Source organism: Pelophylax lessonae (assembly GCF_965119305.1).
Source record: "Pelophylax lessonae genome assembly, chromosome: 6".
In the NCBI taxonomy this organism is placed as follows: Eukaryota; Metazoa; Chordata; class Amphibia; order Anura; family Ranidae; genus Pelophylax; species Pelophylax lessonae.
The window spans coordinates 21280800-21352888 of NC_138773.1; the positions used below are offsets into that span (position 1 = coordinate 21280800).

Sequence of the window (72089 nt, forward strand, 5' to 3'; positions counted from 1 at the left end):
TTCATAACATTGAAGTCTATGGCGGTCGCCTCTGGGTCACCCCAAAGAAGCTCCGGACCCTTTTTCTAGGTCGGAGCGACTTGTGTCGTTCCTATTAGAACGGGTCCGCAGCTTCCCTATGAGAGGCGACCTGCGGCGACCTGTGAGGCGACCAGGTCGCCTCACAGGTCGCCCTAGTGTGAACCGGCACTAAAGGACAACAAATCATGTTAGTAAATAAGTCAGACTCATTGTAGCTTCTTCATGAACATAAGATGTAGGCTTTACAGAACAAGTCCAGTTGAATCTGACCTACTACCACTAGATATACCATGACCTGGATAAATGAGAACCTTCACAGAAAGACTGTAGTCTTTAGGGTGAAATGTATTTCTGGTGGTTACAGAAGCTTTAACAGAAACTTCAAATTGCTACAAAAAAGGTTATTCTAAAATACTTGTAATACTTTTTTTCTTCTAAAAGGAGCATTTTTTTTGTTATTTTGTGCCATCAGATATCACTCACCCAGTATCAGGAATACGATGGGGCATAACATTTTCCAGCTGAACAGACATCGGTTTCCAAGCTGTTCTCGGCCGACAAGAGTCAAAGTTTGAGATTTCATCATTTAGACCACAAGAGAGTTTTAAATAGTCTCAACTTAGCAAATGGCTACCAAGGGTATTCTGAAAATCATATATTTGTAGCCAAATTCTGGTTATGAGTCTCTTCGTATCTTTGTGGCCAATATCTCACATTTCCACATCCATAAATCCCAGCTAGGCAATGCAGCTTGACTTTCTTCACTACAATATGGTTTTTAGGTCTACGAGGTTCCGGTGTGCTCTTGTTAGGTCTTCTGTCTTCTTATCTTCACAAGGACAAATTTATAGGTTCTTATAATTGAAGTTTTGCATGCCAAATACTCCCCAAAGCCATGTCAGTTCCATGTGAGACAAAAAAAAAAGTTCTACAACTATATCTTAATTGTCTCTCAAATGGTTTATCAATGTCCCCATTCTCTTTTGCCTCCATCAAAGTGTTTGAGTTGCCAAATGCACGTAAAACAATTCATCTCAATCACAATTACATAATTTTTTAATGAATACCACCTTGTCTGAACCAATTAGTTTCATTGTGCCTCAAGGCAACATAAGGAAAACAAAATATACAGTATCTTGTAAAATGAGAACACATTCTGCCTAGTGCACATGGTTGTACTAGAATGGTTTGTGTGCATCGTGATCGGGGCGTAACTACAGGGGTTGCAGGGGTTGCAATTGCAACCGGGCCCCATGCTCCAGGGTACCTGTGCGGCTCCCCTGTACACCTTGATAGGAGGGGTGGTGGGGGCAGCATGTAGAGAAATCACTGTCCTCCTTTTTCCTCCTATAGCTGAAGGACGAAAATGGAGGAGATTGGTACCTCTGTATTATGCTGCCCCTGCCGCCCCTCCTATCCAGTTCACTTGTGTTCTGATGTCTCTGGGCCCCTGTGTGCTCCCCTGGTCCCCCTCCCCCCCCCAGTGTGCTGCCCCCCCCCCCCCCCACTGTGCTGCCGGCTTCCTCCCTCCCCTCTCCTGCCAGCTCCTGCAGGGGATGTGTCAAAATAGAGAACCAGGAAGGGGTTGGTAAATATGTAATTTACCAGCTCCTTCCTTTTCTGAATGGACAGAGTCATAGTCAGTGACATTGTAAAAAAATAAAATAAAATTATAAAAAATAATATAATTAAAATATGAAAAAATAAAAACTACTGACACCAGTGGGGGAACTTCCAGGATCGCAAAGGTCACACTTGCAACCGGGCCCTGGCGCTCCACCACTATGGGGAGGCCCCAAGATGGCAGGAAGGGGGCCCACTGCAGAACTTGTGAAAGGGTCCCGTTACGGGACTGTAATAAAAGGCCAGGGGTCCAGGGGGCCCTTCATGGTTTCTTGCACCGGGGGCCCTGAAGGTTCTAGTTACGCCTCTGAATCGTGTCATTTTGTGATGACGAAAATGTAGATGTGTATGCTACATCATGGAATATTTTAGAACAATGCCATATAACACAGGATATTGTAGCACTAGGGAATTGTTAGCTCAGTGGTAGTCCTTCCCAGTGAGGTCAGTCCACTCCAAAAAGTTTGTTTAAAGTGGGAGTAAATTCCCTTGGTTGATTTCTACCTATAGGTAAGCAAATAATAAGGATTACCTATAGGTACAGTAAATATTTACTTTAGAAGCAGCTAGTGACGTCACCGACACATGGGCTCTGAAGGAACGGCACAAGCTGTTGCTTCAGGGCCCTGTGCCGTAAACAGTGACTCACGTGCCCATGTGCCACTGCGGCTCAGTCACTAATGCCGCCGAACCCCACAAACCCTGAAGGAAGACCGGGTGAAGATAAAGACATCTATAGCAGTGATTCAGTATTCAGACCCCCTTAAATTTTTCACTCTTTGTTATATTGCAGCCATTTGCTAAAATCATTTAAGTTCATTCTTCTTCCTCATGAATGTACACATAGCACCCCATACTGACAGAAAAACACAGAATTGTTGTCATTGTTGCAGATTTATTAAAAAAGAAAAACTGAAATATCACATGGTCCTAAGTATTCAGACCCTTTGCTGTGACACTCATATATTTAACTCAGGTGCTTTCCATTTCTTCTGATCATCCTTGAGATGGTTCTACACCTTCATTTGAGTCCAGCTGTGTTTGATTATACTGATTGGACTTGATTAGGAAAGCCATACACCTGTCTATATAAGACCTTCCAGATCACAATGCATGTCAGAGCAAATGAGAATCATGAGGTCAAAGGAACTGCCTGAAGAGCTCAGAGACAGAATTGTGGCAAGGCACAGATCTGGCCAAGGTTACAAAAATATTTCTGCTGCACTTAAGGTTCCTAAGAGCACAGTGGCCTCCATAATCCTCAAATGGAAGACGTTTGGGACGACCAGAACCCTTCCTAGAGCTGGCCGTCCGGCCAAACTGAGCAAGAGCCTTGGTGAGAGAGGTAAAGAAGAACCCAAAGATCACTGTGGCTGAGCTCCAGAGATGCAGTCAGGAGATGGGAGAAAGTTGTAGAAAGTCATCCATCACTGCAGCCCTCCACCAGTCGGGGCTTTATGGCAGAGTGGCCCGACGGAAGCCTCTCCTCAGTGTAAGACACATGAAAGCCCGCATGGAGTTTGCTAAAAAAACACCTGAAGGACTCCAAGATGGTGAGAAATAAGATTCTCTGGTCTGATGAGACCAAAATAGAACTTTTTGGCCTTAATTCTAAGCGGTATGTGTGGAGAAAACCAGGCACTGCTCATCACCTGTCCAATACAGTCCCAACAGTGAAGCATGGTGGTGGCAGCATCATGCTGTGGGGGTGTTTTTCAGCTGCAGGGACAGGGCGACTGGTTGCAATCGAGGGAAAGATGAATGCGGCCAAGTACAGGGATATCCTGGACAAAAACTTTCTCCAGAGTGCTCTGGACCTCAGACTGGGCCGAAGGTTTACCTTCCAACAAGACAATGACCCTAAGCACACAGCTAAAATAACGAAGGAGTGGCTTCACAACAACTCCGTGACTGTTCTTGAATGGCCCAGCCAGAGCCCTGACTTAAACCCAATTGAGCATCTCTGGAGAGACCTAAAAATGGCTGTCCACCAACGTTTACCATCCAACCTGACAGAACTGGAGAGGATCTGCAAGGAGGAATGGCAGAGGATCCCCAAATCCAGGTGTGAAAGACTTGTTGCATCTTTCCCAAAAAGACTCCTGGCTGTATTAGATCAAAAGGGGGCTTCTACTAAATACTGAGCAAAGGGTCTGAATACTTAGGACCATGTGATATTTCAGTTTTTCTTTTTTAATAAATCTGCAACAATGTCAACAATTCTGTGTTTTTCTGTCAGTATGGGGTGCTATGTGTACATTCATGAGGAAGAAGAATTAACCTAAATGATTTTAGCAAATGGCTGCAATATAACAAAGAGTGAAAAATTGAAGGGGGTCTGAATACTTTCCGTACCCACTGTAAGTCTGTCATAATGTGCCAGTATGCAGTAACACATTGTGACTACAACTTTATGCACTTGCTGACTCACTTTTATGAAAAAGAATGAAAAAGTTCACACATAAATTGGTTGCCTATGCAGGGGTTTTCACCATCACTAATAAAAGCAAGACAAAATACTTCAGCCTCCTGTCTCACTCTTCTGGTCTCAAGCCCAGACCTCAGGTCTGATCCCCAGACCAATGGACACAGCTACTTAAACTTATGTTCTTCAATGCACAACAGCTCTGGCCTTAATCCTCAGGCCATTGTCTGTCTCCTCCAGATAAACTTATTTCCCAACATCAATGAACACAGCTAGCAGCAGACAGCAATATTGGCTCACAACTGTCTACTAAGGTGAAGCCCTCTTGTCAACTAGACAGATACCTCCTGTCTCTCTGGTGAAGTATGGGGAGGTACAGCTTGGTGTGGTGGCAGAACACACACAGAGTCCACGTGCAATAATAATATTATATTTTAACAGAAGTCCAGCAAAAACAAACAGGCCCGGTTGGAAGGCAACCTAACAGGAAGCACCCACAAGCTGTAACAGTAAAATAAAAAACATATGACAGGCGCTTAGCCACATAACAGAACACAGTCCATATAGGGTCTAATGAGTCTTAAATGAAGAGTGGGAGGGGGGGGAAGGAAAGTCCAACATATAGGGCAGCCGTCCAGAACCAATAAGCCAAGGGCTCCACCAAGCTGAAGACAAAAAGTGAAAGAGGCGCCTCTAAGTGTGGACTGTAAAAACACATTTATTTAATAAAATTATGCACTCACATCTGTGCATATAAAAGAGCAAGTAACGAGACCCTCCTGGGAACTCCAAGACCGGTCAGTGGGGAAAGAAGTCATCTGGTCCGTGCTGCCATTCCGCGGGGACTGATCTCCTCTTCACCGTTGCCGGCAATGACGGCGGAGCAGGAGCAAGAGCGAGGCTCTGAAGTCCTTAGGTGGAAGACGAGGCTTGGTCAGCGGTAGCATATGGATGACGTCACAAGGAATGCAACGCGTTTCTGAGCATGCGTGCTGCCGAGGAGTAGGCAGCCGCGCTCCTTCTTCACAGCAGGCTGTGAACGCGTCGCATTCCTTGTGACCTCATCCATATGCTACCGCTGACCAAGCCTCGTCTTCCACCTAAGGACTTCAGAGCCTCGCTCTCGCTCCTGCTCCGCCGTCATTGCCGGCAACGGTGAAGAGGAGATCAGTCCCCGTGGGATGGCAGCACGGACCGGATGACTTTTTTCCCCACTGACCGGTCTTGGAGGTCCCAGGAGGGTCTCGTTACTTGCTCTTTTATATGCACAGATGTGAGTGCATAATTTTATTAAATAAATGTGTTTTTACAGTCCACACTTAGAGGCGCCTCTTTCTCTTTTTGTAACAGTAAAATGGCAGTAGAGTGGTGGACCAGAGGTGCAAACAGTGTTTGACTCGAGGAGCAGAATGCGGCCTGGCCGGTCTTCCCTACTCCTCCAGAATCTTTCCCTGATGCTAAGCACTGTCCCTGAGAGATGGGTAACCTATCCCTACTCTAGCCAATAGCAAAAATGTATGCCAAACCCAGGAGTCAGCATCTTAAATAGACTCTGCCTGACCCAAGATTGGCTGTCAGAGTCATATGTGATGTCAGCATCCAGTTGGATTGCTGCTGCCCTTTGACCGAGGAAACCATAGAGAAACTAGGTTCATCTCAACTTTCTCCTCCTCCTGATTTGCCACTGTGGACGAGCATCACCTGCAGTGGAGAAAGTAGACTGCACCTGCCTATAGGAGCACTTAACTATTTTCAGGTCCTAGATTATAAGGGCTGTCAACACCTGTCCACACACACTTCTTGTCTCTGGCAAGCCCTGGACACTTGGTTGGCGACTTCTTCCCACCCAAAACACTTTGAAGTCTCCAAGTCCCAGACCCTGATCAGAAAATTACAAAACCCAGAAAAAGATGAAAAACCATCTTTCTCCACTTAGAAAACGGACATTCCGGAGCCACTCAATCTGTTTTCTTGAGAACCCTCTGTCCCTTTCTTTTTTTTTTCCACAGTGGCAGGCCCTCGCACTGCCACAATACCCATAGGTTTTTGCAGGATAATAACTAATTTTGGTTAAATACCCATGGATACAAAAGAGAAGAATCTGACTTTGTATGACTACACAAATAGTGGCTAGGACCAAGTCAAAACGTTTTGTCCGTTAATGGTCATACTTAGACTATACATATTGATTTTTATGCATGCGGGGAGGTTCGGCGTGGTGCGGCGAAAGTAAACATTCAGAGTCCAAATGCAGTAACAGAACTGTGCACAATTACCTGGCGGGAAGTCAACCCTTCTGGGCTCACTCGCACTATATTGCTGTGAACATTGTAGCAGCAGGTCTCGGAGGCACAGACAGCATCTGTCTTGAGGGATGGACTGGGGCCTGGCTAGTCTGTGCCTAAATGGTGAGGTTTCCAGGAAGGATAGCATGTCCCTGCTCATTCCCTACTCCTCTGAAACCTCTCCCTATCGCGAATACTGTCCCTAACAGATGGGTGACCTGTACCTACACTACCCACTGATGAAATGTGCACCAAGCCTTGGAGCCAGAGTCCTAAATAGACTCTTCCTGACTTAAAATGGCCACCAGGATCACATGTGGCGGCAGCATCCAATCGGATAGCTTCTCTAGTGGTCCAGGAAACCGCAAGGGAACCGTGTTACTCTTGACTTCCTCTCCCTCTGCAATGCCACAGCAGTTGAGCACCACCTGTAGTGGGGAAAGTAGACTGCACCGGCCTACATGCAGAATATGACTGAAGGACATACGTGCAAAAACATTCAGAACTAGTGGTGGTTGAGTGCATTGGTGGACATTCTGCCCCACCTCTTTTTTTTTTAAATTATCATGTAATATACCAAGGACACTACCATGCTACTAATTTACTTCCTTATTTTCTATCGCCTTGACTACTATGCCAACTACTTACAACTGCAACCCCACTGGCCTACCTCTATACATACCCCCCACCCACCCCTTTCAGTCTATCATGGAATGGTCCTGTCAGACTCATCCACCCTACCAATCGTTCACTGTCCACAACTCTCCCATGTTCATTCCCTCCACTAGATTCCATTTGCCCAACAAAAAAAATTCAGACTAACTGTTTACTAAGCCATAAACTACTCTGCCCTGAGTAACATCACCAACCTCATCTCAAAGTATCACTCAACTGTCCTCTCTGCTCCTCCAAAGACCTCCTGCTCTCTAGCTCCCTTGTCCCCTCCTCCCATGCTCACCTCCATGACTTCTCCCTTCATGTTTTGAATCGTGTTTTTACTATGCTGTCTATCTTTTCTTTGTAATGCACTGCACAAATCTTTATTTTAATTAAAAAATGAAAATATGAAACTATGTAGGTAAACAATGTAAAAGTCACATTAACCACTTCCCGCCCACCCACCGTTAATTGATGGTGGAGCGGTGTGGCTGTAGTTCTGGGATGACATCAAATGAAGGTGCCGCAGAACCACCGCTCTTGCCTGCCCGCGGAGGCATACAGCACAGCAATCGAGGCCGCGCCATGTTCCTAGGACATGGCATGACCCCGATCTTGGTAAAGAGCCAATGATGCAGATCTTTACCCATGTGATTAGCTTTGTCCAATCACAGTCGGTCACATATAAATGCGAAAGTGCCGTTTATCGGTGCTCCTTGCCTCACACTGTCAGAGTGTGTGGATAGGTGAGCCGATCAGTGGCTCCTCCTCTAAGGGGAATCTAGGGCAGGTAATCCGGTGATAATCAGTGCCCTAATTACAGTAAAGCCCCAGCAGTGCCCATCAGTGAGACCAATCAGTGCACATCAGAGACAACAATTAATGCCCATCAGTGACCACAATCAGTCACCCCAATCAGTGCCCATCAGTGACCCCAATCAGTGCCCATCAGTGCATACTTATCTGTGCTGCCCACCAGTGCCACCTAAAAGTGCCCATCAGTGCAATCTATCAGTGCCCATCAGTGCGGCATATTAGTGCCTCCTCGTCAGAGCCACCTAATCAGTGCTCTTCAGTGCCGCCTTATCAGTGCCCATGAGGGCCACCATCGGTGCCCATCAGTGCAGCCTATCAGGGCCCATCAGTGTCGCCTCATCAGCTCAAATCAGTGAAGAAGAAAAATGACTTACCGTATTTTCCGGCGTATAAGACGACTGGGCGTATAAGACGACCCCCCTCATTTTCAAGTTAAAACATAGGTTTTGGGCTATACTCGCCGTATAAGACTACCCCCCTTCCGAAGCAAGGCAAAACCATTGAAAAACATCAGATTTCTCATAGATCTCCAAGGTACCCCAAGTACTGTAATACATGTAATCTCTCATAATATCTCCAAGGTACCCCAAGTATTACCAGTAGATGTAATCTCAAGACGCTGGCTGTGTGGGAATCCTGTATCGGTATACCGTATGTACCGTAGCTTTGGCTACATACAGTGTACCGCGCTGAGCCAATCACAGTGAGCGATGTATTCTATTATTGAATGCAAAGCCTGCTCGGATTAGCAGAGTCAGAGAGGCGGGCTGATGTTACTCCGCCAATCCGAGCAGGCTTTGCATTCAATAATAGAATACATCGCTCTCCCTGATTGGCTCAGCGCAGTACACTGTATGTAGCCGAAGCTACGGTATACCGGTACAGGATTCCCACACAGCCAGCATCTTGAGAGATTGCATCTACCGGTAATATTATACTTAGGTTACCTTGGAGATATTATACTCGGCGTAAAAGGCGACCCCCCATTTTTGGGGGATTTTTTTGAGGTTCAAAAGTAGTCTTATATGCCAGAAAATACAGTATTTACAAAATTAAATGACAGAAACTAAGTAAAACCTTTTTTTTTCAAAATTTTTGGGCTTTTTTCTTTTTTTTTTAGTAAAAAATAAAAAACCCAGAAGTGATTAAATACCACCAAAAGAAAGTTCTATAGTTCTATTTGTGTGAAAAAAATTCATTTTGGGCACAGCATTGCATGACCGCGTAATTGTCATTCAAAGTGTGACAGCGCTGAAAGCTGAAAATTGGCCTGGGCAGGAAGGGGGTGAAAGTGTCCGGTAGGCAAGTGTTTAAAAATGACTTTATAGTCAACCTACCATGGTAAACAAACTTATAGTCCCTAATACAAACAAATAAGTGTTTCCAAAGCCCATTTGTTTTTTTACTTTTTGGATGGCGTGGTGAGAGGTTAGAACCGCTGCCATGTGTCACTCACTCTTTCTACCTGGGAAAGTCCAGAATGTTACCATTTATGGATATGTTATTTGGAACACTTAGTAAAAAGTTCCATCTTGCTTGAGGTTCTTTTTTTTATTTTTTTCCTAAGAGCATCAAATACAACCAACAATTTTCTGGGGGAAATGTCTCCCTTCTTCGGTGTTTGAACAACATTTGTGATACAATTTGGATTAAATAACCTAGAAAGCCTGAATTGAGGCTGTCATGCTCTATCAACAATCTAGACCAGGGATCCTCAAACTACGGCCCTCCAGCTGTTGCGAAACTACACATCCCATGAGGCATTGTAAAACTCTGACATTCACTGACATGACTAGGCATGATGGGAATTGTAGTTCCTGAACAACTGGAGGGCCATAGTTTGAAGACCCCTGATCTAGACTGATGAAAGAAATGTAGGTTTGCTGCATTCACTAGCTGTTTAAGGAGATTGTGATTTCTAGTATATGTAGCACCCCTCTTTAGGCTGCTAGTATTAGGTAAATTTAGTTTTTGGCCTCATTGTAATCAGGGAGAGCAGTATTCATAGTGTCTGTTCTGCTGGTGCAAGCTCAGCTACCTTCCCCTGCATCCCACTAAGTTCTGGGATATAGTGGGTGGGAGAGCTTTGACCCTGGCTTGTATTTTCTTGCTTCTTCAGCCAATCCCTGGACAGGAGAGTGAATGACAAGCAGGGGGCTGAGAGGGGTATAAATAAGCTGGGGCCTGGAGCAGTTCCCTTTTGTTCCTGGGGGAGCAAGATCCATCCTGAGGGCTAAGGCATCCCGGGGAGACTACTTCCATCACCAAATAACTTATTTTGGGGTCCCAGCTCTTATTAGGGTTTAGGGACCACTGACCTAGCCTCTTGAAAGTACCTGAAAGCTCTACTGAGGATCCAGGTCACAGGCAACAAGTAAAGAAGTTGACTGATACTGCAGGTGGTATTAGAGTATTCAGGGCACAATTTGTACCCGCCATGTGGATTTTAGAGACTTTTCTTTGCACTATTTGGGAGAACACACTACAGTACATCCAGGACAATACTTCTGTTATGGGGTCCCTGTTTGAAATCTACACATTCAAGAAGGTGGTTCTCACCTTGAAGAAGCAGATCAGAGTGTTCCATTAAAGTTTGTTAGAAGTTTTCAGAGTATGCCAAGGCTCATCCTCACCTTATCCCAGTTCTCTCAGCAAATAAACTGCACAAAGGCATTCATTGCCTGTGTTCTGATTCAAGTGACTGTGAGCTACTGTGTGACTGGCTGCTATGTGCCTATCAGGGAATGGAACCTGAGATCAAACAGCCAGACCAGTCTCAGGTCTGTGCTACATATACAACTGTCCTGATCTCAGCTTGAGTCCTACAACAGCCATTTTTCTTAAGCCCGGGTGAAAAAAGGGCAAAGTGAAGCGTCTGAAAAGTATTGGCTATTGAGCTCACTACATGTTTTGGAATAAAAGCTTCCATTTGGATCTCATCATTTTCGGTGTGGCACGCCAAAGTTTTGATGCAACCATTCTTTTAGAAATGTACTAGTGTAACCTAAAAAGGAGGTAATATGGTATCTTCCAATGAAAGAATGGTATTCTCCTGTTGAAAACTGGTTTCCTTTCACTCTTTAGGGATCTTCTCTCACTTACCGTTGTGTCTCTGGGACAGGAAGTAAAGGGAAACCTTGCGGGTAGGTTCAGCATGATGCGGTGGGCAGAAAACAGATTTCAAGTGCAGTACAAGGAAAATATTGTAACAGACGCCAAGCTACACACCACAGACCCAGGCAAAAAGGCATTTTGACCGGGAGCACACACATATTGTAACAGGGAAGAGGCAGTAGATTGAAGATTCAGAGGTGCTGATAGCATCTGTATCAAGGAGTGGAATGTGACCTGGCTGTTTCATACCCACATGGAAGGATGGCCTGTCCCTGCACTTTCCCTACTCCTCCAGAGCCTTTCCCTGATGTAAACCACTGTCCCTGAACTGCCACTTGCAAAAATGTGTGCCATACCCGGGAGCCAAGGTCTTAAAAAGATTCTGCCTTACCGAAGATGGCCGCTAAAGTTGCATTGAGTGCCAGCATCAGATATATACCTCCCTGTGACCAAGGAAACCATAGAGGAACACAGAGCTTCCCCTTGACATCCTCCCCCATCTGAATTGCCACTATGGACTATTCCAATACCCTCCCCAATGGGACAAAGACCGCACACACACAAAAAAAAAAAATGAAAAGGTTTTACCCATCCCTACCTCATTCAAAACTTGGCTTTAGATATACTTTCAGCTTTAGGAGAGTCATTTAAGTTCAATGACACAGTGCTGTGCTGGAGCATCTTCGGAGGCCCAGCGTCTAGCAGTCGTTACACCCTGTTATACGAGGATTTAGAGTTTCATTTTAAGATATAGCCTAATCCCTCTATTAGTCCATAATACAAAGCCAGCTAATTGGCAGAACACGTTTATGGCTCAGGAACAAATCCCGGGACACAATCCCTTTATCCTCCAGACTGATGCCTCTTCATGGATCTGCACAATAGACAGACTGCCTCGGATTGTTGGCCTCCCTTTCAGAAAGAGTGTTTACTGACATCTGCCTTGCTCCACAGTGAATGGGCTTGTCACACATGACGTGTCCCTGGGTGGAAAGAAGAGCCGCTCGTTGTGTAGGCTCCCTATTGTTGGCAAAGTTTACCTTTCTGGATATAAAAGCTGAAGCGGCATTTATGTTTTTATTTTTACTCTTTCCCAATGCACTGTTTGACTTGACAGATAAAGGAGACTAAAAATAGACACAGAAACCTCCGTAAATGGAAAGAGGAGCCTTTAGATTTTTGGGTTTTTTTTTTGTTAACGTGTATTCATAATATATCATGTATTCAACAAAAGTTTTGTGTGAGATGCATATAACTCGAAACACAAATTAAGACTTGGTTTACAATAGGGATGGACCAATGGTTTGGCCCAAGCATGAGTTTGGGCCGAACATTTGCCTGTTCGGCCCTTCGCTGGACATCTGCCCAAACAGCACACAGTGTAAGCTGGCTGGTATGGCATGGGCCCCCCCCCCCCAATCCACACCACGCCCTTCGGGTCTGGTATAAATTTTAAGGGGAAGCCCACACCAAAATTAAAAAAAAAAAACCAGCGTAGGGTTATCCCTCAAAATCCCTACCAGACCCTTATTGGGGCATGCAGCCCAGCAGGTCAGGAAAGGGGAGGGGATGAGCGAGCGCCCCCCCATCCTGAACCATACTAGGCCACATGCCCTCAACATGAAGGGATGGGTGCTTTAGGGCAGGGGCGGCTCTGCCACCCTTCTCCCTAAAGTGGCTTGTCCCCATGTGGATGGGGGACAAGGAAATCTTCCCAACAGCCCTGGGCTGTAGTTGTCGGGGTCTGCGGATGGGGGGCTTTTCAGAATCTGGAAGCCCCCTTTACCCCCCCTTGCTCCCAGATCCCAGACCCCCTCCCCCATGTGAAAGTGGTCGGGTACATTGTACCCCTACCTATTCACCAAAAAAGTGTCAAAAAGTAAAAACCACAAGAAACAGTTTTTGACAAGTCCTTTATTAAAAAATAAAAAATAGTGTCCCTCGATATAAATCCATTGTCAATCACGATGCCCGCTGAACTTCCGATGAGCCCCCCGCCCGCAGACCTGGACAACCACCCATCAGGGTTGTCAGGAAGAGGCCCTTGTCCCCATCCACATAGGGACAAGGTGCTTTGAGGTGAGGGGGGGGGGCAAAAGCACCCACCCCCCCATGTTGAGGGCATGTGTCCTGGTATGATTTAGGATGGGGGGTTCTTGCTCATCCCCTCCCCTTTCCTGACCTGCTGGGCTGCATGCTTAGCTAAGGGTCTGGTATGGACCATGGAGAGGACCCCACACCGTTTTTTTTTTTTAATTTTGCCGTGGGGTTCCTCTGAAAATCTACGGACTGGGGGGACCCCATGGAGTTTTTTTTTTTTTTTTTTTCAATAGCGCGGATTACAATTTTAAATAGAATTTGACTTGTTTTATTTTCTTTAGAAATTTCATTTTTGCTGTAGCATGTTTTATGCATGCTACAGATGTGCCACTTTACAGGCACATTAAGTCCCCGTTCACACTAAGGCGACCTGTGAGGCGACCTGGTCGCCTCACAGGTCGCCGTATGTCGCCTTCCAAAGGGAAGCTGCGGACCCGTTCTAATAGGGGCGACACAAGTCGCTCCGACTTAGAAAAAGAGTCCGGAGCTTCTTTGGGGCGACCCGGAGGCGACCGCCATAGACTTCAATGTTATGAAGTCCGTGGAAGTCCGTGGCGGTCGCCCCTCTAAGTCGGATCGCCCCTATGTGAACGGTGCCTAAGAGGACCCCCTCAGGCACTATATTTAAAGGATTTTTTCATTTTAATTCTCGCACTTTAGGCATTATTAAAATCACTGCTCCTGAAAAAACAATTGTTTAAAAAAAAAAGAACAATTGATACATGTCCCCCAGGGCAGTATCCAGACCACCCCCCCCCCCCATACCCCTTTTATGGCCAATTACTTGCATAGAAGCCTTCAAAATGGGCACTTTTGATTTTTCCTGTACGGCTTCCATAGACTTCAATGGGGTTCGCCGTTTTGTTTAGTACATTTCCCCTGTTAGGGAGTTCTGCTGCGAACGGAACAGGGGGGTGTTCGGCCCATCCCTAGTTTACAACTGTGGGTGCGATCAAGAGCGTTCCCCTGTGTTGCGTGTAGGGCACCTCATTCATTCCCTCGCTGCCCTGTGTGGGGAAAATGCAGAAAAGAAATCCTTGACTCTCTTCCAAAAGCACGCCACACTGAACCATAAGGTTTGCGGTTTGGCGGGTGGAAAAATGCACGCGTTTGCAGATGCTAAAGATGCCATTAACAATTAATGGCGCTGCCATGGATCTGCTAAACGGCAATGTGTTTTTATGTGTGTCAGAAAAGCACAGGATTTTGTGTGCATTATCCACTTGCATAGTTGTGATTCTAGTCTAATGCACAGTTGAATATATTTACCACTGGCCTACCAGGTCAATTCTGACACTTCTCACATACATGTAAAAATCTGCATAATTCTGCTAGAAAATTACTTAGAACCCCCAAACACTGTATATTTTTTTTTTTTTTTGATAGTTGCACTAGAGAAAAAAATGGCTGTTGCAATTTTGTGTGTCACACAGTAATTTTTTAGAAAAATATCCACTTTAATGAATTTTAGTGAACACAAAGACAATATAATACTACATTTTTTAGTAAAATATAAAAGATGATGTTACCCCGAGTAAATACTGTAGATACAAAACATGCCTCGCTTTATAATTAAACACACCCGTGGAATGGCTACAAACTACAGTACATTAAATTATCCATAAGCGATGTTTTAGGAGCCTTTACAGGTTATCAGATTAGAGTTACACAGGAGGTCTGGCTCTAAAATTATTGCTTTTGCTTTCATGTTCACGGTGATATCTCACATGTGTGATGTGATTGCCATTTACGTATGTGTGCAGGACCGATGTGCGTATTCACCTTTGCATCGGGGGGGAACAGGGGTGCTTTTTCTTTTTTCTTTATTTATTTATTTTTAACACTGTACCTTTATTTTATTTTTGGGATTATCTGCATTGCTATAACAAGGGATGAACAATATCCCTTGTGATGGCATGGGTTGTGACAGATCCACTTTGTGGAGAGATGTGGGGTCTGTGAGACTCCATATCTTATCTGTGGCCTCCAAAGCAGCAGGTCATATGGAGATTGGTTTGATCTGCTGCTTCACAAGCTGATAATGGTTTGTATATAAACAAACCGAAACCAGAAATGACAAAATCCTCATCGTTTCCTGTTTCTGATCTAACAGAGGAAAAGGAACAATGTTAATTCCTTATTCTCTGTGTACTGCAGCCGATGCAGCCGGTCAGAGAGGTCCCGGTCTCCCCGATGGGACGGGAGAGCTAGGAAAAGGCAACAGCAGCGGGAGGAAGCGACCCCTTCTGCCACCTGTAGAAGCGATCCAGTGGCTATAAAGCTGTTCAAATCACCCCTAACATGAGTGTCATGGGAGCTCGGTCTCTGGCTTTGAGTGACATTCCAAGCTTGGTATCTAGGCCACAAGCGGCTGTCCAGCTGCATTCTGATCACAGAATGCAAAGCATTATCTGACTGGACAAGGCGGAATGGGCTGGTGATGATCTTAACCATGTTCAATCAGAGAAGAGTTTGAATTAATTTAGAAAATGCAAAGCAATCTGTGAATGGTGCCCGTGCCCATCTGCCATCCTCCTGTATTCACAATGCAGCAGGGCAGCTGCGCACATGGGACATGGGAAGCTAGTGGAGATCAGTGGAGTAGCTGTGTCTATAAAATGATTTCCGGCTTCTAGAGGGATGCCACAGGTATGTTATATACATAGTTTTATAGTGTGAGAATTGATTAAATGATTAGAGGTCTGCCAGTATGTCTGTCCATGTAGGCCAAGAGTTTATGTCCCATGGTGCCTATGCATACCCTGTGGATGTTGGGATTTATTTTAATTTTGTTGAGCAAGGGCTCAAGGGTCAGGGCAAAAATGAGCAGGGGACAATGGGCAGCCCTGTCTCAACCCATTCCTAATTGGGAACAGCTGAGACAGGGTACCGTTCACATTCACCTGTGCTTCTGGTGAATTCACTAATCCACTGGAGCAAGGATTCCCAAACTACGGCCCTCCAGTTGTTCAGGAACTACAATTCCCATCATGCTTAGTCATGTCTGTGATTTTCAGTTTTACAATGCCTCATGGGATGTGTAGTTCTGCAACAGCTGCAGGGCCATAGTTTGGGAATCCCTGCACTGGAGCATATGTGGTTCAATGCCCAATTTGGTTAGGACCACCTGTAGGTAAAGCCTAACCACCCTGCCAAATGCTTTTTTGGGATCCATTGAAAGGAGAAAACAGGGTGGATCGGTGTCGTTCACATGGGTCCAGTGGATGATCTTGATCGACCAGTTGGAGTTGTCCAATGCCTCCCTGCTCTAGCATGGTTACATTGGTCCAAGCTGGCCTGATCTCATTAGGGAAAACTACCCATACCTGTAATTCGTCTTTAAACTATACCTGTCCTGCTGTCTAAACTTTCTAACACATCCCAGATAGAACCAACAGAGAATTATTAATTGCCGAAATTCTCCAACATACACTCACCAGTGATCAGGGCAGATGTAAGAAGGAGGATCTTCGCTGAGGGCTTCATGAGAGCAGCTGGCGAGAAGAAGACCTGTGATAAGAAAAAGACAGGTGTTACTCAACCTAGATTCCCAAGGGTAAGGCTCCATGTACACGGGACGTTGTTTAAAGTCCCTTTGAATGCTGGAATTTTTAGGACGTTTGAAACGTCAGTTAGGTCGCGTTTGCACCCGCGTTTAGCGGGCGTTTGTGTTTAGAACCGTTCCTAGAGGTCAAAAAAATTATTCCCCTTTAAAATGCAAAAAACGCGAACGCTAAACACGGGTCATCGCATTCGGTCGCGTTTGGCCACGTTCGGTCGCGTTTTTGCGTTTGAAATGCTGGGAAACACACTTTCGAACGCAAATAATTGCGTTCCAAAAAACGTCCCTGAACTCAACTGCCTGCAAATGACTGTAAACGACCCTGTGTACATGGACAGATAAGATAACATGTAGGTGGGTTCAGGGGCTTCTGAAAAAAATGCCCAACTGCTCCTAAAGGGCTGTTTACAACGTCCCGTGTACATGGAGCCTTAGCTGGTCATAGGCAGACAGTAGCAGTTTCTTAGCAAAATCCCCCAACCACAGTATCCAATGTTTCTGCCAAGCTTTGTTGTCACATCCTGATCGTTGCGTAACTTTGCAAACACTGAAAAATTCTGCAGAATGGGAAACCTTATTAGGCAGTAAGATATGCAGAAGAGTCATAAGAGATACCAAAATTGACTACAGAAAGCAGAGATAGTAGAAGATGTACTACTGATAATATAGATATCTGAGTCAGGAAGATGTACTACAAGTACTAGAGATACCTGTGTGAGAGAAAGGGGCTTGTACTACAGGTAGTATATACACCTGTATGTGAGTCAACAAGATGTTCTACAGATATAGCAACACTTATATGGGACCTGGGAAAATGTGTTACAGATATTTATTGTATTGGAGGAAGATGGTCTACTGATAGAACAGACACCTGTGTGAGAGCGAGGAATATTTGCTACAGGTAGTACATAAACCTGTATGAGAGTCAAGAAAATTAATACAGATAAAAAAAAGACATCGGTATGAGGAAGATGTTCTACAGATAGTATACAACATCGTAGATGGTTACAGGGCCGTCTTTAATTATGATTGGACCCTGGGCAAATATTTTCTTGGGCCCTCCCAAAACCCACTTATTACCTATTTGCAGCCAGTGCAGGCTCAAGGGGCAGCTGCTTTGGGCCCCACAACAATGACTGGACCCAGGGTAGCCGCCCCTTTTGCCCTGTGTTAAAGACGGCCCTGGATGGTTATATGAAAGTCAGGAGGATGTACTACAGGTTGTACATGTAAAGAAAATAAGGAAGTAAATGGCACTGCCAAATATATGTATATGGAGAAAAAGAGGACTGTTTGAATGTATATATCTATATATAGGTCAGAAATGGAAGGACCTAATGTAAGTACAGATATAGAAATATATATGTTAACTCTTAAACACAATATGCTACTAAAATTGAAAACTGTGCATAGATGAACGAATAAAAATAAATATGCAAATAAGTGACTGGTAGTGATAAAGGGAAAAAACCCTTATAGGAATAAAGTGCATAAATAAAGTGACTGAGTGTTTCAGTGGAATAAATAGTGATAAACTAAATGAGGTACAACACAGCAATCAAAGTGAGAGTATAAAGTGCTAACGTGACTATATATATATATATATATATATATATATATATATAAAGCAACACCCACAAGAGGGATGTATGTGGGTGAATAAGGAATGATATCCAAACTGACGTGACTAATAAGTTTAAATATTAAAAGTGGAAATCAATAATAAGATGCAATGCGATTCCAAATCGCATAATTGCAGAGAGTGGAGAAACAATACAATAAGGTGAGGTATACAAATTTCTAAAATCTATAAAATTTTGTCCAAATTGCACAACAAAAAAGGGTTCCAGTGCAGGGTTGTGTGCGATTATAATTCCAATATAATAGTCCCAAATTGCAGGGAGAAAAAAAGTGCTTCAGTGCGGATATTGAATAGTGCAACTTCACAGCAGGGGTGACTTGTGTATCTCCAGTGCCTCTTTGAGTGTGGCCGGTGTAGTGGGTCAAGGTGCTCCCCACTCTCCCAGGACCGCACTTACCAGATATGGGGACCCTTACAGGGGTAATGCGCCTGTATTTCAAATTGAATATGGCTCCAGTATCCCTCAATGGTCATCAGGCGGTTCCTCTGGTTAATGGCATCAATAGGGGTCCTATTACCCTAGGATAAGTGTGAACACCACTGGGGGTCCTGTGATGTATATTCCCAATGGCCAGGTATAATCCGGTATATACATGTGAGGAAAGAAACTCGTATAGTGCAGTACCGTTTTAAAAACTTTAAAGTTTAATGATAAAATGTACTCACATATACTAAAGATAAATCGGGCATTCAAAATTAGCTAAAACCGGGAGGTCTATCGCGCTGTGGTAGTTTCAGAACGCTGTGCGTTCCAAAAGGTGGAAGTGATGCAGTGACGCTCTATGTGTTTCGTCATACAGACATCATCAGGAGTTTGCATATACAGTGGGGATCGAAAGTTTGGGCACCCCAGGTAAAAATTTGTATTAATGTGCATAAAGAAGCCAAGGAAAGATGAAAAAATCTCCAAAAGGCATCAAATTACAGATTTGACATTCTTATAATATGTCAAGAAGAGTTAGATTTTATTTCCATCATTGACACTTTCAAAATTACAGAAAACAAAAAAATGGTGTCTGCAAAAGTTTGGGCACCCTGCAAAATTTATAGCATGCACTGCCCCCTTTGAAAGACTGAGACCTGCCAGTGTCATGGATTGTTCTCAATCATCGTCTGGGAAGAAGACCAGGTGATGTCAATCTCAAAGGTTTTAAATGCTCAGACTCATCTGACCTTGCCCCAACAATCAGCACCATGAGATCTTCTAAGCAGTTGTCTAGAAAGCTGAAACTGAAAAAAGTTGACGCTCACAAAGCTGGAGAAGGCTATAAGAAGATAGCAAAGCGTTTTCAGATGTCAATATGCTCTGTTCAGAATGTAATTAAGAAATGGCAGTCATCAGGAACAGTGGAAGTTAAAGCAAGATCTGGAAGACCAAGAAAAATATCAGACAGAACAGCTGTCAGGATTGTGAGAAAAACAATTCAAAACCCACGTTTGACTACACGATCCCTCCAGAAATATCTGGCAGACACTGGAGTTGTGGTACACTATTCCACTATAAAGAGATACTTGTACAAATATGGTCTTCATGGAAGAGTCATCAGAAGAAAACCTCTTCTACGTCCTCACCACAAAAATCAGCGTTTGAACTTTGCAAATGAACATATAGACAAGCCTGATGCATTTTGGAAACAAGTTCTGTGGACCGATGAGGTTAAAATTGAACTTTTTGGCCGGAATGAGCAAAGGTACATTTGGAGAAGAAGGGGCACAGAATTTAATGAAAAGAACCTCTGTCCAACTGTTAAGCATGGTGGTGGATCAATCATGCTTTGGGGTGGTATTGCAACCAGTGGTACAGGGAACATATCACGAGTAGAAGGAAAAATGTATTCAATAAAATTTCAGCAAATTTTGGATGGTAACTTGATGCCATCTGTGAAAAAGCTGAAGTTAAAGAGAGGATGGCTTCTACAAATGGATAATGATCCTAAACACACCTCAAAATCCACGGGGGATTACATCAAGAGGCGTAAACTGAAGGTTTTGCCATGGTCTTCACAATCTCCTGACCTCAACATAATTGAAAATCTATGCATAGACCTTAAAAGAGCAGTGCGTGACAGACAGCCCAGAAATCTCAAAGAACTGGAAGACTTTTGTAAGGAAGAATGGGCAAAGATACCTCAAACAAGAATTGAAAGACTCTTGGCTGGCTACAAAAAGCGTTTACAAGCTGTGATACTTGCCAAAGGGGGCAGTACAAGATATTAACTCTGCAGGGTGCCCAAACTTTTGCAGACGCCATTTTTTTGTTTTCTGTAATTTTGAAAGTGTAAATGATGGAAATAAAATCTAACTTTTGTTGACATATTATAAGAATGTCTAATCTGTAATTTGATGCCTTTTGGAGATTTTTCCATCTTTCCTTGGCTTCTTTATGCACATTAATAAAATTTTTTACCTGGGGTGCCCAAACTTTCGATCCCCACTGTAGTTTTATGAGAGTCAGGGGATGCTCTACAGATAGTTCTATTAGAGTCAAAAAGATGTACTACAGATAGATAAATGAGATGTATTGTCGATAGTAGATCTGCAGTACTTATCTATATGAGAGTCATGAAGATGTATTAGTTATAGTAGATCTCCAGTAGACAAACCTGTGTGAGAGTCATGTAAATGTTCTAGAGATAGTAGATCTGCAGTATTTATCTATGGAAGAGTCATGTAGATGTATTGGAGATCATAGATTTACAGTAATTATCTGTGACAGTCATGTAAATGTTCTAGAGATAGAAGATCTGCAGTAGTTATCTATGAAAGAGTCATGGAGATGCTCTAGAGATAGAAGATCTGCAGTGGTTATCTAGGGAAGAGTCATGGAAATGTTCTAGATATAGTAGATCTGCAGTAGTTATCTATGGAAGAGTCAGATAGATGTATTGGAGATTGTAGATTTGCAGCAATTATCTATGTGAGAGTCATGTACAGTAGATATTAGTGAAGATAGTAGCTACGCAGTAGTTATCTATGGAACAGTCATGGAGATGTTCTAGAGATAGTAGATATGCAGTAGTTATCTAGAGAAGAGTCTTGGAAATGTTCTAGAGATAGTACATCTGCAGTAGTTATCTATGGAAGAGTCATGTAGATGTTCTAGGGATAATAAATCTTCAGTAGTTATCAATGGAAGGGTCATGGAGATATATTGGTGATAATATATCTGCAGTAGTTATCTATGGAAGAGTCATGGAGATGTTCTAGAGATAGTAGATTTGCAGTGGTTATCTAGGGAAGAGGCATGGAAATGTGCTATAGATGGAAGATCTTTTTGGAAAAAAAGAAGATCTTCAGTGTTAGTTATACATGGAAGAGTCAAAGAGATGTTCTAGAGATAGTAGATCTGCAGTAGTTGTCTATGAAAGAGTCATAGAGATGTTTTGGCGATAGTAGATCTGCAGTAATTAGCTAAGTGAAAGTCATGTAGATGCTTTAGAGATAAGCCCCGTACACACGAGTCGAAATTCGGCCAGGGAATTTTCGTTCGACGACCGATCTGCCGATTTTCGGCTTGTTAGTATGATGCTTCCGACAACCAACTCCGACTTTTCGGCCGAAAAAATTCTGGTGTGCAGGCTATAAAATTTTTGTCCTCCGTCGAAACACATCCGATTTTCGTGCAGTCAGTACAGATTTAGACAGGGAAAAATCCTATGAGCAAGACTAGGCATGCTCAGAGAAGAAAGAACACAAAGAAAGCAAACCAACACACGACATCACTTCTGAAGTAGAATTCTGTCGGTCGACAAAATTCGTGTGCAGTTTAGAGCACATTCCAACCAACAAAACACCACTCTGGACAAAAGATTGACGACCGGTCGGCGGAAATTCGTTGCGTGTGTACTAGGCTATAGTAGATCTGGAGTAGATATCTATGGAAGAGTCATGTAGCTATAGTGGAGATAGTAGATCTGCAGTAGACAGGCCTATGTGAGAGCCAGGAAGGCGATCTATGTACCAATAACAAACAGACAGTAAAGTTACCTTTATGTGACTTGGTGCTCCTCTGTCATGGAATTAGACCACTAAGAAGTGTTTCCTCTCTATATAGATGGAGACTGGAGGCTTTCTGGTGTAGTAGCAGAATTTCTTTCTTTTTGAATCCTGGTAATTATTGGAGATAAACATTGGCCATTACACGTCCTCTGAAAAATGACACCACTTAGGAACACAGTCATTATCCACTCTTTGGATCTATCCACCAGTCTTTATCTGGAGAAGAATCACACAATGCCTTCAGACACAATGCTGTGTACAATCCATGGTATAAACTAATACATACAGCCATTCAATTCACTTTTCAGTACAGGACTTGGTACCTCAGGTGCTGTATGTCTAATAATAGGTATCCCTATTGTCTCCAATAATTTAACTAATATGTCAGCTGCAAATGAAATAAAGGCCAATCGTACACATGCAAGAATAACGCTAAAAAATGGAGTATTAAAACAATGGAGAATTAAAACAATTGTTTTTTCTTTTTCTTGCTGCATCTCTTTGAGGAGACTTTTCTTTATTTTCTATCCCAGAGAGACAAGAAGTGAAGGGGAATTTCTCCAAAGCAAGAAGAAATTCTATTATAGTTGCCATTAAAACAAGTGTACCCATTGGAAAATATCTCCTCAATTCCTGCTCTAGCAACAACTGTATTTTTTTTTTTTCCATTTAATTTTTTTCTTTAGCGTTTCCTAACCTTTACCACCACTCAACTCATTTCTTCATGGTGCAGTTTCCACATACATTGCTTTGAGATTCTTCTCCAAGTTGACCTCATTTTATTCCACAGTTTTTCCATATTTGTTAACTGCACATTCATGCTAAGCATTTCCTATTCTTCCACAGCCAAAAGGTGCTCTATTTGTAGGGGGGTTGGAAATAGCCAGTTAGGTGCTGCCCCAGACGGGAGGGTAAAAGTTAATGCTTTTCAGGCTCATAGGTTTTTTGGCTGTTTTTTTTCCTGGGTCCGATCCACTGATCCTATATTATTAAAGACGGGCAGTGGTCTAGAGTGGAGAGGCCCGGGCCCGTAAAAGGCCCAAGAGAGAGAGATCAGGAGGGGGGGGGGGAACATGGGAGTAGAGCTGAGAGTTTCCTCAGAGACCCAGCACCCAGCGCCCATAGGGGAAAGTAGCGGAGAATAGCACAAATGAGGAACAAAATAATGTTGCTTGTCATGGCCATGATGTAAAGGTCTTTGGAACCTGGGGTTCACCCAGAAGAAACCAGCAGCTGGAGAATGCCACGGATGGACTCTGTATTATACATGGACTCTACCTTTGCAGGTATGCTGGGGCAGCACACAGCCTGAGTAAAGCCTGGTACACACAAGCCGAATGTTGGGAGAGAATGGCCGGTTAAAAAAAAAAAAAAAACTGGCCGACAATTGGCCCATGTGTATTTTGTTCTGTCAGACGTGCATGATGGAAAACCAGCATCTCATGGATTACCTTTCAGTGCTCTCAGCCAATGGCAGATAGCACTGATCGGAGTGTTCTGGTGGGGGGCCGTCGCTGTCAGAACACAACAGCTCAGCGGGGGAGATCCCTGAACTGACCTTGCATGGTTAGTACAGCAGCTCCAAGCAGAGCTGACGTGTTTTTTTTGTTAAACCCGCGGGGTTGAAAGAAAAAAAATGAATAGGGTGTACCTGGCTTTAGGGTTAGGGATGTAGGAAAGAATAATGTTTCCACGTGTTGGACTCTGTAATGCTTTTTGCACTTTTTCAAGTAAAGTTTTGAAAACTTTTTCCCCTCCTTGTCTAAAGTTACTAAAGGGGTGTAGTGCAAGTAACTGTCACCATCTCATGGTTCAGGTCACTTGAGGTATGAAGACATCAGTATGGGAGTAGTACGGCGTGAAGACAGAAGGGTTACCTTTGCTAACAGAAGCCTGTCAATAAGCTTGTGCTTGAGATAGATGGATAGCCTCTTGCAGGAGGGAGTTTTTGTTGGTACCCTCTCAGTGAGGGGTCTGTCTCTCATAGCCCTGAGAGAAGACTCACACTGCAGAAGCCCCCAGCCTATGTCCAGGTACAGAAGAGTTAAGTGAAGTGCACACATTAGAGTCCATGCTATGTGCATGGCAGGACCCCATACCATTACTGGAATTAAGGTACCGATGATATGCTGGACAGGTGGATGTGGACAAGGCTCACTGTGTCCCTCCTAACTGCAAGTTACAGAGAAGGTGTATATTCTCACATGAACCCAAGAGTTAACTAGAGAACAGTTACAGTGCAAGTGTACATGGCATACGTTCATCTGTAAAAGTAGAGGCCTGCCTTAAGGTTGAGTATTCCCCCACAGCAGCCTCAGACTTGTCCTAGGGCATTGATGAAAATGGCACAAGAGTAAAAGGTACCCCATGAGTAGAGCAGAGTAATCCTGTTACAGTTGCCTAGCGTAGACAGGAAAAACCGACCCCAGGGTAGGCCTCTCATGTGACCCTTGCTTCGCACCCTGTGAGGAGGGAAACATGGAGGACATGATGAAAACCATAGAACCCTACCCCCTTACTACATATTGGATTCAGATATGTTAATTGGCTAATCATCTGCATGCCTCAGCAGAAATGCAGATTCTTCAGACAAGGCAACATTTTTCTAGTCTTCATCTGTCCAATTTCGGCGATCCTGTGCCCTTCGCAGCCTCAGCTTTCTGATCTTGGCTTACAGGAACCCAGCATGGTCTTCTGCTGTCGTAGCCCAGCCACTTCTAGGTTCAAAATGTCATGCACTGAAATGCTTTTCTGTAACCTTTTTGTCAAATCCAACAAGTCGACCAAATCCCCTTTGACTCAAAAACACCATGGAGCATCAGTTCTGTGGACAGCAATGCCTTGATGATGAGAAAGGTGTCCTCTGACCACCCACCCCCCCTCAATAACAAGGGGCTTATGTCCACAGAACTGATGCTCACTGAATGGTCTTTGCATTGTAAACTCTGGAGACTGTTATATGTGAAAATTACAAAAGATTGGCATTTACAGAAATACTTTTAAAAAAGCAACTCTAATGCCTCGTACACACGCAACGATTATCGGCCGACCGATCGGCAGTCTTTTGTCCAGTGTTGTTGTGTTGGTTGAAATGTTCTCTAGACTGCACACAAATTTTCTTGGCCAACAAAAACCAACTTCAGAAGTGATGTCATGTGCTGGTTTACTTTCCGTGTGTTTTTTCTTCTCTGAGCATGCCAAGTCTTGCTCATCAGATTTTTGTCTGCCGAAATCTGTACTGACTGACGGAAAATCGGCCGTTCTGTTGATGGCCAACAAAAATGTTATAGCATGCACACCAGATTTTGTTCGGCCGAAAAGTCGGAGTCGGTTGTCGGAAGCATCATACTAACAAGCCGAAAATCGGCCGATCGGACGTTGGCCGAAAATTCACGGCCAACTATCGATGCGTGTGTACGAGGCTTAATTACTAAAGTCCTCCCAGAAGGTGAGGCGAGTTCACATCCTTCCTGGCAGGAGTTATATACATTCTGGGAGAAAAAGTGTTCTTTTAATATGGGAAAAAAATCTAGTGCAAACTTGAGATATCCACCGCAGACTCTTAAGCCCTGTACACATGAGAAAAGTTTTGTCCGGGAAATTTTCGTCCGACGACCGATCTGCCAATTTTCGGCTTGTTAGTATGGTGCTTTCGACAGCCGACTCCGACTTTTCGGCTGACAAATTCCTGGTGTGCAGGCATTAAAATTTTTGTCCTCCGTCAAAACACGTCCGATTTTTGTCTCATTAGTACAGATTTCGATGGGGAAAAAATCTTATGAGCAAGACTGGGCATGCTCAGAGATGAAAGAACACATACAAAGCAATCCAACACATGATATCACTTCTGAAGTAGAATTCTGTCGTGCGGGAAAATTAGTGTGCAGTCTAGAGCACATTCCAACCAACAGACACCACTCTGGACAAAAGACGGACGACCGGTCGGCGGAAATTCGTTGCGTGTGTACGGGGCTTTAGAAAGGAGGTATTGTGGATTTTCAACCTCAAGACCAAATTACCGTCTGGCATGAATTTTCGATATATTGTTGAGCTTTTTCTCAACTAAATTTAGGTGTGTGTGTGGGTCTTTCTGGTTTGTGATGTGACTAAAGCCTCGTACACACGCATCGATTATTGGCTGGGAATTTTCGGCCAACGTTCGATCGGCCGATTTTCGGCTTGTTAGTATGATGCTTCCGACAACCGACTTTTCGGCCGAAAAAAATCTGGTGTGCAGGCTATAAAATTTTTGTTGGCCGTCAACACAACGCCAATTTTCCGTCAGTCAGTACAGATTTCGGCAGACAAAAATCTGATGAGCAAGTCTGGGCATGCTCAGAGAAGAAAAACACACGGAAAGTAAACCAGCACATGACATACTTCTGAAGTAGATTTTTGTTGGCCGAGAAAATTTGTGTGCAGTCTAGGCACATTCCAACCAACAAAACACCACTCTGGACAAAAGTCGGACGATCGGTCGGCCGATAATCGTTGCGTGTGTCTGAGGCATTACATGTTTATTTTCTTGTTTTTACTTAGATCTATTTTGCCTATCTCCTGACCTCAATATCCTCATGATCTGTTTTGAAAGGTACCACCCTGCAGAGAGTGTACACGTGCAGCGGTGTCTCTTTACCTCAATTAAATGACATCATTTAATGAGTGGGAGTGGACTTCATTATCTTTTTGTGTATTCTTTGTATATCTGTTAAGTTTCTTATTTTAATTGTGCTGTGAACAAGGCTTAGTGTTGAAATGCATCAGCCGTTGCTTTCAAACATGGTCATGTTCCGATAAAGATTTCAGGTGGAATCTCCAGGGTTGCCAGCTCTTCTGTGTGCTTGAACTAATGTCAATGGATGTACGGGAGGACATCAGAGCCAGAGCACCTGGAGTGGATTTACCGCGGTTCACTCATTACATCCTCGGTTCCAGAGTTCAGAGCGGAGCTTCCCTGCATTTCTTCCAGTGCAGACTTGGTTGGGTTAGAGCAGGTGGTGGATAGGGGATGAGGTCCCCCATGAAAATTACCCAAATACTCGTGCTACGGTGAATAAATATCGGCAGCTGCTGTGTACAAAGTGTACATCACTCATAAATACAAATAAATACAGTGCTTGCAATTATACCAAAAAAATTGTGAAATCAGATAAAAGTCCAAAAACGTCCAATCAAAAATGAATATGCAATATGCACATGACATCTCCATATGATAAAGTGTTCTTGTGCACCAATCTTCTTATAAGTGCAGATGTGCTCCAAACTCACTCCATACTGTGGCACACACCCCTCCTGTATCCCCACTTACCAGAGATAATGGACTCCCAGCTTTCCAGTTTGGGGGACAAAACACGCTTGAATCTGGTATAGGAAATGGCTGGTCACAAGGGTCCAATGTAAACCTCCCCAGCATGGCTCTCAGACATTCAGGATGCTCCCCAAATTCCAAAATAAGAAAGGGAGCCAACAGTGAAGTACTGTAAAGCTAATATTTATTGCGCAGTAAAAATAAATACTTACAGGACAAAAGATAAAACGGGCATGTAAAAATGCAAGGAATCTCCTGGGAACGCCAAAACCAGCGTGTGTTCCACGATAACTGGAAGTAATGTCGTTAGGACTCGAAGTTGGAAATTGCGTCAACGCGTTTTGCCCTCCCACAGATTGGAGCACAAGAGCACATTATCATATGGAGAGGTAGTTTGCATATTGCAGAATACATTTTTGATTGGACTTTTATCTGAGGTCACCCTCTTGTTGGTGAGGAGCTGACCCTCTCCGTGTAGCACACGACAGGTGACCTGGTCCCCCCTTTTAGATGGGCTTCAGGTGTTCAGCAGACTATTTAAGCCCTATCCTGTAACCAAATGGAACACAGTGCCCTCCCACAGATTGGAGCACAAGAGCACATTATCATATGGAGAGGTAATTTGCATATTGCAGAATATATTTTTGATTGGGCTTTTATCTGAGGTCTCCCTCTGGTTGGTGAGGAGCTGACCCTCTCCGTGTAACACACGACAGGTGACCTGGTCCCCCCTTTCAGATGGGCTTCAGGTGTTCGGCAGACTATTGAAGCCCTATCTTGTAACCACATGGTACACAGTGGGCATAATGCAAGGAGTGTCCCCAGCCATTGGAGGTTTGTTGCTATAATGACCAGTATGGTAATTAAATGGATTTAGGACCAACTATACAAGCACACCCAAGGCAAAAATTGAGTTCCGCATGGGCTGTGGACTGAGAGTAGCCATATGATTAGGCCTTAGTCATCCCTGTTCTAAAATGGGCCCCCTACTGAAGAGTGTGGGTGACTTTGTCACAGTTGGCCCTGCTTTTACACTATCGTACTCCAGCTGCTGCTATATACTACCCCATATCATCCTGGTGCTCTGCTGTCAATCCAAGGTCTGCCTACAAGAATACAATGGGGGGAACTGAACAGGTGTTCATTGATGAGACAGGATGAAAAATCTATGCAAATAACTTAAGAAAATTAAACTTTCATGTTAATTTTTAACCAGAGCTAAAACCTTTTGGAAAAAAACGCTAAAAAGTCTCCAAAATTTGGTCCTGTAGCAGCCAAAATTGAAGGCCAAGGTATTTGGCAACAGAAAGAGTCAGCAAAAAGGGCCCATAGTTAGTTCGCAGAGGCACCTGAAATGGTTGTTCAAAGGAAAGGCGTGGGTCGCCTGCTTTGGTAAAACATCCAATTATTTTATTTCACCAAATAAAATGCATTTTGTGGCTTTAAATTGCCACTTCCCCAGTTCAAGGTGATCCACCTAGATGGCATCACTGGCACAAGCTCTACATTCCACCTAGTGGCCAATAAAAGAATAAATCACCAAGTGGATCGCACTACCAGCTGATAATAAACACTTTTATCACAATTTTATCACCCGTGCAGCATGCGACAGGTGACCTGGCCCCCCCTTTCAGATGGGATTCAGGTGTTCGGCAGACTATTGAAGCCCTATCCTGTAACCACATGGAACACAGTTGGCATAATGCAAGGAGTATCCCCAGCCATTGGAGGTTTGTTGCTATAATGACCAGTATGGTAATAAATGGATTTAGGACCCACTATACAAGCACACCTAAGACAGAAATTGAGTTCCGCGTGGGCTGTGGACTGAGTAGCCATATGATTAGGCCTTAGTTATCCCTGTTCTAAAATGGGCCCCATACAGGCCCTTTTTATGCTGACTCTTTCTACTACATCGTTCCCCCACCTGAGAACCCCCTAAAAATCACCCAGGATGGGGAATGCCTAAGGTATAGAGAGTGACCACACTGACCCTGCGTGGAGGCAGTTCTCTTCTCCATCGGTGCACTAGGAAGGCCACGTGTTCCCTCATAGTTGGGTGACCGTAGCTTCCTGAGTTGTAAGTCCACTTTGATCCTCTTTCCTTTTATTGTGAAAGAACTGCATTCTTGTTTTTGAATTAATCTACTGAAGGGCTCTCCCACCTCCTGCTCTGCTTTCTCGGTGGAAATACTGAGATTTACCAGAAACCCCTGGCCAGCTCCTGAGGATTCTTTGGCCCACAATCTACCACCACACCCCAGACCTTATAACCAGTGCTTTAAGTGGCCCAAAAGAGGTGCCGGTACTCTATTATAGCCTATAAAATTTTGTCGCCCCCCCCCACACCCCACATCAGGGTCCCCACAGAGCACCCCCCCTGGCCTGGGCTGGGACTCCGGAGCAGGGGGACTCACTGGTGGTGACTGGTCTGGCTCTGGAGTGGGAAATATTCTTGGGGGGGCAATTGAGGGCACAGGTGTCTAAAATGAGCGTACTGGTACACTAAGGCGCACAGAGGGCCATATTTGGAAGTGGCGGTACTGAGTACCAGTGCATACCGGCCCACTTAAAGCACTGCTTCTAACGTTTTTGGCAGCACACTGGATAAGGGTTTGGATCTAAAATTTGCCCACAAGGTGTGTAACTGCATGACATTTGTAAGTTTATTTTCAAACTGAGTGGGTTTTGTCCTGTTAGACTTACCTCTATCCAAAATTGCCCCAGTGTACAGTATGTGTTTAGAGGACTGTGGTGGGATAAATAACCTCTAAAGGTTGGTTAGAGGGAATGAGCCTGAGATGGGCTTAAAAATCTTTTTGGTGGAATGTTTTTTTACACGTGTGGTCATTTGCTAATACCCATTTGCGTGCCTCCTAATCCTGAGAACACATAGAAATCAGCAAGCCAGAAATGTAATAAATATGTCAAAATGTCAAAGAGCACAAATAAAAACAAACATTTTATTGACTTTTTTACATGAGGAAAGAAAAAAAAAAAAAAAACCCAGGACAAAATTTTTAAATAATTGCAAATACAGAAAATAACAGAAATGTAACAGTTGCCACTACTGACTCCCTTCTGAACATTCTGCAAGCCTGGCAGTTATACGGTTATCTGGCTTAGAGGTTTTGACTTTCTGATATAGAACAGGTAGGGAGTTTTAAAGTCTTCATAAGGTCTGAAGCTCAAATCTGCCTACTTAATCTGGATCAAGGTGTTAAAACTAGGAAGTCATCAGGAAAAAAAACGTGCATTGCAGAATGCTTCCCTCAGGAAAGGTTTCCATAAATTTCTCCAAATGTCCAAGACTGGAGGTCAAAATGTGGCTGATCAGTCATGCCATCATAGCATGCAAACATATAAAACAGCTATTACAAAAGCTAAAGTTGACATGCTGGAAAATGTAGCTTGGGTAGTCCCACTTTGACCTTTGCTCAGGTAAGCATCTTTGTTCACTGCACCGGTGAAGTTGACAGCCACCATGTTCTTCTCCGTCTCAGGAGCATTCTGCTTAATCCAGTCCTGATAGGCTGTTAGTCGGGTGTATACACCAGGGCGGTTTACCTCTCCACAACCATCTCCCCAGCTCACCAGCCCGGCTAGGAACCACTGTCCACCCTGGGAGCAGACCAAAGGGCCCCCGGAGTCACCCTGGAAGGATAAAAAATACTGTATGTACAAAACTTGTATGAATGCACAGCACAAGCACAAAAGTATGGCAAAAATTGAGTTGGAGGCAGCGAGCCACCATCCTCCTATTGTAAAGATGTAAACCTAAAAATTTATGAACACATCCCCACTACTAAAAGGGCCCTGAAGTCCGACTCAATGTACGTTTTTTTAAAATAATCCCCAAGCCATTTTGTAAATTCAAAAGCAGCTCTGGCTGCAATACACCTCTTGGGTTCGGTCCTTCATAGACTCATTCGCTCTGCCATCCAGGTCAGTCCATTATCCAAGCTGAATGAAGCCTTGTTTTCTCTAAATGTAGTCATGGACCCACCTCATCGTGGTGATCGGTCATTACATTACAGTACAATAATACGGAGAATTGCATGAACATTATTAGATCAGTGATTTTCTATGCATTTCTGAGGACTACCCAGTGCCAGAGAAGAGCAAAAGGAGGAAGAAGGCAATGAAGCATCTTATTACTGGCCTGAAATTGCCAACCAGTTCCCCTCCCCAACGTCTGGGGTATATGTACTGGTGAGGAGGTCTGCACTGGTGGTGACAGACAGAGGAAGTCTAAACTAGAAAGGGGGTCTGTAATGGTCGGGAGGAAAAAAAAAAAAAAAAATCATCTTTGCCAAAGAACCAGTATCATCATCTGGTTTTGGTGAAAGAAATGGCTCTAGCACAGGGAAAAAAACAAAACAAATTGAGTCTCAGGTCACTTACGAAGACATGAGGCCACTCAACGAAGTTGTATGAGAAATGTAGGACAGGGCCTTCGCACCCTGCATGTGGGGTTATCACAGCGAGCGGGAGGGGACTTCCTGCCGCCGCTTTTCGCGGCTCTGCCAGGGTCTTCTGTTCCACCGGGAGACCCGGACAACCAGCCATCACGTCTGCTGGCTAGTTGGGAGTCCCGAACTAAGCCGGATTCGGCTTCTATCTGATCTCCATCATGTAACCTGGAAGCGACATCACAACGTCACTTCCGGGTTATTAGGCTGCCAATGGTGCCGATTTAAAAAAAAAAAAAACTGTCACTATTCAAAAATGACAATTTCAGCGTTTTGAATACTTTGAAGTGCAGTGGAGGGGTCTGGAGTCTTTTAGACCCCCGATCCCTCCATAAAGAGTACCTGTCACTGCCTATTAGCGTCACAAGGGATGTTTACATTGCTTGCGACAGCAATAAAAGTAATCAGATTTCTGAAGTGTACAGTTATATAAAAAAAAGAAAATAAATAGGAAATAAATAAAAGAAAGAAAATAAATAAGGAAAAAAAAATAAAAAGTTTTAAAGCGCCCCTGTCCCAGTGAGCTTGTGCACCAAAGAAAACGCATACATAAGTCGCGCACGCAAATGAAAACTGTGTTCAAACCACATGTGAGGTATTGCCACGACCGTCAGAGCAAGAGCAATAATTCTAGCAATATACCTCCTCCGTAACTCCAAACAGGTAAGTGTTAAAAAATTCTAAAGCATCGCCTATGGAGATTTTGTACGTACAGCAGTTTGTCGCCATTCCACGAGTGTTCGCAATTTTCAACCGTGAAAATTTTAGGTCTCCGTTTACTCCGCGTGACACCATCTTTCACAATATACCAAAAAATTGGGCTGGTTTTGTTTTTCTAAATTCAGTGAAATGCATTTTTTCCCCAAAAAATTACGTTTGAAAGACTGCTGCGCAAATACCGCGTGACAAAAAATATTTCAACGGCCGCCATTTTATTCTCCAGAGTCTTTGCTAAAAAAAAAAAAATAAATAAATAATAAATTATATATATATATATATATATATATATATATATATATATATATATATATATATATATATATATATATATATATATATATATCATATAGAATTATATTTATATATATTTATTATATAATAAATAAATATATAAAATACTGATTTGAACTTGTAAACAACAAGTGTCAGGAAAAAGGCCTGGTCCTTAAGTGGTTAAGTGTAGTTGAGCATCATGGAAAATGCCAAGGTTCGCCATCACTGGAATATAGCCATCTTCCAAAATTCGAATTTCAAAGTTTCGAATAGAATAGAATAAAAATAGAATGTAGCCATCTTCCGAAATTAGAATTTTGAATAGAATTGAATTAGCTATGCTTTACTTTTTTTTTTTTTTTTTTTTTTTTAAGCTATGCTTTACAATGAATTTGGATCAATTCAATATTTTCAATTCAAATTCGATTTGAATACTTCTAATCCATTGAAAAAATTTGAATCCGGTCTAAAACTAATAAATAAAATGCAACAAAACAAAATTAGTAGCTTAATGAATTGATCTGAAAACTAAAACACATTTTTTCCATTCTGTATATATCTAACAATTAATGTATAAACAAAAAAAAAAAAACAACTTACCTGACAAGAGTCTGTGCCACCTGCCTTATATCCTGCACAAATCATATCGCTTCGGATTATGGGAACTGAAGTGCTGACATCAGAATTGATATGGTAGAGCGAATCGCAGGTCGGTGTATTGATCAGGGGGATCTGGGCCTTCTGCAGAGTCTGGGGGCTCTGGAGACTCACTATAGATTTTATGTTCAACATTTAGTTAAAAAAAAAAAAAAAAGGAATACTAAGTTATTGGTGTCAATCTAATTAATAATTTTCATCAGTGGAGAAACAAATAGCCATAGAGCTAGCAGAAGATTCTGCGTAAAATATGAGCCTAAAGTATATGTACGCTGGGCAGCCATGCTTAACCGCTTAAGGACTGCCCCACGTACAAACACTGTGGCAGGGCGGACCTTAAAGCGGAGTTCCGGGCAGAGAAACGTTTTTTTGTTGAACATACCCCCGGGACAGTCAGGGCTAGCACATTCCACAATGGCTAGCCTCTGATCTGTCCCGGTTCGCACTTACCTTTTAGAAGAAATACTTACTTAGAAATTTTCTTCCACAGCGTTTCCATCTCGGTTGTGGGCAGCTGAAGCCGGCGCGGTCCTCTTCTCTGTCTTCTTCCGCGTCTTCGTGTCCCAGAATGCACTGCACCGGCCCCTCTCGTCACTTCCGGCGCGGCGCCGCATTCCTAAACAGCTTCTGGGCATGCCCAGAAGCTGTTTAGCAGGGGAATGCGGCGTCGCCCGGAAATGACGAGTGGGGCCGGTGCGGCGCATTGATTCCTGGGAGCTATGACGTTTAGCTCCCAGGAATCATCGCGAGGCAGGAAGTGACGGGGTGAGCCGCGGTGCTGGAGGAGGAAGCTGTCATAGGTGAGTATTTACGATCGTCAATAAAAAGGTGAGTAAACAAAAAAAAAATAACTATCCAATTCCTTTTCAGGTGCGGCATACCTAGCGGAGGGGCACAAAAAAAAAAAATCTTTTTTGTGCCCGGAACTCCGCTTTAAGCGCAAAATCATGTACCTGATTTTCCGCTTCGGCTGTGGGGCTCTGATTGCCCGTGATGATAACCACTTCCCTGCCAGTGTCATTAGTACAGTGACAGTGCATATTTTTTTTAGCACTGATCTCTGTATTCTTGTCACTGGTCCCCCAAAAATTGTCACTGAGGGGTTTATTTACTAAAGCTAGAGAGGGCAAAGTCTAATCCACATTCCTCCTTGTGGTTGTAGGAATTCGGCACATGGTAATACCCCTGTGCATAGGAATGCGAGCATACACGTACGTGCATGTCGGTATGGTCATGTGCACCTGTGACAGATCGTGGCGCTAAATGGGCTATTTAAGTACCTCCCAACCTCTCGTTCTGGGGCAACTGTCATATAACGTTGCCCCAACCGCAGCACTATAAAACACAGTGCGAACCCGATCTCAGTAAAGAGCCAATGACACCCAATGTCCAATCACATGTAAACACGGAAGTGCCATTTATCGGCTCTCCTCACCTCACATTGACAGAGTGTGTGGTGAGGAGAGCCGATCAGCGGCATCTCCTTACAGGGGAGGCTATACAGGTAATAAAGGGCATGGATCATCAGTGCCCTGATTATCAGTGCAGCCCCAGCAGTGCCCATCAGTGACACCAATCAGCACCCATCAATGATGCCAGTCAGTGTTGCCTTTCAGGGCCCATCAGTGCTGCCCATCAGCGCCACCCAGTACAACCCATCAGTGCCCAGTGAGGCATATTAGTGCCTTCTCATAAGTGCCACCTAATCAGTGCCCTTCAGTGCCGCCTCATCAGCACACATAAGAAAAATTACTTATTTACAAAATTTACTGACCGAAACTAAGAAAAACTTTTTTTTTCAAAATTTTCAATTATTAATAAAAAGAAACCCGCAGTGATTAAGTTCCAGCAAAAGAAAGCTCAATTTGTGGGAAAAAAAATGATAAAAATTTCATTTGGGTACAGTGTTGCATGACCACACAATTGTCACTCAAAGTGTGACAGCACTGAAAGCTGAAAATTGGCCTGGACAGGGAGCTGGTAAAAGTGCCCGGTATTGAAATGGTTAAACTGAGCCAGTGTTCAGGTTCAGTGCCGCTTTGTCTTCAGCCTTCTGTGTCCCGGGAACCTGGGATCCTGTATCCTGACACCAGTTGCTGACCTGGTTCCTCTTTACTACTCCCTGAACTCTCTCTGTACTGACCTCAGCTTGTTTTCTGGCCACGGGTTCTGCCTGTTCAATTTGCTACCTGCTTCACCGATTGGCTCCTGACACAGCTTGTACCTGGACCACCCTTTTGCCTGTGCCTCTATACCTGATCTGTCTTGCCAGTGTATGACCCGACCTGCCTGACTCTGCTATTCCTCCTGCTGTCACCATGATCTACCTGCCAACCGGCTGTTTCGGCTTGTCAACTGTCTGCTACTGGTATATGCCTGTCGCCAGTACCAGCTTGCTTCGGTCTGCTGCTCAGCAGCTGCCAACCCAGCCTGCCTGCTTCACTCAAAACCACCCCTGCCTGGGACACCTGTTCTTCCAGCAAGACTTACAGGCACTTGTGCCATTCTGCACTCCTGTACTCCCAGTTCACACTATCAGGTACCATTAGCTGAGAAAGTCTAAACCACAGTTTGAAAAATAAACATCTAGCAGAATTAATTTTATGATCTTGGAATACATTTATAATAAATAGATAGCGGATTCAGTATATCTATTTTGTAACAAAAAAAATACAGAACCTACCTCCAGACATAATGCTGCCCCAGCCGGTAACCCAGCAGTACATTCCCATGGGGAAGTCTACATTAGCGGTAGGGAGGCAGACCGGTAGGATGTACGTGGTATAGTTGACCGGAGTCTCCAGCTGTATGAGGCTAATGTCCCCCAAAGAGCCCACGTTTGTATAAATTGGATTTTTTATGAATCTTTTAGCCCTAACAGAAATCTCTTGGGAATTTGGATTGGAAAGTTGGTAACAGCCAAGGTGGATGGTGAGTGTGGAAGTTGTCACAGTACTGTAATAAAAAATAAACAAACAGCAAATGTAGGAATATTGTAACAGCAAAAATAATAATGAACACGTAAGGCCCTGTTCACACTGGGGCGACGCTACTTCCTGGGGCGACCTCACAGGTCGTGGCGCGCTGCTCGCACCGCGACCTCGGAGCGGCCGGCACGGACTTCATAACATTGAAGTCAATACAGGTCGCTCCAGGTCGCCCCAAAGAAGCTCCGGACCCTTTTTCTAAGTCGGAGCGACTTGTGTCGCTCCTATTAGAACGGGTCCACAGCTTCTCTATGCCAGGTCACCTACGGCGACCTGTCAGGCGACCAAGTCGCCTGACAGGTCGCCCCAGTGTGAACGGGGGCTAAGACTAAAGCTAAGAGGATAACTGAAAAAAGGTATGGTGTAGAGCCCAGCGCGGGACTGTTTTCGTAAACCCGCACCTGCCTGCTCCCGCTGATTGTACGACCAGGACCGCCCGCACCCTTTGTGTTCCACTCCCGCCCGCACCCGCAACCTAGGTGTTCCACTCCCGCCCGCACCCGCAATGTTTGTGTCCACTCCCGCCCGCACCCGCAATGTTTGTGTCCACTCCCGCCCGCACCCGCAATGTTTGTGTCCACTCCCGCCCGCACCCGCAATGTTTGTGTCCACTCCCGCCCGCACCCGCAATGTTTGTGTCCACACCCACCCGCACCCGCAAGGTTTGTGTCCACACCCACCCGCAAGGTTTGTGTCCACTCCCGCCCGCTCCCGCAGACTTTATCTCAGAGCTTGTGAAAAATGCACTCAAATACTCAGACTAAATATTAGTTCAAGTCAACATTCAGAATAACAGGACTTTAAACATGATTGCATTTAAATAAGATGAAGTAACCAATGCTTAACCAAAGCACCACACATGACAAAAACATTGGGCATTTATTTTATTAGCGTTATAAAACATTAACTGTCAAAACAAAAACCGCAACTAGCGGCACCTCAGTGCATAGGCCTATTGCATACACACACACCAAACGATTAACTAGGAAATAACTTTACCATTAAATAAAGACAGACAACTTTGAAAATAGGTTAGATATAATTTTACAAATTAAATACAAAACGAAATAAAATAAATAGAATGCTTCAAAAAAATCTTACAGATTTCACATTCTCAATAGCTCGCTTAACAGGCTATTGCAAAAAAAGTAAACAAATAATACTTAAAAAAAAAATAAAAATACAGTTATAATGTAGACTACTTAAACAAATTAATTTGATCACTGGGCACCGCGGGTCTCCCGCAAAATTTTCTGACCGCCCACTCCCGTCAGCAGTAAAGTTAAAACCGACCGCTCCCGCGAGATTTGGGTTGGGTCCCGTGGGAGCCCAAAACCCAATACAGCCCTCTAGTATGGTGTACACACAAGCACCCAATGGAGTTCAAAGAAGTTGGGCTCTATTAGACATAGCTGACTGCTCAGAAAAGCCATCCTAATTCCACCAAAAGAAGAGTCTCAAATCATCTTCTTCACTTTAAGATCATCCCATTCCTTTCTAAAAAAAAAAAAAAAAAAAATAATAAATAAGATAAAAAAAATTAAAAGACACTTATGAAAACCTCTGCAAAGTTTGAGTTTTCTTCTGTCTTTTTCCTTTACCTAGAAGTCCTCAGGGTTAGATAATTGTACCATCCTCCTTGTTAGCTTGCCAGGATGTTAGCTAAATTTTGTTCTTTTGGCTCCTCTGTAATCACTGGAGCAGTTGTTGATTGCTTTTTGCTGTTTGATAGTTCTCCTCTACATTCTGGAGGCTTCTAGAACATAGGAGGTTGGGCAGGACAAATGGACAGCCTGAATATTTGTGTTTCACCCAATCCCTTGGGAGGCAGGCACAGCAGGTGGTTGAAGAACACAAATAGTCTGAGGCTTGGAGCAGCCAAGGTTCTTGTCCTACTGGAGTAGTTCCCAGCCTTAGGGGCTATTCCCCCAGAGTTTGCATCTAAAGATCCTTTTCTGGAGCTAATCAAAGGATTTTTTCTAAGGACATGGTCTGGAGAGCTTACCGAAAAGTGCCCAGTGGAAGCTGGAACGGGTCTGGATGTCCTGGAGCATTGTAAGCATTACCCTATCCCTCACTGAAGGAGGCATCTAATGATCCTGTGACATTGCGAGTACTGTCCTGAGCTCAGGCTCCTGGTGTCTCCTTTGGGCTGGAAGAGCCAGTGGCAGTTCTGCCTGGGATAGCTTTTAAAAAGGATTCAGTTTTGCCATCTATACTTGTTCCTGCATATAGACTGTTCAGGGAGGCCTAACAAAGTGGAGTGTCGTCCTGCTAATATTCAGTAAGTTTGGAGTATCCTGTACCACTCTATACCCCATCCAGGTTCTGCAGCAATAAAAATCCTAAAAAGAAATCCCTAGGCAGATCAATGAGCCAGAGTGAATGAACTGTTGCTGTGTACCTTGCTGTTTCTTCACTAATCTTGGGGAAGAACCAGTTAAATTACAGTGGCTTCTTTGAGAGTATCGTTACACAAGAAATCAACTATCCTCCTGAAGAAACCCCCTAATCCAGCCTACAAACTCCCTAGGACAACCCCCCACCTCATCCACAAACACCTTTGTTTGGTTTGTGCTTCACCCATTTACATACTTGCCAAGATCAAGTGTAACATGACTTATGGGTAGGGATTAGGGATCAGCTGACTGCCCTGTGCTTGGTTCATACTTCATAGGTTAGGAGAAAGGAGCCCCCAATATCCAATGAGAAGCAAAATTAAAGTGATCGTATAGTCATTTTATTGAAAGAAGCATCAAATGATCAAGCCAACAGGTTTTGGGGGAACAGAGACTCCCCCCTTCTTCAGGGCTGTTGCTGTGTGCTAATGGTGAGTGGGATTTATCCCAAACTGGTGTGTCTGACACCATAATCAAAATGGTTGTGGTTTACTCTTGCAGAGGCAGCATAGGCTCAGCATGTGTTCAATTCAAGCAGGGTTTGATGATCTTCAAAGTTCAATTGCGAGACCTTAACTCTGTCTAAAATCAATGAAAGCTGAATCTGTCAAATCAAAAGTGCCAATTTTTTGGGCTAACAGCCAAAGAGTTGTCACAAAAAATAGTATGGGGATTGTTTGTCAACAAACACTTTGCCTTTTTTTGTGTTTAGCCCATTTACTGCCAGCCAAGATCAAGGAGTAATAGTGATTATGGGTAGTGATTAGGGTGAGCTGAACTGCCCTGGGTTCGGTAATCTTCAAAGATGTTTGGATTCTGAACCCAAACTTCCAGGAAAATCAATGCAAGACAAAAATCAGTAAAACCAAAGTGCCTATTTTCTGGGCTTATAGCCATTGAGTTGTCACAAAATAGAATGGGTGAGGGGAACTTCTTTGGGGAATGTATAACAGTGGAAAAAATATATATTTTTGCTTTTTTTTATTCCATTTGGCAGGTTGTAGCAATGTTTGGAAAATGGTTTTAAATTGGCTGGAAATAGGATTTCCTTCCTGGCTTCTATTAAAATAAAATGCACATAGACCCCCTCAAAATTACACACAGCCATCAATGTCTAAACCACTAGCAACAGAAGTGAGTACACCCCTAAGTGAAAATGTCCAAATTGGGCCCAAGTAGCCATTTTCCCTTCCCGGTGTCATGTGACTCGTTAGGGTTACAAGGTCTCAGGTGTGAATGGGGAGCAGGTGTGTTAAATTTGGTGTTAATCGCTCTCACTCTCTTCCATACTGGTCACTGGAAGTTCAACATGGCCCCTCATGGCATAGACCTCTCTGAGGATCTGAAAAAAAGAATTGTTGCTCTACATAAGGATGGCCTAGGCTATAAGAAGATTGCCAAGATCCTGAAACTGAGCTGCAGCATGGTGGCCAAGACTATACAGCGGTTTAACAGGACAGATTTCACTCAGAACAGGCCTTGCCATGGTCGACGAAAGAAGTTGAGTGCATGCGCTTAGCATCCTATCCAGATGTTGTCTTTGAGAAATAGACAGACGAGTGCTGCCAGCATTGCTACAGAGGTTGAAGGGGTGGGGGGTCAGCCTGTCAGTGCTCAGACCATACGCCGCACACTGCATCGAATTGGTCTGCATGGCTGTCATCCCTGAAGGAAGCCTCTTCTAAAGATGATGCAAAAGAAAGCCCGCAAACAGTTTGCTGAAGACAAGCAGACTAAGGACATGGATTACTGGAACCATCTCCTGTGGTCTGATGAGACCAAGATAAACTTATTTGGTTCAGATGGTGTCAAGCGTGTGTGGGGCAGCAACCAGATGAGGAGTACAAAGACTAGTGTGTCTTGCCTACAGTCAAGCATGGTGGTGGGAGTGTCATGGTCTGGAGCTGCATGAGTTCTGCGGGGACTGGGGACCTACAGTTCATTGAGGGAACCATGAATGCCAACATGTACTGTGACATACTGAAGCAGAGCATGATCCCCTCCCTTCAGAGACTGTATTCCAACATGATAATGACCCCAAAAACACCTCCAAGATGACCAGTGCCTTGCTAAAGAAGCTGAGGGTAAAGGTGATGGACTGGCCAAGCATGTCTCCAGACCTAAACCCTATTGAGCATCTGTGGAGCATCCTCAAACATAAGGTGGAAGAGCCAAAAGTCTCTAACATCCACCAGCTCCGTAAAGTAGTCATGGAGGAGTGGAAGAGAACTCCAGTGGCAACCTGTGAAGCTCTGGTGAACTCCATGCCCAAGAGGGTTAAAGGCAGTGCTGGAAAATAAGACAGCTACACAAAATATTGAAACTTTGGGCCCAATTTGGACATTTTCACTTAGGGGTGTACTCACTTTTGTTGCCAGTGGTTTAGACATTAATGGCTGTGAGTTGGAGTTATTTTGAGGGGACAGCAAATTTACACTGTTATACAAGCTGTACACTCACTACTTTACATTGTAGCAAAGTCTCATTTCTTCAGCATTGTCATATGAAAAGATATAATAAAATATTTACAAAAATGTGAGGGGTGTACTCACTTTTGTGAGATACTGTATATCTGGCATCACAACATAAGGGCAGACAGACAGATTGGCCCCAGAAAAATATCAAAAGTAACAGCTGGGGCCAAAAATGTCACAGTGACAGCTGGAGCTAAATTCAGCTCAGCAAGAAGCCTTTTACATATTACCCCACCCGAAGGATTTATTATCACCAACCTCTTAATACAGTGGGCAGCGGAGATCACCCAGGATTCACTGATAAGGGATCCACCACAGAAGTGTTGTCCATTGAGGCGTAAACTCACTTGCCACGGCCACTGACCCTCCTGGGCATTCTGCCCACCCATAATCCGACTCGCCACCTGAGGCTTTCCACATTCTGCAGGGAGATGAAAATCCATATTAAAATTAAAGTCATATTCTTGATCTAAGTGATGTGTTTGTAAATGTGTTCGTGTAGTAGTTGTTCTTGCCGTAAGGGAGCCAATAACAGCAGCCTGATGACCTGGCGGGTGCACAGATCTAATGGAGATTACTATGAACTGGAAATAGTCTACTATGTTCAGCAAAGTCATAACCCACCATTGGTTCTCATACAGACCACCTGATGTACAGAATATTTGGTTTAATAATCTATGCAATGTTTTTTCCCTCTCACGGGAAATAAAATGGCCCTAAAGCATGGTTTTACCAACAAAATAACTGAAATAGGAAAATGAAAAGATTGTGAATTTGCTAAGTTTTGATTTCACTGATTAGGTTTGTCGAGAGTCACGTATTTTGGAAATGTGGGAAATCGTAAGTCAAGTAAAAGGTTTCTCATGTGTCCAATTGCCTCCAAAAGGTAGTATCACGTCCAGATTGGGGATTGAGGAGTTTACAGATACTCTTATTAAATGAGGTTGTGCTGAAATGTTATGCCTACCCTTCAAATCTGACTGAATCCATTTTCATTCAGTGATGAGCTTAACTGCCCTGGGATCGGTTTGAGCAAGGTTTGGGGAACTTCAAAGAGGTTCAGATGCTTGTAGGCAGGTGCTGTCTATTTTTTCTACTGCAGGTGGCGCTTATCCCCAGGGGCAACTTAGTTCCTCTATGATTTCTTTGGTCACAGGGAGACCTTATTGGATTTGATTTTTGCCCCCCATGTGGCTTTGGTGACCATATTGGGTCAAGCAGAGTTCATTTAAGACCCTGGCTTCTGGGTTTGGTGCACATTTCACATGTGGCTAGAGTAGGGACAGGTCACCCCTCTTTCATGGACAGTGTTTAGACCATAGGGAAAGTGTAGGACCTTACTTCCTGTAAGCCTCCCCACTTGGGTATGGACCGACCAGGCCACATTACACCCCTCGAGACAGATGGTGCCGGTACACCTGGAACCTACTGCTACTCATTGCGGTTACAATCTGTGAGTGCTCCTGGCCAGGTTGCCTTCCTGTCAGGCTGTTGTGCATTGTGGAACTTGAAATTTCAATTCAGTTCTGTTTTCTGCATCTGGACTCTTGAGTGTTCTCTGCTGCCCCACCACACTGCACACTGCAGGAACGCAGGGGAACGCAGTTCTGGCACCTCCAGTCTGCATGTATGCAATGGCAAAGGGGTGTTGGGGTCAGTGGGGTGAGCTGAATGGTCTATTGATGCTGGCTGCTGGGGAATCTATTGTTTCTGGAGGGCATTTATTTTTTTTTTTTTTGGGGGGGGGGGGCTACTGTTGCAGTGGAGGATTTATTGTTGCTTGGGGGAACTTTTGTTGCTAGTGGGCTATTGTTGCAGGGGAGGATTTATTGGGGGGGGGGATTAGTGCAGGGGAGAATTTATTGTTGCTGGGGGGCTATTGTTGCTGATTGCAGGGGATCCATTTTACTGTTTTTTCTATTGTTGCAGGGGAAGATTTATCGTTGCTGGGGGGGGGGGGGATCTATTGTGGGCGGGGGGGGGGGGTCTATTGCTGCTGATTCCAGGGGATCTATTTTACTGCTTTTCTAGTTCTAATTAACAAATTCCATACAAATTACCTAGAACCACAACACAATACTTGGTTCTGTATTCTCTAAAAGGGGGGGTACTGGGAGGTGGGTAGAGGGTGGAACCAAAGGACAGCGCTCGGAGGTTGGTAGGGGGTGAAGACAAGGGGTGACTCAGAAGAGGGGAGTACCTGCACCTATTCTTGGAGAAAAAAAAAGCCCTGCGGGTCACCATTAGGTAGGCAGAAGAGCCTCCTAACATTCCAGCCACTCCTACTTGGTGAGTGCTACACTCACAATTGACATTTCTTTGTACTGTGTTTCACTAAACTGATTTCTATTTTTTTTAACATTGCATCTTCTCCCATCAATAACTAGTAGTTATTGCTTTGAACTTTCCAAAGTGGCTTCAAAGAGGATGTAGAAGATCATCAGCACAAATACATCGTTACATAGTAGTTGAGGTTGAATAAAGACTATTAATAGCCCATCCAGATCCAGTTCAACCTGTGTAGGTGTGTGTGGACGTAATCATTTCCCATACCCCTGAATGTTTTGATCTTTGAGATGTATGTCCAAGAGTCTTTTAAAATTAGCCATACTCCCCGCAGTTACTACCATTTGTGGTAGAGAGTTCCACAATCTTGTAGCCCTTACTGTAAAAAACCCCCTGCGTAGCCTGAGGTTAAATCACTTCTCCTCTAATCGCATTGTATGGCCTTGGGTCCTCTTGCATTCCTTGCGACTGAATAGGTTTTTTCTATGCCGAGATCACCGTTGAGGTCTTTGTACGCAGCAAAAGTATAAAAATATTTCACTTTATAAAATGGCAATGGTCTTTGAAACACTGTGCACAGAGCAAACTAAAAGGTCATCACTCTTACATCTCCTTTAGGAATGGCGGATGGACTTTCAAGTTTCTCAGTCAGAGCCGGTTCACACTATTACGACGTGCCAGGCGACTTGGTCAGCCTGGCAAGTCGCGCACCGTCGGGTCCATTGAGTAGTACAGGACCGGTTCTAATAGGAGCGACACAAGTCGCTCCGACTTGGAAAAAGGGTCCTGTACTACTTCGGGGGGGCGACCTTGAGGCGACTTGCATAGACATTCATTATATGAAGTCCGTGCAAGTCGCGCCGAAGTCGCGGTGCACGCGACTTCACAGGTCGCCCCCGAAGTCGGAGCGACCTAATGTGAACGGTGGCTCAATGTAAAATCTTTAAAAGCAGCATAAATGTTAGCTCTCCAGTTATATAATAAGAGCACATTTCAACAAACAACTAAATAGAAGACAGGTTGTGCTTGGCGCTCATCTCCCAGTAAACAATAAACCTCTTTATAACAGTCAAAACAGACCTTCAGGCAAAAAAAGGGATAAAAATAAAGATCCCATTAGAAGATAAGATGAAACTAGCTTTTTCTGCAATATTCACCTTCAGCCCAAAGATTTCCCCTGCATTACTTTTTTTTTTACCGCTTGGTGACCTTAGTCTGATGGCCATAAAAGGAAATGTCTTTTTGGGGCAAGTAGTGTATGGGGAGCCTCCGTATAGCAGAGAAACACTGGGATGCATAACCATGAGTCAAATAAAATCACTCCTTATCAAATAGGTTAGAGCTAGACTTCAGTAAACATCCTTTTAAAAGATAGAGCTCCTCCAGATAGACAGAAGAAATCTTTGTAAGGCTTGAAAAAGAGGAAGGAACTCCTTGAAACGCATAGCCACACTCCCAAGATGTCCCCTGGCATTTGACACCATCCCATTTGGTTCCTCGAGTCTACTCCCGACCTGGAAGTGCTCTGAGCTTCCTATGCCTGCCTGGCTGGCAGCATAGCTGTCCAATTCCTGGACTTGATGGATCTACTACAGGGTTCCCTGGATGTCCTGATTTCTTATGCTCTACATGCCTTCACAATTTTACGTCATGGGAGTTGCCATTTTGTTTTTATCATACAATAAAATGTTTTAAATTCTGTATTTTGATGGCACCTTCGGCTGTGTTTCCAGTCTGATGGTCATCATTACTCCCCCCCCCACCCCCCTCCAACCCAACCCACCCACTTCCATTGAGCCCAGGACCTGCCCCCAGCCTGTGACTGGACCATGAAAGGAGAAGTAGTACAGCAATGGGATCTGGTCTTGGTTCCTCTGCTCTCTATCAGTTGTTTCTTGCCAGCACATGAACTGATTGGCTCCTTGTGCCGCTTCTTCCTGTCACACTCCAGCTCTGCTGTACAGGGACTGCAAGAGTTGCATAATTCATGTCTTTTATATCTGCCAGGAGTTCAGCTTTTAGGCCCCTTTCACACTTATGCGACCTAAAAGTTGTGCGAGTGGGTGTTGGGCGCTAATAACCAGGAGGAATGTCCACCATAAACACAGAAGATGACCAATAGGTGCTTTTGGACTGTCCAAGTAGCCAACATTCAGGGCAGCACTGGCGGTAAAAACCGAGAAATCCCGCTGGCAACGATAGAGAAAGACAGGCGCCGCTGTAGTAAGCCAAAAACATTAAACCAAAGCTCCAGACAACGCTGGGAAAAAGAAGCCAGGGGAAAAGACAGCGAAGGAACCCCGGAAAGCCACTGGTGAGTCCCCCCCTCCCCAGGCCCCTACCACCTCCTCCGACCCATCCCTCCCCACCCCCTCTGAGTCGGAGGCGACCCCACCTGCCCAGGATTTTGGTTTAATGTTCTGGAACATACATACATACACACACACACTTATCTTTCCAGGGAGACTGCGATGTCAGCACCCCATTTGATTTTCGGATCGGCTGCAGGCACTACTACTACTACAACTGAGTAGTTGTGACTTGACGTTGTACAGATATGAACAGTAATCATTGGAAATCATGGAGTGCGACTTTGCAGTCCCAAATTGCAGGAAAAGTTGCACAAATGTGTGAAAGGGGCCTTATCCGCAGTTTTGACGTCACGATTTTACAGCGATTTTGACTGGACTTGAAGCAATACCTATGTCTATTGACCTCAAAATGAATTTAAAAATCTCCCCAAAGTAGTGCAGGGACTATTTTGAGTAGTTGTGACTTGAAGTTGTACAGATATGAACGGTACTCATTGGAAATCATAGAGTATGACTTGTCATGTGACTTTGCAGTCCCAAATCGCAGGACAAAGTCGCACAAACGTGTGAAAGGGGCCTTATCCACAGTTTTGCCGCCGCGATTATGAATGGACTTGAAGCAATGTCTATGGACCTCAAAACGCAATAAAATCGTCCCAAAGTTGTGCAGGGACTACTTTGAAGTCATTGCGACTTGAGTTAGCACAGATATGAACGGTACTCATTAGAAATCATGGAGTATGACTTGTCCTGCGACTTTACAGTCCCAATACATACACACACACACACACACACTTATCTTTCCAGGGAGACTGCGATGTCAGCACCCCATTTGATTTTCGGATCGGCTGCCGGGTGCTGCCGCCGCCATTCGCTCTAAAGGAAAAATCGGCAGTGGGGGGAAGAAGAAAGGGGGTGGAACTTCTGAAGGACGGCCTCCGCTGTGCTGTCTCCCGGAAGTGGGGAAAGGTACCTGTCCCCCCTGAAACGTGCCAAATGTGGCAGCGGGGGGGGGGGGGGGTAGTTAAGCAGATGAGCGGAAGTTGCACTTTTGGGTGGAACTCCGCTTTAAGCTGTCAAACTGTTTGCACAGTATTGGCTATTACTATAGGTGTGCGCAGCCTATAGCATCAGGGTGTGCATCCTACAGCTCAAACGTGTATGCGTCTACATATATACGACCCCGGCACATTGATCTGCCTGCCAGTGCCAACACAATGAAAGAGAAGCGTGTGTAGAGCTATAATGCTAATGTACATGGGGGGGGGGGGGGGGGAATCAGGGTGTGCCCAGGCATACCTGGGGCACCTATGTGTATAGAAGTTGAGTTTACTGCTAAAATAAATGTAAAAAATTCAAGACTTACATGGGTGTAAGAAGATGTTTGCCTGTGCTTCGTGTTCGATCACATTAGGAAACCTATTGGAACGCATAGCGGCCATGTTGGAACACATGGCGTATGCGCAGTAGGTTGTCCTAGTCCGTACGTCAGGTCCGGTTGCGAAGTCTGATAGGTACACCGGCAGATGTAAACCCTGCTGTGTATTCGGCTTGAAAGACCATCATCATTTTTGATCCTAGTCTTTCCATAAAGAGGACCTGTCGTGCCCCATTCCTATTACAAGGGATGTTTACGATCCTTGGAATAGGAGTAAAAGTGATAAAAAAAATAAATAAATAAATAAATAAATAATTAAATTAAAAAGGGACAGTGTAAAAATTAAAAAAAAAAAAAAAATAAATATTTAAAGCCCCCCCCCCCCCCCCTCCTACGTGCTGGCACACAGAAGCGAACGCATATGCACGTCACGCCCACATATGTAAACGCCATTCAAACCACACATGTGAGGTATCACCAGGAATGTCAGAGCGAGAGCAATAATTATATTAGGAAACGCATAGTGGCCACGTTGGAACACATGGCACATGCGCAGTAAGTTGTTCTCGTCCGAACGTCACTTCCGGTTGCAGAATATGATAGAACACCGGGCCGGATGTGACGTCATAACGTCATGCCCGGCCCCTGAAGGTCATAGAGACTTCCGAGGACCATTTGGTCCTCTGTATTCTCCATGGTAAAACTTCCATCGCCCGCAGATTCCTTCTCCAGCTCACCGATCATACGGGTGAGCAGCCTCCGTATGTCCCTTCCTGCCACCTGTAAGAATAATCAAGTGGCTGAACTGCCTCTATGATAGTTCTTACGATGCAGGAAATTGCCGGCAGAAAAGAGAGATATCAGAGTGAAGCCTGTAGCTGCACCCATCATCCACATATCTCCACTCAAAGTCCACTACGTCATATGGTGGCATTGGGTGGGAAGTGGTTAAAATGAGAATTGTGCAAAAAAATTGGTTAAACCCATACGTGATTTTTTTTTTTTACCATTACTATTCCTTTATATCGGCTTTTGCAAAATTTTAGAACATGGATGAAAAGTTTAGCACTGGGAAACACTTTGATAGATAAACCCATGTATTATCTAGATCAGACAAAAATGAGGAACAAACAAGGAGGAAAGAGGGACAGAGGGACTTTGTTTGGAAAATCAGGGACAGTCCCATGAAATCAGGGACATTTGGAAGTTAAGATTTCTTGTTGAACATTTCCATTGTCCTTCCATACATAAACTCCTATTATGTGTATGTAATATTATATAATGAGTACATAGGAGACAGACAGGGTAATGATCTCTAATCCCCCCACCATTAATGTCTGCAGATCAACATTGTAACAATTATGTGTGCAATTTGTGCAAAGTCTTGTTTATACAGCGAGAGGGACAAATCCTCCACCCGTCCAATCATCTCTGGGACAAATCCTCCACCCGCCCCATCATCTCTGGGACAAATCCTCCACCCGCCCCAATCATCTCTAGATAATTGTTCCTTGTCTGTGTGCTTCGGTCATTGTCCTCAATCACTGGATCATTGTTCCAGCTAATTTTCCCTCCCGGTAAATTTTCTACTGCAAGTGACCAGCTGCCAAAACTCATCTCCACGTGCCAGGATGCCAAAGTGGAAATTATCCTCTACGTGAGCTTTCTCATTACATGATACAAAAGAAGAAAGAGAAGGAGGAAGGAGGAAGAAGGGGAAAAGTGCTAAAAGGTGTAACTGAAAAAATTCAGGTTAAAAAAAAAAAAAAAAAGTTAGCTAGTTAGGGCAGAATAATGTTTCTAGTACAAAGCACTTTTTTTTGTTTAAATTTGGGGTTACAAGCTATAAAAAAAAAATAAAATAAAAAAACATAACTTTAAATAGTTATATACAAACAAAATTCAGCATAAAAAATAAATACAATATAATAATACTAATTACTAAATGAAGAAGGGAATGAAAGCATTTATAAAATTAATTATGGTTCACTAATCGCCAATTTTTTTTTTTTTTTTATATAGAAAAGTGGTGTTTAGTGAACTATAATTATTTTATAAATGCTTTCATTCCCTTCTTCACTAAACACCACTTTTCTATAAAAAAAAAAAAAAATTGGCGATTAGTGAACCATAATTAATTTTATAAATGCTTTCATTCCCTTCTTCACATAATAATAATAATAACTAAGTGAAAAAGGGAAAGGATTTATAAAACTAAGTATGGTTCACTAATCGCCACTTTTATTTTTTTGATAGAAAAGTGGTGTTTAGTGAACCATAATTAATTTTATAAATGCTTTTATTCTCTTCTTCACTTAATAATTATTATTTTTATTGTATTTATTTATTTGTATGTAACTTTTTAAAGTTGTTGTGTTTTTTTTCTAGTTTGTAACCCCAAATTCAAAAAAAAAAAAAAGAAAAGTGGTTTGTACTAGAACCATTCTTTTTCTTTTAAACCTGAATTTTCTTTCAAGGTAAACTCTTAGGAATGTTCTTCTTTTTGTATCATCCAAATGAAAAAGCTCACGTAACTTTTTAAAGTCCTGTTATTTTTTCTAGCTTCTAACCCCAAATTAGAAAAAAAAAGTGGTTTGTACTAGGAACATTATTCGGCAATGCTAACTTTTTTTTTTTTTTTTTTTTTTAGATAGAAATGATAAAATCATTATTTATTTTAGGTTATATTTAATTTTTTTTATGCACCTTTTCTGGCCCAGATTGAATCAAATATATTACTGGTACATACCTGAAGTCAAGTGGACAGTTAGGCTCCATTCACACCCATGCATGATGCTTTTGAGCGTTCCTGTAGTGCTCCACTTTCTTACCACGATTTTGTTGTGATTTTACCGCAATTTGCGTTTTTTTTTTTTTTTTTTAATTTGTTGTTGGGCATATTTGCAATGTGAAATGCAAAGCACGGCAAAAACACAATACTTGCGTTTTGGATGTGGGTCCATTGAAGTCTATTACATGCAAAACGCTGCATTTTGCAGGGAAAAAAGTCCCCTTTCCAAAAACGCAGAGGCACAAAAATGTATTGATGTGAACATGTTCCATAGGAACCCATGTTAAAAAAAATGAAATGCATTGCTGCAAAAAGCATGAAAAAACGCATTAGAGTGAATCAAGCCTTTTTTCACACGATTTCATGTGGCACATAGGACAGCCCATTCACTTCAATGGGCTTCCTTATGTGCACTTGTCTCTCCTCCTCCTTTTTGGGAGACAAGCTTCACACGATTTTAAAAGATGCGTTTTTCCATGCGATTCTGTTCAATCGTAGCAAAACCGCACCTCGCTTGGGAGTGCAATTTAGAATGAATGGCACCCAAACGCGCATCACATGTTTTGTAGTGATAGCCACAGGATTTGGAATCACGGGCAGAATTGCAGCGACCCCCCCCCATTCCAAATCACCAAGTGTGATTGGGGCCTGAGATGTGGTTCACATTGCCATCCCCTGGATTCATGTTGGATCACTTCTCCGGCTATTCTATACAAGACTTCCAGGGAAGAGGGGAGTTACAAATAAAAAAAAATAAAAAAAAATTATATATATATATATATATATATATATATATATATATATATATATATATATATATATATATATATAAATAATAAATAATTAATACACACACATTATATATACATACTGTATATAAATAATTAATACACACACAGTATATATATATATATATATATATATATATATATATATACACACACACACATACAGTGGGTACGGAAAGTATTCAGACCCCCTTAAATTTTTCACTCTTTGTTATATTGCAGCCATTTACTAAAATCATTTCGGTTCATTCTTCTTCCTCATGAATGTACACATAGCACCCCATACTGACAGAAAAACACAGAATTGTTGACATTGTTGCAGATTTATTAAAAAAGAAAAAAACTGAAATATCACATGGTCCTAAGTATTCAGACCCTTTGCTCAGTATTTAGTAGAAGCCCCCTTTTGATCTAATACAGCCAGGAGTCTTTTTGGGAAAGATGCAACAAGTCTTTCACACCTGGATTTGGGGATCCTCTGCCATTCCTCCTTGCAGATCCTCTCCAGTTCTGTCAGGTTGGATGGTAAACGTTGGTGGACAGCCATTTTTAGGTCTCTCCAGAGATGCTCAATTGGGTTTAAGTCAGGGCTCTGGCTGGGCCATTCAAGAACAGTCACTGAGTTGTTGTGAAGCCACTCCTTCGTTATTTTAGCTGTGTGCTTAGGGTCATTGTCTTGTTGGAAGGTAAACCTTCGGCCCAGTCTGAGGTCCAGAGCACTCTGGAGAAGGTTTTTGTCCAGGATATCCCTGTACTTGGCCGCATTCATCTTTCCCTCGATTGCAACCAGACGTCCTGTCCCTGCAGCTGAAAAACACCCCCACAGCATGATGCTGCCACCACCATGCTTCACTGTTGGGACTGTATTGGACAGGTGATGAGCAGTGCCTGGTTTTCTCCACACATACCGCTTAGAATTAAGGCCAAAAAGTTCTATTTTGGTCTCATCAGACCAGAGAATCTTATTTCTCACCATCTTGGAGTCCTTCAGGTGTTTTTTAGCAAACTCCATGCAGGCTTTCATGTGTCTTACACTGAGGAGAGGCTTCTGTCGGGCCACTCTGCCATAAAGCCCCGACTGGTGGAGGGCTGCAGTGATGGTTGACTTTCTACAACTTTCTCCCATCTCCTGACGGCATCTCTGGAGCTCAGCCACAGTGATCTTTGGGTTCTTCTTTACCTCTCTCACCAAGGCTCTTCTCCCCCGATAGCTCAGTTTGGCCGGACGGCCAGCTCTAGGAAGGGTTCTGGTCGTCCCAAATGTCTTCCATTTGAGGATTATGGAGGCCACTGTGCTCTTAGGAACCTTAAGTGCAGCAGAAATCTTTTTGTAACCTTGGCCAGATCTGTGCCTTGCCACAATTCTGTCTCTGAGCTCTTTAGGCAGTTCCTTTGACCTTATGATTCTCATTTGCTCTGACATGCATTGTGATCTGGAAGGTCTTATATAGACAGGTGTGTGGCTTTCCTAATGAAGTCGAATCAGTATAATCAAACACAGCTGGACTCAAATGAAGGTGTAGAACCATCTCAAGGATGATCAGAAGAAATGGAAAGCACCTGAGTTAAATATACGAGTGTCACAGCAAAGGGTCTGAATACTTAGGACCATGTGATATTTCAGTTTTTCTTTTTTAATAAATCTGCAACAATGTCAACAATTCTGTGTTTTTCCGTCAATATTGGGAGCTGTGTGTACATTCATGAGGAAGAAGAATGAACTTAAATGATTTTAGCAAATGGCTGCAATATAACAAAGAGTGAAAAATTTAAGGGGGTCTGAATACTTTCCGTACCCACTGTACATACATACATACATACATACATCTATACATACACACACATTACATGTACATATATAAATAATACACACACACACACACACACACACACACACACACACATACATACATGTATATATACACACACACACACAACATGTATATATACATACATACATACATACATACATGTATACATACACACACCCTTTTTATTTATTTTTTCGTCGGAGAAATTTTTCGTTATTTGGATATATCCAAATACCTGAATTGCAGTACAAAGGAAGTTTACAGAATGCACCGAACAACAAAACAAAATGAGTCTGAATTTCAGAAATTCAAATCAAATTTTACATCAAACTCCAGTTGAATTCGAACTGTAAACATATTTGTGAAATCGAAGACTGTGTATTATTTGAGCACCATTTAGAAATAAAGCTGTTTTTGTTAAGCCAAAAAAGATTTAAAAAGTGTCATTGTAATCATTTGGATTAGGATTATTATTTTATTTATTTTTTTAGTTGTTCACACATTTGAATAAAAAAAAACACTAAAGTTTTCGATTCGGCCGATTAGAAATGTATCAATTCGAACAAGAAAATAAATTGGTAAATTCTAAGAAAATTCGAAAGAGAAACAAATTCTGAATAAAAATTGGGAATATGAATTGAACAAATCAACCAAATTTAACAAAAACGAAATAAGTAACGAATCTAAACTAAACAAAACAAATGTTTTCATCGTTAACATGTCTAGAAGGAAGTCAGCAAAGAAAAGGTTTAATTCCAGTTCTCCTTCTTTGGAGTTGGGATGGATTTAGAGATGCGCCATGTTTTATTGCTGTTAAAGAAACTTATTATCTTATGTTGAGTGATCACAATCAACAGAGAATCTCCACAGGTACAAGTACATAGATAGGTGTTACAGCCAAATATCTGGTGTATGGTAGTATAAACCACACCTTATTTCCCACTCAACGACAGATGTACCAGTAAAAAAATAATAGGAGATGCAGACCTATTAAAAAAAATAAAAAAATATTGCATAAAAAATTTGTATGATTTAATTTTATTTTTGTAAATATAAACGGTTACAAGTGTAGCACCCTCGTTAGGTAGGTGCTAGAAGAGAGCGTGCGCGCGGGAGAGCGCAAGAAAAAGAGGCAAGAAAGAGGAGAGAGAGAGAGAGCACGAGAGAGAGAGAACGAGAGCACGAGAGAGAGAGAGAACGAGAGCACGAGAGAGAGAGAGAGAGAGAGAGAACGAGAGAGAGAGAGAGAACGAGAGAGAACGAGAGAGAGAGAGAGAACGAGAGAGAGAGAGAGAGAGAACGAGAGCACGAGAGAGAGAGAGAGAGAGAGAACAAGAGCACGAGAGAGAGAGAGAGAGAGAGAGAACAAGAGCACGAGAGAGAGAGAGAGAGAGAGAGAGAGAGAGAGAGAGAGAGAACAAGAGCACGAGAGAGAGAGAAAGAGAGAGAACAAGAGCACGAGAGAGAGAGAACAAGAGCGCGAGAGAGAGAGAAAGAGAGAGAACAAGAGCACGAGAGAGAGAGAACAAGAGCGCGAGAGAGAGAGAACAAGAGCGCGAGAGAGAGAGAACAAGAGCGCGAGAGAGAGAGAACAAGAGCGCGAGAGAGAGAGAACGAGAGCACGAGAGAGAGAGAGAGAGAACGAGAGCACGAGAGAGAGAGAACAAGAGCGCGAGAGAGAGAGAACGAGAGCACGAGAGAGAGAGAGAACGAGAGCACGAGAGAGAGAGAGAACGAGAGCACGAGAGAGAGAGAGAACGAGAGCACGAGAGAGAGAGAGAACGAGAGCACGAGAGAGAGAGAGAGAGAGAGAGAGAGAACGAGAGCACGAGAGAGAGAGAGAGAGAGAGAGAGAGAACGAGAGCACGAGAGAGAGAGAGAGAGAACGAGAGCACGAGAGAGAGAGAGAGAGAACGAGAGAGAGAGAGAGAGAACGAGAGCACGAGAGAGAGAGAGAGAGAGAGAACGAGAGCACGAGAGAGAGAGAGAGAGAGAGAACGAGAGCACGAGAGAGAGAGAGAACGAGAGCACGAGAGAGAGAGAGAACGAGAGCACGAGAGAGAGAGAGAACGAGAGAACGAGAGCACGAGAGAGAGAGAGAACGAGAGCACGAGAGAGAGAGAGAACGAGAGCACGAGAGAGAGAGAGAACGAGAGCACGAGAGAGAGAGAGAACGAGAGCACGAGAGAGAGAGAGAGAGAGAACGAGAGCACGAGAGAGAGAGAGAGAACGAGAGCACGAGAGAGAGAGAGAGAACGAGAGCACGAGAGAGAGAGAGAGAGAGAACGAGAGCACGAGAGAGAGAGAGAGAACGAGAGCACGAGAGAGAGAACGAGAGCACGAGAGAGAGAGAGAGAGAGAGAACGAGAGCACGAGAGAGAGAGAGAGAGAGAGAGAACGAGAGCACGAGAGAGAGAGAGAACGAGAGCACGAGAGAGAGAGAGAACGAGAGCACGAGAGAGAGAGAGAACGAGAGAACGAGAGCACGAGAGAGAACGAGAGAACGAGAGCACGAGAGAGAACGAGAGAACGAGAGCACGAGAGAGAGAGAGAACGAGAGCACGAGAGAGAGAGAGAACGAGAGCACGAGAGAGAGAGAGAACGAGAGCACGAGAGAGAGAGAGAGAACGAGAGCACGAGAGAGAGAGAGAGAACGAGAGCACGAGAGAGAGAGAGAGAACGAGAGCACGAGAGAGAGAGAGAGAACGAGAGCACGAGAGAGAGAGAGAACGAGAGCACGAGAGAGAGAGAGAACGAGAGCACGAGAGAGAGAGAGAACGAGAGCACGAGAGAGAGAGAGAACGAGAGCACGAGAGAGAGAGAGAACGAGAGCACGAGAGAGAGAGAGAACGAGAGCACGAGAGAGAACGAGAGCACGAGAGAGAGAGAGAACGAGAGCACGAGAGAGAGAGAGAACGAGAGCACGAGAGAGAGAGAGAACGAGAGCACGAGAGAGAGAGAGAACGAGAGCACGAGAGAGAGAGAGAACGAGAGCACGAGAGAGAGAACGAGGGAGAGAACGAGGGAGAGAACGAGGGAGAGAATCGTTTTTGGGTCTTTCTGCTTACCAGAGAGATCGCTAGTAAATTTATATTGCTCTCTGCCTATCAGGAAGCAGGATCCATTGGAAGGATCTGCTCATGGTGCAGCTCAGATGGTCTGAAGTGTTTCACACTGGTCCAATAGGGAGGCATATCGGAGAGTGAGAAGAAACCTGACAAGTGAGGGCACAGGCATTGTTATAGCCCTGGTGATTGGCAGAGGAAAGTGCCTCGGGGGCATGCTGGGTGGCTGTATAAATGCCAAGGGCACAGGTGCTTGGGGTCTTTGGCTGAAGAGGAGGGTCCCGGAGCAGGGGGGGGGGGGCACGATTGCCCCTCCTCTGTAGAAGCTGCCTTGGGTAGTCGACCTGAGGGCCTGAAAGTCAGATAGGAACTGAACCCAAATGTCCTACAGAGCTGACTGGAAGGGAGACTGATTCTGCCTACAGCGAGTACAGATCTGTGTCCTGGGGCCTGTCATGTGAGGGCCATCCCTTCAGTGGAAGAGTCAGAGGACGGGTGTCAGTAAAGAGGATGCTAGAGAGTGTCCTGAAGATAAAGTAGTTGCATCAAGATTGCTGCTAAAGAAAGCAAGAAGACTTAATTCCTTCATACAAGTGACAGTATGGTCAAGGCAATATGTCTGCTTCCACAAAAAATCTGGTGAGGCCAAGTGAGAGTTGCCCTTATCTACAGTGAATAGTTCAGTTGGATTATCCCACTATTCCCTTCTCCAATCCAAGTTCCACAATAAATACCAAACACCAAAACCCCTGGACTGTTTACTGAGTAACGAGCAACTGGGAGTAAGGAGGGATGTGTGAAAAATCCCCTAGTGACTGCAGGTCTCCATTGTCTCCCTGCTGGAGGTGCTTTTGCCACAGGTTGGATCGGCACACAGAGGAGCCGCGGCTCCTGAATAGCAAGAAGGAAACTGATATATAGTGGATTTTTTTCAATAGAATAATAAATCTATCACCATCATCACTCTTTTCATATTGAATGTGAGAAGATATTTGATGCCTCGTGGCTACTATCCAAACACCAAAAGGTCTCCTGAGGAAGCTGCTTAGCGAAACACGTAGGGATCCATTGGTGTCTACACACTAGAATCCATATTGGCCAAGCCATGGGAGGTAGTTCGTTTCTGTGATCCACAGACACCAGACCCTGGCATATGATGGGCAATTTATGGGTGCTTTTGCTATAGGAGCATGCTGTTTAGCACCTCATGCATACCATTCATGTTGTGGTTTTTATGAATTTTTGATCATGTTGTTCTAAATAAATTTTGTATATTTATATATAATCAAGTACCAATTTTTTTTTTCCCTATGGGATTAATGGTGGCTCCCTTTAAAGTCCTATTACCTATATGGTTTTTCTTTCTAGAGGAGACACAAGAAGTCATCACACAGCAAGTCCTACAAGGACAGTGCTACACAAGGCTGACCTGCAAACACGAACAGGGGGAGGATAGAGTTCATTAATACTGAGTCACTTCTTGACTATTCCACACAACACTCCTACTATAGAAGATGTTCTGCGCAATTCCTGCTCCCAAAAATGTTCTCTCCTAAAGTTGGGATGGATTTTTTGGAATGAATTTGTGTTCTCCTTAAATTAGAACGGCCAGCAAAATCTCCATAGATATACTGTATAAGTATCAGAGGCGTAACTAGAACCTTCAGAGCCCTGGTGCAAGAAACCATAAAGGGCCACCCTGACTCCCAGCGAGGGCCCACCCCCATGGTGGGCGAACACCAGGGCCTGGTCGCAAGTGTGACCTTGGTAGTTCAGCCACTGGAATTTTTTATTTATTTATTTTTTTTCCAGGAGCCCCATTGATGGATTTTTGGTGAAAAATCAGTGGGTCTTATCAGATATCTGATGTTTCACCTTTAAAACAAAGAAAGGAGATAGAGGACGCAACCATCCCATCTCCGTTGCTGCAGCCTCACCTGCACAGAATGAATGGAGAGGACTAGCTCTGTACAGAGGCTTCTCATTCATTTACAAACTGAAGCATAGCAAACACAGCTTACTATGCCTCAGTTATGAATGAACAGAGTCCGTGATTGGTACAGATTACTGATTCTATTAAGGCAAGGGGCCAGTAAATGCAGTAAACCTCATATCCAGGTTTACAGAGGGCCAGGTGGGTCCCCTGGAGCATGGGGCCAGGCTGCAGTTACAACCCCTGAGACCCCTGTATGCACACCCCTGGTAAGTAAAAAAAGAGTCAACATCACAGTCAACAGTTGTGTATGGCAGTGTGACCCACTAACTATTGCCCAATCAACAGCAGCCTTGTACCAGTAAGGAGTACAACTCAGATCTGAGGCAATACAGGGGTTTTAAAAAAATATTGGCTTTATTAGTAACAAAAGAGTCAATGTAATTTTTAATACAATATTATCATCAATACAACATTCATATTAAAACTATTAAGATAAAAGAAGAAAGAAAAAGAAAAAGAAAAAGAAAAAGAAAAAAGAAAAAAGAAGAAAAAAGAAAAAAGAAAAAAGAAAAAAGAAAGAAAAAGAAAAAGAAAAAGAAAGAAGAAAGAAAGAAAGAAAGGAAAAGAAGAGAAAGAAAGAAAGAAAATTGACACAGCAATGTTTGTAAAGTACAAGAGATAGAATAATTCACATCAGTTATCCTCTTATAATTAAGCAAGGATTTTTGGATCCAAAATTCCCACCAATGGTAATGAGTACACACGTGCCACAGCTCAGCAGGGGAGATCGCTGTACTAACTTTGCATAGTTAGTCCAGCAACTCAGACCGGTGAGGATTAAACCCTCTGGGTTAAACGGACCAAGAAAAAAAAAAAAAGCCATAGAGTGTACAAAGGGTTAATAAGTTTTAGTCACTCCATGCGGTCACACCCCCACTTCTGTAGCCGAGCTGAAGATTCCTTTCCTTTCTGCCAATCAAACACACCCAAGACTTTTATACAATTAAGCAAACGTTACATGACAATGGGCCGCAGTTATGCAGGAAAAGTTACTAAATATATTTTTTTCAAAAATCCAAACTAAAGCAATTCAATTCTTAAACCAAACATCAGCAAAAATTCACAAACAAATCCCCTTTAAGACTTTAACCTTCAGGAGGGGTAATTCTATCTGGTGATTGGGTGTTCAATTAATTTAATATGTCAGAAAACAAAGTTTTTTTTCTTAAAGGACTTATTCTGTAAAATATTGCCTCTGCACCTGTGTATGTCCATTCATGTGGCTATTGTAGACAATACTGCCCTCTAGCGGCTGTAATGAGGCATTACTGCTTTTAGATAAGAATTACTGAAATTGGGAGTCTGGTTCACTAATTATTTTAGGATTTTGATTAAATGTTCATATTGGTGAAATGCATTGATGTTATTAGAGAAAGTAAATAGAGTGGTTTGTGGTACTTTTTAAAGTATGCAATGAGCTGAAAATGTCTGCTGCAGATTATGAAAGCTCTTTTTATCTATCCTAGACCGGTTCTTGTGGCCTTTTGTTAGCTGGAATCATGATGTTAGATACTAGGGAACCTAAGGCTAACCTAACCCTTTGTTTATCAGAGCTGATGGGTTGATCTAATGGCTTTTTATACAAAAAACAAGACACACAATTTATTCCTAAATATTTTTCCAAAACAATCCACATTGTAAAAATCTGAGGCCAGTATTAACCAAATTTATGTTAAAGCCAAACACAGGTCATTATCCGGTAATTTCAGAAAATTTACTGCATTCATCCTTTCTTGTGGATTCTGAAATTTGTGTCATTAAATTATGTCGGGCGTCCTGATCTAAATTTAGATTTTAGTATACATTTTGGTGATTGGGTCTTCAAAACGCTGTTTCTGTCATATCGGTTTCAGCTGTTGCCTGAGCACCCTTACCTTGACTGCCTTTGCCACCAGGTCCCACCTTTCTACCTTCCTAACCCCCAAAACAATGTTTTCAGGGCTTCCAGGACCATTACCGATTCTTCCGATTTCTCCACACTGTCCCAATTTTCCCAATTTTTATTTTTTTTTACAACATCTTGTTAGGCAGGGCTGCAAGGAGCTTCCCAAACAATTCTACAAAAATTTTCATGATATTTGGTGGCATTCCCACTGCTGGTCAATGGGGTTCCTCCAGCCGTCCTCTGTGTCACTGACCGCTCAATTTCCCACAACCAATCATGCCACCTTCACCTCCATACCATTTCCAAATTACACCCATTCTTAAATGATATCACCAAACTACCAATTTACTCTTTTATTCCCTCACCTCGACTATTGCAATTCCCTCCCCGTTAGCCTACCTCTTCACAGACTATTTACTTTCATGCTATTATAAATGCTGCTGCCAGACTAGTGAACCTTACCAACTGCTGTGTCCTCTACTTGCCTCTGCTCAATGTCTCCCATCCCTTCCTGCCAATCCCTCCTCTTGCCTCCACTCAGTGTCCCCATCTCTCCCTGACAATTCCTTCACGTGCCTCTTCTCTCAGTGTCCCCCATCCCTCCATTCCAATCCCTCCACTTGCCTCTGCTCATTGTCCCCCATCTCTCCCTGCCAACCCCTCCACTTGCCTCTGCTCAATCTCTCCCATCCCTCACTGCCAGTTTCTCCACTTGCCTCTGCTCAGTGTCCCCCATCCCTCCCTGCCAACCCCTCCACTTGCCTCTGCTCAGTGTCCCCCTATCTCTCCCTGCCAATCCTTCCACTTGCCTCTGTTCAATCTCTCCCATCTCTCCCTGCCAATCCTTCCACTTGCCTCTGCTCAGTGTCCCCCATCTCTTCCTGCCAATCCCTCCACTTGCCTCTGCTCAATCTCTCCCATCCCTCCCTGCCAATCCCTCCACTTGCCTCTGCTCAATCTCTCCCATCTCTCCCTGCCAATCCTTCCACTTGCCTCTGTTCAATCTCTCCCATCTCTCCCTGCCAATCCCTCCACTTGCCTCTGCTCAATCTCTCCCATCCCTCCCTGCCAATCCCTCCACTTGCCTCTGCTCAATCTCTCCCATCTCTCCCTGCCAATCCTTCCACTTGCCTCTGCTCAATCTCTCCCATCCCTCCCTGCCAATCCCTCCACTTGCCTCTGGCTCTGCTCAGTGTCCCCCATCCCAATCCCTCCACTTGCGTCTGCTCAGTTTCCCCCATCCCTCCCTGCCACAAAATGTGGTCATTGCAATATTTTTTGTCACGCTGCGTTTGCTCCACAGTCTTTCAAATGCATTTTTTTGGGGAAAAATACAATTCAATGAATTCGAAAAAAAACAAAAAAAACAAAAAAAAAAAAAAACTGAACAGTAAAGTTAGCTCAATTTTTTTGTATATTGTGAAAGATGATGTTACGTCGAGAATCGTGATTTTTATTCTTAGCAAAAAAAAAAAAAAAAAAAAAAATCACAATTCTCATTTTATCCAGAATCGTGCAGCTCTAATGTATACAGATGTAAACCATTTAAATTGTATAATTTTCATTATCTTAAGAAAACGGACCCAAATCCATTTTTCGTTCTCCTTCAAAGTAAATTGGATGATGTTAGTTAAAGTTCTTCTTTTTTTCTAAATGTATAAATATTAGACCCCTTTGTAGTAGAGGAGCTTTCTTTGCACATTGATTTTGTACATAAACACATAAATAACCAGAAAATTAGGTTTTAAACCGAACATTGGCTGTCCATACGTTCAGCAGAAGGTCCAAACTTTTGCCCATTCGGCCCCTTAGGCTTAGGTTCTTAGGCTGCATTCACATGTCAGTGTATTGATCGCGGGCAGAATCGCCGCGATTCCGCCCGCGATCCGGAAATCATTGCAAATTGCGGGGCGCATGTGCGTTGCCCGTGATTTGCAATAGCACCCCAAACGCTGTGCGATTTTGCCACGATTTCCGCCTGCCGAATCACGGTAACATCGCGCAAAAGAAATCGCGGGACGCAATACGCTCCAAAGAAGCTCTTGTACTTTTTTGGGCGTAATGCGTCCCGCGATTTTTTTGCGCGATGTTACCGTGATTCGGCAGGCGGAAATCGCGGCAAAATCGCACAGCGTTTGGGGTGCTATTGCAAAACACGGCCAATGAACATGCGTCCCGCGATTTGCAATGGTTTCCGGATCGCGGCGATTCTGCCCCCGATCAATTCGCTGACATGTGAATGAAGCCTTAAGAAGGCAAGAGGTGCTGTTTGAAGAAAAATAACTCCTACCGCTAGGGAAACCCTCCACCATCCACTGCTCTACAGCATCCCCAGCTTTCCCCAAGCTGCAAATACACCCAACAAGAAGATGATCCATGAGCCATTTGCAGGACATATTGAGGGTAATAAACACAAAATGTAACAAGTTTCAAACACCTTGATGACAGTGTTATATCTGTGGTACTACCTTTAACCACTTCCATACTGCGCAAATTCCGGCATTGTTCTCCTACATATAAAAAATCATATTTTTTTTGCTAAAGTAAAGTTAGCCTGCTTTTATTTCTATAATGTGAAAGATGATGTTACGCCGAGTAAATCGATACCAAACATGTCACGCTTTAAAATTGCTCACACTCGTAGAATAGCGTCAAACTACAATTCAAGACTCTGGTCCGGTCGCATCTGGAGTATGCCGTCCAGTTCTGGGCACCGGTCCTCAGGAAGGATATGCTGGAACTGGAGAGAGTCCAGAGAAGAGCAACAAAGCTAATAAAGGGAATGGAGGACCTCAGCTATGGGAAGGACTACAAGCATTGAACTAATTCCGGAGAAGAGACGCTATGATATCAATGTACAAATACCGTACTGGCGACTCTAGCATAGGGAACAAACTTTTCAGCGCAAGGGAATTTAAAAAGACACACAGCCATTCGCTAAAAGAGAAGCGGTTTAACCTTAAACTGCTTAAGGGGTTCTTTACTGTCAGAGCGGTAAGGATGTAGAATTCGAGCAGTGGTATCAGCAAAGAGCATTGATTGTTTAAAAAATTGGATTGGATGGGCATCTTAACGACCACAACATAGTATAAGATGTACTATTGACATTAACACTTAAACACTCATCATAGGTTGAATTGGATGGACTGGTGCTTTTTTTTAACTTCACTAACTATGCAACTATATAAATCTCCATAGGCTACGCTTTAACATTTTGTACAGGTTACCAGTTAAGAGTTACAGGAGGTCATGTGCTAGAATTATTCCATCACGCGTTCATGGCGATTCCTCACACGTGTGGTTTGAACTTTGTGTATGTATGCAGACGCGACCTATGTATGCGTTCACTTCTGCAAGCACGCGGGACGCTTAGATTTTTATATTATATATATATATATATATATAATTTGTTTGATTTTTACACTTTCCCCTTTCTTTTTTTTATAAGGAATGTAAACATCCCCTGTAATAGGAATAGTGCATGACAGGTCCTCTTTATGGACAGATATGGAGTCTAAAAGACCCCACATCTCTTCTCTAGGCTGGAAAGCCTGAAATAAAAAAAAAAAAAGTAAAATAAAAAAAAATTAAATAAATAAATAAAAAAAAAAAAAAAAAAAAAACACATGATCTTAGGCTTTAGATCCCGTTCACACTGGGGCGACCGGTCAGGCGACCTGGTCGCCGTAGGTCCCCTGCCATAGAGAAGCTGTGGACCCGTTCTAGTAGGAGCGACACAAGTCGCTCCGACTTAGAAAAAGGGTCCGGAGCTTCTTTGGGGCGACCCAGAGCGACCTGCATTGACTTCAATGTTATGAAGTCCGTGCCGGCCGCTCCGAGGTCGCGGTGCGAGCGGCGCACCCTGACCGGTGAGGTCGCCCCGGCAAGTAGCGTCGCCCCAGTGTGAACGGGGCCTTACAGTCAAAAACATGACAGTGTTTACAACTGCTGGGGCCGGACGTGACGTCATAACGTTGCGCCCAGCCTCTTCGAGTCATATAGATGTGTGGGGACCATCTGGTCCTGGGCCAGCTCTATGGTAAACTTCTGCCGCCGGCAGATTCATTCTCCGGCTCGCTGATCGCACAGGTGAGCTGGTAAAAGCACTGGAGGGTGGCAGCCTGTAAAAACAATTAGACCCCTTTCACACTATCCGTCCGTCGGACAGATTCCGTTTTTCTCAGCGGGGGATCGATCCGCTGATCCCTTGCTGAGCAGCAGGATGACAGCTGTGTCTCTGCGCTGTGTGCGGAGACACAGCTGTCAGTTCCCCATGCATCTCTATAGGGGAAATCGGATGAGAACGGACCGTCGGTCCGTTCTCATCCGATCTGCTGGACGGATGGAAAATAGGGTTTCCATCCGTCCAGACTTGATGGATCGGATGTCAGATGACATGTCTCCGCTGACATCCGATCCCCCATAGAGATGCATGGGGGGACCGTTTCGATCCGCCAAAAAAACGGACAGGCGGATCTGAACCTGTGGCCTGTGTGAAAGGGGCCTTAAGCAGCCTAACTGCCGCTTTGATTGTTATTTACGGTACAGGGAATCACCGGCTGAAAAATAGGATATCTGGATGATTGCTGCAGCTGCAACACATCATCCAGATTTCTCCACTGAAAGCCCAGGATGGTTACAAAATCCCCCCAATCACAGCAAACAGCCAGCTATGGTCATTATACTGCTGTTAACTTCCTACAAGAGCGTAAATTTCAAAGCACTCCCTAATGACTCCTAATGAGCTAGGGAAAAAAAAAAAAAAAAAAAAAAAAAAAAAAACAGTTGCACACAGGGAACTGCATTTCTTCCAACACAAATCAATGTGAAAAAAAAAAAAAAAAAAAATATGTAACCACTTGCCGTCTGCTCACTGAGCCTCTACTGCGGCAAAGTGGTTCGTTATCGTCTGGCGACGTAGACCTACCTCGCCAGACACTCCCATTTCTAGGTGGCGCGCGCGCGCTGCCGGCTCGCTCCCGCTGTATTCAGTCACAGCGGGAGTCGGGCCAGGGGAGGAGCGGTGACGATCGCCACTGCTCTTCCCCGATCGTCGGGGATCTAGTGTGGAGATCCGCCTGCTTGTGTAAACACAAGCGGGCGGATCTCCTAAGTGACAGGCAGGGTCAGATTGCAGGGTTCAGCATAGCTGAACCCTGGAACTGTCCTTGTGTCACTCAGTCACCTCCCCCCACACACGTCAGTAAGCACCAGGCATACATTAACCCCTCCCTCTCCAATAAAATTAACCCCTTCCCTGCCAGTGTCATTTTTACAGTAACAGTGCATATGTATAGCACTGATTACTGCAGTAATGTCACTGGTATCCCCAAAAGTGTCAGTCAAGGGTCCGATCTGTCCGCCGCAATGTCGCAGTCCCGCAAAAAAAAAAAAAAAAAAAAAAAAAAAAAAAAAAATCGCAGATCACCGCCATAAAACACCAAAAATGACAGAAATCTTTCCCTTAGTTAGTAAACGCAATAACTTTTGCGCAAACCAATCAAAATACGCTTATTGTAATTGTTTTTTACCAAAAATATGTAGCAGAAAACAAATTGGCCTAAAATGATAAAAAAACTTTGATTTTACATTTTTTTTGGGGGGCAATTTCATATAAAAAAAAAAAAAAAAGTGAAAAATATTGTTATTTTTTCAAAATTGTCGCTCTTTTTTTGTTTATAGCGCAAAAAAGTAAATATCGCACCGGTGATCAAATACCATCAAAATAAAGCTCTGTTTGTGGGAAAAAAAGGACGTAAATTTCGTTTAGGTACGGCGTCACACGACCGCGCAATTGTCAGTTAAAGTCGCACAGTGCCGAATCGCAAAAAGTGGCCCAGACGTAAGACAGCAAAATCCTCCGGTGGTAAAGTGGTCAAAGCAACCAAAAGCAGGTCAGAAGCATCTCAAACATCTCTAATGCAGGACTAACACATGACTGGCTGACATGATGTTCCATTAGCCTATGTACATACCTGAGGAAGGATTGCATCCTTAGGTTTCACCCACAGGGTTACTTGCACGTGTGGAAAACACTTCAATCAAAGAACACAAAGGATGATCTCATCAGCTTTCTCAACTTTATTTACGATATATAAAGATACTATACCCAGTCACAGAGGCTGTCATACACCCTTCTTGAAGCCGCTAGGAAAATTTAGTTAGCTCCTCTGTAAACGATGGAGCAGGGATTGATTATTTAAGGCTGTTCCAAGGTCTCACAGACTGCTGTTCTGCCCCCCCCCCACCCCCACCCCCACCCCCCAGACACTTCTAGAAGTTTAGTGCAAGGGAAAGCAGAAAAAGCATTCTGAATATTTATGGAGCTCCGGCCAATCCTCTGCGAGGTGTGCCCAGAAGGTGGGGAGAGAGCCCATAATTATTGAGGCATGGCAGCAAGAGGAGAGTTCCTGGGTCCAGACCTTCAGGAGGAGACTTCTGTGACATGGGCTCTGCCCCTGGGGCAGAGAGAAAGGCAGAGAGGCCGCTGAGGAGCTTTTAAAAGATGTCCCAGGAAGACTTAGCTGGATGGGCCTATCCTTTGCAAAGTATGCCCAGAAGGTGGGGAGAGAGCCCGTAATTATTCTGAGGCATGGCAGCAGGAGAAGAGTTCCTGGGTCCGGAACTTCAGGAGGAAACTCCTGTGACAGGGGCTCTGCCCCTGGGGCAGAGAGAGAGACAGCTGAGGAGTTTTTGAAGATGTCCCAGGTAGACTTATCTGGGGGGCCTACCAAAGAGAACCTGATATAGAGACTAAAGAGAGTAAAGCCAGAAAAGAGTTGGAGTGAGGAACTGAAACCATTGTGAGACTGAGTGAGTAATTGATCCTGCTATACATGCTATGTATGGAATGGGACTGTGGGGTAGTTTTAATCTCACACGCCAATTCAGTCAGAGTTGTGCAATACAGCCTGCGTTACAGTACAGATCAGCCAGAAGCCTAGCAGTCCTCAAGTTTTGCTGTTCTAAAATTTCCTGTTTCCAAAAAAAAAAAAAAAAAAGAAGAAAAAAAAACAAGACTCCATGCATGCTGTGAGTGGGGGGGGGGGGGGGGGGAATAGGCCAACTAACAAGTGGCTCCTGCGGGGGGGAGGGGGTAGCACTACAATCCTTACTGGGGATGATGAGGTTCACCCTATTACCAGTGACCTCATTTGATCTTTGCACCCCCAAAACAAAGTTATCGGATGCTGTAAGAATAGCCAGTTTTACACAAGCACGTCCATGTATAGGTTCTTTAAAATGCAGAGTAGGGAAGAGTTAAGGCCTGGTTCACACTAGTGCGATTTCAGAATTGTGTTGCACATAATCATATGACAATAGAAATCACATTATTCTCTATGTTGCCTGTTCACATCAATACAGCACAGCACAGAATGTATCTATCCATCCACCCATCTATCCACCAACTACTCACATATACTGTACATCCACCCATCAACCCACCTAACCATCTATCTATCCACCAACTACTCACATATACATCTACCCATCAACCCACCTAACCATCTATCTATCCACCAACTACTCACATATACATCCACCCATCAACCCACCTAACCATCTATCTATCCACCAACTACTCACATATACATCCACCCATCAACCCACCTAACCATCTATCTATCCACCAAAGACTCACATATACATCTACCCATCAACCCACCTAACCATCTATCTATCCACCAAAGACTCACATATACATCCACCCATCAACCCACCTAACCATCTATCTATCCACCAACTACTCACATATACATCCACCCATCAACCCACCTAACCATCTATCTATCCACCAAATACTCACATATACATCCACCCATCAACCCACCTAACCATCTATCTATCCACCAACTACTCACATATACATCCACCCATTAACCCACCTAACCATCTATCTATCCACCAAATGCTCACATATACATCCACCCATCAACCCACCTAACCATCTATCTATCCACCAACTACTCACATATACATCCACCCATCAACCCACCTAACCATCTATCTATCCACCAACTACTCACATATACATCCACCCATCAACCCACCTAACCATCTATCTATCCACCAACTACTCACATATACATCCACCCACACCAGGAATAAATGGAGATTTCGACCAATTGGGGCTTTTACACAACACCTACAGCCTATACACTCCAGTAGATGATATAATTAGTGCAGATTGTTAGTAACCAGAAACATGGCAGCCTCCAAAGCAGTGGCAATTAGCGGGTGGACTAACAATCTGCACTAATTATATAATGTATCAGAGTGTATAGGCTGCCGGTGTTGTGTGAAAACACCAAGTGGTCAAAATCTCCCATTTATATTAGTGTACACTCACCGGAAATAACGTGGTTGTAGATCTCGGCAAGTTGGGAGTTTTCGGCAGAACACCGGCAATAGGCTCAGATTTGGCATGCGATGTGGCCTGTCAAATCGGCCCAATGTGAAGAGGCCCTTTAGGTTGCCTCAACTGAAAATAGGGTGAAAAGAACTGATTTAACCCATCAGAATTTCCTTCATTAGGAAAGAGATACTAAGTGACTTCCATAGGTGAATCAGTGGAAAATGTCAACCGGCAGCCAGTCCCATCAACCCCCATGACGTGGTCTTTGTTATAACAAGTCACGGGTTGTTTGTTGCCATTATGTCAGGAGCTCTGAGCCGCTGGGAGAGTCAGGAAATTCAGTTTATTCATTGTGTCAGCGTCTCACAAACCAGTCCGGTGAGAGGACCTGACACCAACTCAGTGACAAATGTGCGGATTACACATCGATGTGTGAATGAGGGGTGGATCGCACTACTTCCAACCTGGCCTGACTGATGGGTCACCTGTCAGCTTAGGCATAGGCTGGTATGGGCCAAGAATTCCGGCACGAGGGCCGAGGAGCGCTCACTCACATATTTAGAAAACGTCATTGAGGTGTGTTGCTGATAAGTAGCCAATTTTATTTTGGATGGGTTGGCTGCACACCTCAATGCGTAAAGAAAACATTCCAGCAGTTTTAATTTTCCAAAAATAACATTTCTGCATTGTTAAGCAATAAAAGGCTTTATTATTACTTAGGCAATCCAATGCCGTGCATCAAACAGGCAGTGAACACTTATTTCCTAGAAAATTACTTAGAACCCCCAAATATATATATTATATATACATACACACACACACATACAGTATCTCACAAAATTCAGTACACCCCTCACATTTTTGTAAATATTTTATTCTATCTTTTCCTGTGACAACACTGAAGAAATGACACTTTGCTACAATGTAAAGTAGTGAGTGTACAGCTTGTATAACAGTGTAAATTTGCTGTCCCCTCAAATTTGTTGTCACATGAAAAGATTTAAATATTTACAAAAATGTGAGGGGTGTACTCACTTTTGTGAGATACTGTGTGTGTATATATATATATATATATATATATATATATATATATATATATATATATATATATATACACATACATACATACATATATATATATACACACACATATACATATACATATACATATACATACACACACACACACACACACACTTTGTTCTTTTTTTTATGGCAGAGGCCCTAGAGAATAAAATGGAGATCATTGCAGTATTTTAGGTCATGCCATATTTGCGCAGCTGTCTTACAAATCCAATATTTAAAAAAAAAAAAAAAACACTTTTTTTAATTAAAAAATAATAAAACAGTAAAGTTAGGCAATTTTTTTTCTAGAACGTGAAAGATAATAATACACCGAGTAAATATATACCAAACATGTCATGCTTTAACCGGTTGCCGACCGCCGCACGACTATATACTGCGGCGGTCAGCCCCGGCCAGGCAGAGTGACGTATGGATACGTCACTCGCCTGTCACTGACTTGAGAGCCAATGGCGGGCGGGCGCACGCCCGCCGCGGCTCGTTCACAGACAAGTCAGTGCGTGTGACCGGCGGACCCGATGTCTGCCAGTCACACTACGATCGCTCCGGTGAAGGGAGAAAGGCGGAGCGGCTTATGTAAACAAGCCGCCCGTCATTCTCCCTGGTGTAAAAATGAAGATCAGACGGTTCTACTATGTAGGACCGTTGATCTTTGTTTTTACACCAATAGCCATGTCCCTTTACAGTTAGAAGCACGCCCCTAGGACACACTTAACCCCCTCCCTCTCCAATACAGTTAACCCCTTCCCTGCCAGTGTCATTTTTACAATAACAGTGCATATATATTTATAGCACTGATTACTGTAGTAATGTCACTGGAACCCCCAAAAGTGTCAAAAATGTCAGTCAAGGGTCCGATCTGTCCGCCGCAATGTCGCAGTCCCGCAAAAAAAAAAAAAAAAAAATTGCAGATCGCCGCCATTACTCGTTAAAAAAAAAAAAAAACAACAAAAATGACAAAAATCTTTCCCTTAGTTAGTAAACGCAATAACTTTTGCGCAAACCAATCAAAATACGCTTATTGTGATATTTTTTTACCAAACATTTGTAGTAGAAAACAAATTGGCCAAAAATGTTAAAACATTTTGATTTTTACATTTTTTTTGGTTGGGGATTTCATATAAAAAAAAATGTGAAAAATATTGTTATTTTTGCAAAATTTTCGCTCTTTTTTTGTTTATAGCGCATGAAAAAAAATAGCACAGGTGATCAAATACCACCAAAAGAAAGCTCTGTTTGTGGGAAAAAAAAAGGACGTCAAATTCATTTAAGTACAGCGTCGCACAAATTGCAAAATACCCCCTGGTCGGAATGGGGGTAAAATCTTCCGGGGCTTAAGTGGTTAAAATTGTGCACACTTCGGTACTATAAAAATCTCCATAGGCGACGCTTTAATAATTTTTTAACAGAGACCACTAGAATTTTTTTTTTTTTTTTTTTGATCTCAGGCTTTCCAGCATATAGGAGAGATAAAACCCTACATCTCTCCATAGAGCACCTGTCATGCCCTATTCCTATTATAAGGGATGTTTACATTGCTTGGAATAGTAATAAAAGTGATCAAAAAAAAATATAATAATAATAATAATAATAATAATAATAATACGCCCCTGTCCCCTCGTGCTTGCATGCAGAAGCGAACGCATACGTAGGCCCAGGGGAGGGCTAGGGCGGGGGGGGGGGGTGAGCAGGGTGTAGATTTCCCCCTAGGCCGCCTAACTTATAATCAAAACGGCCGCTGTCTGCTGACATTTTATTTATTTTTTTGTGTGTGCAGGAAAATCAGCCTTGAAGTTGTCACTCCCCCCCCCCCCCCCCATGGAGGCCGTGCAATGACCTGCTGAGCTGCCATGGGCATCGCTGAGGGGAGAGACCCTGACATCCCCTGCTGACCACCACATCCCATCCCCCCCACATACACACCATTTACCCTGACCCAGCACCCCACCCACCCAGTAACCTAAAAATAGGAAATAGCCCTCAACACTGTCTGAGTGACAGGTTCTTTGCTGGCCATGGCCTGTGGGTGGTTGCAAAGTGGTCTATGGTCTTCTTCGACACTCCCTCTCACGATTGCCCAACACTATTTACGTCCATCTAAATCATACAAAGGGATCTCCTTTTTCTATAGACTGTTGGCAACTACGCAAAATCAGCAAAAGCTGCCCTCTATGGAACAATGGGAACAACATCTTCAGTTCAAGGAAGCAACCAATGGATGGCACCAAGCTCTGAGATACCCTCTAAAATTTTCCAAATGTTTAACCCACTGGGAATCCGTTCTAAAGATTCTTCACTTCTGGTACTACACACCGGATAAACTGTCGCGCATCTTCCCAACACAATCAAATAGATGCTGGAGAGAATGTGGACAATTTGGCTCAGCATCACATATCTGGTGGAACTGCCCCGAGATTGCTATGTTCTGGAAGGAAATCAATTTGCTCATCAACCAACTCACAGGGCAACAGATCTCTCTAGAGCCACAAACTGCCCTGCTGGGTGTGGGGCTCTCCACTTGGCACGATGAATTCCATGCTGTCATCACACACATCTTAATAGCGGCACGCTTAGCCATAGCCAGAAATTGGAAAACGCTCTGTGCACCTACCTCTCAACAGTGCATAACCATTCTGAACCAAAACATGCATATGGAATACATGTTTGCTAAGGCTCATTACAGCCTAACAAAATTCTTCACACTGTGGAAACCCTGGCTCAGAGATCCTAATAGTAAATTGGACACTACTTGACTTTTTGATTCTTTACCTCCCTCTGCTCTAATAAAGGAGCCAACTGAACCA

The 72089-nt window shown here is 43.6% G+C and overlaps 2 protein-coding genes across 2 annotated transcripts in view; both read right to left on the bottom strand.

Moving 5' to 3' along the window:
- The window catches only part of LOC309558482 (serine protease 33-like), a gene marked incomplete at its 3' end in the record, with an annotated part of 17183 nt that extends 16334 nt beyond the window's left edge, over positions 1-849 (bottom strand). The window contains exon 1 of the mRNA XM_082261553.1: positions 505-849. Within this exon, the coding sequence (XP_082117679.1) occupies positions 505-607 (103 nt within the window). The 5' untranslated portion in view covers positions 608-849. The remainder of the gene's footprint in view (positions 1-504) is intronic.
- A 30041-nt stretch (positions 850-30890) lies between these two features.
- On the bottom strand, positions 30891-41943 carry LOC309558215 (serine protease 27-like). Its single transcript, XM_082261236.1, has 4 exons — positions 41793-41943; positions 36358-36629; positions 33618-33787; positions 30891-31206 (listed from the first exon to the last, which is right to left on the bottom strand). Exons 1-4 carry the CDS (start codon positions 41921-41923, stop codon positions 30898-30900), a joined length of 882 nt encoding a protein of 293 aa, XP_082117362.1. The 5' UTR covers positions 41924-41943; the 3' UTR covers positions 30891-30897.
- Between the last annotated feature and the right edge of the window lie 30146 nt (positions 41944-72089).

What these genes read in the sequence shown, in the direction of transcription:
- LOC309558215 (XM_082261236.1), bottom strand. Translation starts at nt 41,923, where the DNA reads ATGGGTGGGCAGAATGCCCAGGAGGGTCAGTGGCCGTGGCAAGTGAGT. An exon ending in GCTGCCCACTGTATTAAGAG is followed by an intron (nt 36,630 to 41,792) that starts GTTGGTGATAAT and finishes TTTTTATTACAG; the next exon opens with TACTGTGACAACTTCCACAC. An exon ending in GGGCAGCATTATGTCTGGAG is followed by an intron (nt 33,788 to 36,357) that starts GTAGGTTCTGTA and finishes TAAAATCTATAG; the next exon opens with TGAGTCTCCAGAGCCCCCAG.